The sequence below is a fragment of the Rhododendron vialii genome, chromosome 8a, assembly GCF_030253575.1.
Source record: "Rhododendron vialii isolate Sample 1 chromosome 8a, ASM3025357v1".
NCBI lineage: Eukaryota > Viridiplantae > Streptophyta > Magnoliopsida > Ericales > Ericaceae > Rhododendron > Rhododendron vialii.
This window is the reverse complement of record NC_080564.1, coordinates 30,455,514-30,516,461: the sequence shown is the minus strand read 5'-3', so window position 1 is coordinate 30,516,461 and position 60,948 is coordinate 30,455,514. Positions and strand designations below refer to the sequence as shown.

General features: G+C 41.7%; 4 protein-coding genes across 4 annotated transcripts in view; 3 read left to right on the top strand and 1 right to left on the bottom strand.

Annotated features, from left to right (window-relative positions):
- The first annotated feature begins 3,926 nt into the window (after nt 1-3,926).
- LOC131335224 (uncharacterized) lies at nt 3,927-21,531 on the top strand. Its single transcript, XM_058370484.1, has 3 exons — nt 3,927-4,363; nt 15,169-15,379; nt 16,528-21,531. The coding sequence occupies exons 1-3, from the start codon at nt 4,205-4,207 to the stop codon at nt 21,270-21,272; spliced, it is 5,115 nt and encodes a 1,704-aa protein (XP_058226467.1). The 5' UTR covers nt 3,927-4,204; the 3' UTR covers nt 21,273-21,531.
- A 3,935-nt stretch (nt 21,532-25,466) lies between these two features.
- LOC131335223 (uncharacterized) lies at nt 25,467-45,795 on the top strand. The gene is made up of 3 exons (XM_058370483.1): nt 25,467-25,800; nt 38,100-38,310; nt 40,795-45,795. Exons 1-3 carry the CDS (start codon nt 25,642-25,644, stop codon nt 45,522-45,524), a joined length of 5,100 nt encoding a protein of 1,699 aa, XP_058226466.1. The 5' UTR covers nt 25,467-25,641; the 3' UTR covers nt 45,525-45,795.
- A 140-nt stretch (nt 45,796-45,935) lies between these two features.
- On the bottom strand, nt 45,936-48,663 carry LOC131298758 (uncharacterized). Its single transcript, XM_058324229.1, has 5 exons — nt 48,547-48,663; nt 48,032-48,230; nt 47,069-47,500; nt 46,861-46,922; nt 45,936-46,366 (listed from the first exon to the last, which is right to left on the bottom strand). The coding sequence occupies exons 1-5, from the start codon at nt 48,661-48,663 to the stop codon at nt 46,184-46,186; spliced, it is 993 nt and encodes a 330-aa protein (XP_058180212.1). The 3' UTR covers nt 45,936-46,183.
- An 8,073-nt stretch (nt 48,664-56,736) lies between these two features.
- Nucleotides 56,737-60,948, top strand: part of LOC131335221 (uncharacterized) — a 19,445-nt gene continuing 15,233 nt past the window's right edge. Inside the window, exon 1 of the mRNA XM_058370480.1 lies at nt 56,737-57,054. Within this exon, the coding sequence (XP_058226463.1) occupies nt 56,896-57,054 (159 nt within the window). The 5' untranslated portion in view covers nt 56,737-56,895. The remainder of the gene's footprint in view (nt 57,055-60,948) is intronic.

Here is a 60,948-nt window from a genome sequence, read left to right as displayed (position 1 = left end):
AAGAGTTAAACTTTTCATTGGAAGAGTTTTTTTTAAAATTTAGAGCATCCAAACACATCTGAACGGTCAGAATTGATTACACAACACACACAACAGTTGTGTAAGTATCATTTTCGTTTGTTTTGTAGGTAAGCAATTACTGTAATTACTTCCATAATTTTAGACTTCTAGTCATGCACATAGCCATACAAACCACCAGCAAGCAAAGCCCAAGTTTTGAACTTTGAACTACCAGCAAACAAACCACCAATTTGACGAAGCCCAAGAAAATTTTAGCCCGCTCGAATGGTCCGTCCAGCTTTTGGCCCGATAACCCGTCAATTTGGCTAGTCCATGGGTTAGGCTTGGCCTTCAATTTAAGATGCATAGCCCGGCCTAAAAAAAAGAAAAATCCTGGTTGGCCCAGCCCATGGACGAGCTTGGGTGGTGACCAGCCCACCACGATGATGACCCTTAGGTATTACTAAAATATTGCTTTGTATATGTCTTTTATTCCATAGTCTTTATCCTAGTTGAGTTTGGGATGACTAGATCTTGGCTCATTTCATCAAATGGGCTTAAATTCTACCACAAAGTCTTTATCGAGTTGAGCTTCAAGCTGCTGGCGGACACTTTGATTCGCTTACGAGTATATAAGTGCTACAATACAAAGAGGAAAAAGGATTAAAAATAATATCTTGTGAAATTAGTAGTAATAAAAAATTAATTTATCATTATTTGAAGCATTGTATTACAATAATTGTTATACTATTGACAGCTCATTGAGTTAGCAATAAAGCAAAAGAGAACAAAAAAAAAAAAATTGATTTCCGCACTCCACTTTTTACTGATGGCGCTCCACTTTTAACTTGAAGTTACTAGTAACTTCATGAACAAAGTGGAGTGCCATCAGTAAAAAATAGAGCGCAAATATCAAAATCCGAAAAAAAAAATACTACTTTTGATGCACTTTGATAAACAAAAAACATGTTTTTTTGAACATTTTCCTGTCTTATTTGACAGCTCATTGGGTTGTTTTAAGCATTTTTTTTTTATAATAAATTGAAGTCTAAATTTAAAGAAATTATGATGGAAGAAAACAACATAAAGGATTAGCTCAAGCGGAAAGGAGAGCAAAATGTTAGAGCTTTATAAGTTCAAGCATGCAGTTTGATTCTTACGAAGATAAAAAATATATATTTAAATAAATAAAATTTGGTGCTACCCTCTGTACAAATGAAAAGCTTGTGCAAAGTAGTTGTGGTAAACTGGTAATGGGTTATGATTTTTAAGGTTATGAGCGATAGAATTGGTTCTGAATTTAAGAAAAATGGCGTAAGATAAGATTCACACGTTCTATTTTTTTTGTCAACATCACAAAACAATGTGTACTAAAGAGCAAATTAGGGGATTAATAATGAAAAAAAAGGTTTGATGTCTAAATTTGAATCTCGAATCACCCAGTGAAACCAAGAGTTACTAATGACTTATTTACTTCACTACTCTACTAAAAAATATTTTTCAATTTAATTATTACTCTCGTTTCTTTCTCTTACTTTTCTACCATTAATCTCATTTCTCACTCTATCTCTCTTCAATCATTACTCTCATTTCTCTTTTCACTCATTATTTAAAAACAGTACTCAAATTACAAACCGAACAAAGCATAAATGTATCTGCTATTTGACTAGCTGAATCTTTTTTATGTTTTTTCTCGAGGGGGAAAAAAAATGCAACAACGATTATGTGGCACACCTAAGTGTAGCACCCACTTATGTACACATAAAAATTCAAGTACTTTTGGAGCATAGCTACGCGGTGCTTCAAGAACCTTTATACCACGTACACATCCACACGAGATTTATGACTAAGTATTAAAATCACGAAATAAAAAAGTGTGGTGATAGAGATGTATAAAAGACGGTGTGAACGTGTTCTATATATCACTAAATAGTCACTCCTCTCAAACACTCCTAAGAATGGCCGATCACTCTGAGTGCTACAAAGGGTTTCTACAAAACATGGGGGTATTCTTGGCGACAGACTCTTCAAACGATCTTTTAGAACACCTCCTTAAAAAAAATACTTATTTCACATTTTCAAACTCAAAAATAATGCAAATAAAGAATATTTTTTTGTTTTTTTTTTTGCACCGTATAAAAAGATCTCATTGAGATCTTTCAAACAAAATCCATATTGCATATTTTTATATTTCAGTAAGTTTGTTATTTTTTAACTTGAAGTTGTCTTCTTAAAAAATAAGGACTTATTTCCCGTTCTAAAATGGGCTAGTCAATTGGGGATATAAGAAAGTGTATAAAGACTTTGTAAATTATGTATATAGCAAAGAGATTAAATTATTTTACACCGTTAGTGTAACACATTTGTTTTTTCCAAATCAATTAAATTACGCCACGTCAAAATGTTCTATTAATTGGGACCACTGTTTTGACACTGTGCATGTAATTTACTCTATAGCAAATTGCGTACTTTTCAACGTGGCATTGCCTTTTGCATATGTATAGGAATAATAGGATACGTATTGATAAGAAGGGTAAGATTTGGATTCTTAACGGATCTAAGGAAACATACATATCATAACTACTAGATTGCCGGAAGACAACCACTGCTTAGTGCAGTTGGTCAGTCATTGCCTCTTCTTTGTGGAAGGTTTTGGGTTCGAGCCCCACAAAGGGGCAGGGCTTTTAGGGGACCAGGGCTAGGGATAGCTTCTGGTCTTTCCGTGCTAACTCTAACACCCCCACTAATCTTCACTGATGTATATCGCCGTGGCAAAAAAAAAAAAAAGAACGCCGGAAGATTCGAGGCCAAAAAAAAAAATCCCATCCAGGGTTGGGCTACAGCCCTAGGAATGATAATGGGACGAGGCGGGTTTTTGCATACTCGATCTCGATCCAGAAATTATTACCCGATCCCGGTCTGAATCTGATTGGATATTTTTTAGGTACTCTATTCCCGCCCTGATTGGTAAACGTGTTTACCCGCCCCGCTACGTAAAAATTTTTAAAAAATTCATAATCTAAAAGCAAAATAATATTTTTTAGGTACTCTGTCCCCGCCCTAATTGGTAAACGTGTTTACCCGTCCCGCTACGTAAAAAAATTTAAAAAATTCATAATCTAAAAGCAAAATAAGTATAAATAAAGTGTTAATTTAGTATAATGGTGAAAATATAAAGATAATAATATAAGGGCTTTTTAGTATAATGATAATAATATTAGGTTAAAAATATAAATTTTGAAGTATTAATGATAATTAGATTAGGATAAAATTATAATCTTATAAATAAATACATTTTGTGGCGGGTAATATCGGAACGGAATACTATCACCCGAACCCGGTCGGGTTTTAATAATTTTAATCCGACCCAATACCCGAAAAGGTACAATAGAAAACCCGCTCCATTCGAGGTGGGCGGGTCCGCAGTGGTCCGATAGCCATTTCTAGCCCACAAAGTGATTGGTCTGCTGACCAATCAACGAAGTAATCAGGTGACGTCACGTCTCCTATCGACGCGCGCAACCGCGGGGAATTTTTTTTACTTTTTATTTTTTTTTGCGAGAAAAGCAAACGCCGCAGACTACTCGAGCAAGGGAACGGATCCCTGTCCGACCCATCTGTTCCACTATTCTCCGCTGTTGGTCTCGTAAATTAACAGTTAAGATAAGCCGAAAATATTTTGCTCCTCGTTTTTTAGCAAAACATGTTCGACTCATTTCAACCGTTAATTTGCGAAATCAACAGCTGAGAAAGACTCGGACAGGCGCCTGTCCGGATGTGAGTCGGATAGGGGATCGGGTGGCCTCGGGCAAGACCTGAAGTCAAGGAATGTGCCTTTAATAAAGAAAAGGATTAGGTCCCACAAAAATTCTTCGTCTCCGTACAAGTTCGTCGCCTTCCAGTCTCCTTCTCACACTCCACTCCCCATCCCTTTCTTCCACTTTCTCTTTTGCTTCCCAACGAAGTTTTTCCCTTCTCTCTCTCTCTCTCTCTCTCTCTCTCTCTCTCTCCGTCCAAGTTCGTCGCCTTCTAGTCTCCTTCTCTCTCTCCCTCTCTCATCCCTTTCTTCCATTTTCTCTTTTGCTTCCCAACGAAGCTCTCCCTTCTCTATATCTATCACTCTCTCTCTCATTGATTATATTCACGACTCTCTCTGTGATACAGGCTCCGTAGAAGAGATACTGGTGGGAGATTTTCTTTGACAATGGCTACGCCGAGAGAACACATTGAGGAAATCCGGACGAAAAAGTTCAACATCGGGGGTGAACCGGATCCCAAAAACGAAGACCTCCATCATGCCGTTAACTACCTCTCCGCTGAACTCTACTCCAAGGACGTCCACTTCCTTATGGAGCTCATTCAGGTTTATAATATAATCTAAACCTAAAGTGCGCATATTTACGGTATATTTTTTTTAATTGTATATTTGTGTGTATACGTATTATCTGTGTGATGTTTCATCTGTGCGATGTTTCAACCGTAGTGGCTATTCGTATTATCTGTGTGATGTTTCAACCGTAGTGGCTCTGTTCAATGGGAGTCCACTATTATTAGTTGTACCTCGTTCTTAAAATACGAAGAGTCGGGTTAAACGTAAAATCAGACTTTGTCTATGTGGCTTTGATTTTTGTTAGACAAGAATAAGATACTTTTTTCGTTGGATTAATAAGAATAAAAGACTTGGCTCAACTATCTTGTTGTATTTAGGCTTTTTTCTGTTAAGAGTTTTAGTTTTGTGCCAAATTTTTATGAATTATTAATTGTCTCGACTGCAGAAATCAGATAGGTATTTGTTTATTTTTTTTTACTCTTATCCAATTTTTTTTAGAAATAATCCAAGGTAAAGACCAAAAATCTGGTTTTTAGGGATTTATATTGGACATAGTTACCGAAATCGTACGATTCGGTTCGATTCAGGTATGAAACGATTCAGATCGATTATATGAATCGTGAATAGGTAAGAATCGAAGTGAGAATCGCAGAATCGTGTTTTGAATTGGTGAATCGTGAGAATCGTACGATTCAGCTTGTTTTCGAATGAGTGGGTTTTCTGGCGGATTCGGTCGGGTTTCTGGACATAAATAGGAAAATAAATTTGTTTTGTTTGGAACATTTTTTGAAATTTTTTTTGAAAAAGTAGTAAGAGTAATAAGTGGAGAGAGATAAAGAGAGAAATGATTGAAAGTAAGAAGAATCTTTTGAAAAATGCTTTCAAAAAGAGAAGCAAACACAAGCAATTACCTTTATGGGAGGCGAGGGGTCGAAATATGTTTCCTAACCTGTAGAGAACCCAAACGATCGAAGAAAACAAAGACCTGAGCTCTCGTAGTGAAGCTTCGAGCTCCATCGAAACCTTCGACGTCGAGATTGATGCTTGAACTGCATCTCGTTCTTGTCAGTGAGTGTACTGAGTTTTTTATTTGTCTTCTATATGTGGACTAGTTAGTGGGTGTATATTATATATATATATATATATATATATATATATATATATTCCTAGTTAGTGGGGTGTATATAATATAGTATATTCTAATACTGGGGTGTGTGTGTATATATATTAGTCAGTAGGAGATGTGTTATATAGAGAGTCCGAACAACAGAGTATATAAAAGTCCTCTACCAAAAAAAAAAAAAAGTGTATTGCATATTTAGATCACAAGATCATTATTCAAACTTGAAATCTACATATTTTATGCATTTTTAAGAATTTGATTGAATCGGAACGATTCACGATTCGCAAATGGACCTTTTCGATTCTCGATTCGATTCTTGATTTGACAACTATGATGTTGGATGTTATAAAAGTCCATAATAAATCACAAAAGTGTGACGCAAAAATAAAATAAATTTTTTTTAATAAAGACAACTTTAAAAGCCCCCAAATCCCATAAAGCTCTGAGCGGAACAAGCCCTAATGAAAGTGAGATTGAAATTTTTTTTGACAAAAAAGTTGAGATTATTTTTATAATCTCAACTGTTTCTTTTGTTTATTGTTTTTTTATTTTTATTTTTCTATATTAAAAATGAAGCTATTTGCTATTTGGATACCGATAATTTATTAATTGACATCACTTCAGTGTAAGATGATTTTTTGTTGGAACTGGGGTGGTATCTGCCACTCTCCCTCCGATATACCTCCGTCCATAATCGACGGGTATGTAATTCGTTCTGTCTCGGTATACTGTTGTACATTTAGGCGTCATTTTGAGAACTATGTATCTCTATTACTCCCTGAGATACTAGGGCCGATAAACGAATCAAACTACTTGAGTTTGAGCTTGTTTTTGTTTGCTCAACAAACCAAGTTTGAACATTTTTTTAAATCTCAATAAGCTTTCAATTGAACAAGCTACAACTCGGCTAGTTTGGTTTATGATGAGTAAAAAATTCAAGCTACCCAAGATCAGTTCGTGTTTGGCTCGATTAAAGCTCGTTCGGGGGATCCGCTTGTCTCCCAACAAGCTTTAAGCTCGAACATAATACGAAGCTTGTTAAATTTTCAAATCAAGCTTTGAAAACAACTTACTGCTTGGCTCGTTTATCACCCTCATGAGAGTAGCTTGAATTTAACTGTGTGGTTGCTTGAATTTAATTGTGTAGTTGAGCACACGTTGCTCACTGTAGCGTTCGGTTTATCGGGATCTTTACCGTGGATCAGTTCAGGTTCCTTATTCCGCTGCTCCGCGCGCCCACCGCCGGACCTGCAACAAGTCACTAGGGCTGTGGAAGCCTAGTGACCCGCCGACGATCAAGTTGGATCTAGGGAGAAGTGTATCGGTCTAGAGTTAGGGTAGAATGACATACCTCTTTTGGTTAGAGTCCCTTTGCTTTTATAGACCTCGCTTGGCTTGGTCCCCAAGTAAGCGCGTGAAGGATACGCTTGGGTAACCACATCAGGTGACATTATGGACGACGTATGAGATAAGGTGGTTACGGAGTAAATGGCCAGGTCAGCTCTAATGATGATCTTCGTTCTGTAACTGTTGCAGCTTACGTCATGCTAATCATCATCGAGGTCCCTGGCTGCCTGAGGATGAAGGTCATAGCCGAGGCATAACGCGTCCTCACTTTGTGATGTACCGAGCAACACCTCACCGGTTGCCCGAGCTCTTTAAGAACATTGCTCCGAGCTATGCACTGATGGGCACTAGGGACCAGCTCGAGGCATGCAATAGTAAATGCCTCGGGGTCGGCTCGAGCCCGTTTATTCTGGGCCACTACAATAGCCCCTCAATCCGCTTGGGCGTCCTTCTCAGCGCGAGGGGGATTGACAGCAGTTATCACCGATACTGAGACTTTTTCCGAGGGAATCTTCGTAACTTCTTCAGTAACCGCCAGAAGCCTAGCCCTAGGAGCCACGCGTCAGTCATTGCTTCGTCGCACGTACGGTGCTAGGTGGCTCGGCACGTGTCGTGTCAGTTGATTGGTACGTTCTGTCAAATCATTGCCACGCATCGTAAGCCTAGTGGCTTGGCCAACCGAGGAGCCGTTCCTGATGCTGCTGGTTGCCTGTGAGCCGCTGATTGTCACCACGTGTCGTACATCCGACGGCCTCTGAGGAGTCGGTTCGTTTCCCGCGCACCTTTCAACATTTGAACCGCCAGTATAAAAGGGGGAGCGGGGGGGAGAGAGAAACACTTTTGTTTTCTCTCTCTAGACCATCATCGTTAGAACCTCTCTCATCAACCTTCGAGTTTTCAGAACTTTAAATCAATCTCGCACGCGTTTATTAGTGAGTTCTCTCCCCATCTTCAGGTATGTTGATCGATCAAGACCTTTCTCAAGTTTTCTAGCATTTTCAACTCATTCTTCAACGTTTTCTGATCGAATCATCGTCTTAGAGAGGCCTGGGCTGCCTGGAGAACGGGAAGGAAGATGACAGACATTGGTCATTGTTCTTCCCAAGCTCCGTATTCTTCCCGAGCCTGAGATTTTTCCCGAGGAGGAATTCCCCTTATCTGGGCTCTCAATCTAATGTTTAGGTGTCCAAGGAGTGATGATCTGATTATGCCCGAACAACTGAACCTCTTTGATTCTGTGCATCCACATAGCTAACTTTTGCATGTGCATCCTGTTAGGTTCGGGCAAATGGTCATTGAGATCTCTTTGGCATTCATTATCCCGAGTGAAGAAGACTTTATTCAATCTAATGTTTAGGTGTCCAAGGAGTGATGACCTGAACAGCTGAACCTCTTTGATTCCGTGCATCCACGTAGCTAACTCTTGCATGTGCATCCTGTTAGGTTCGGGCAAATGGTCATTGAGATCTCCTTGGCATTCATTACCCCGAGTGAAAAAGACTTTATAGATGACTTCTTTCGTAGCCCAGCCCAAGTACGTTGGGCCACTCCAGTCCCCGTGGATTATTTCGAGCCCCTTGATCCTTATTCTAAACAGATGTCGGGCTCACCAGTGTCGTCCCTTGTTGCAGATCCCGCGAGTTCCTCGTGTCAAGATGTCGATGCCAAGGCTGAGGCTCCGAAGGAGGTTCGACAGGGAAGGGCGGAGCGTCCCTGTTTATTCCTCCGTTTCTTCGATGGAGTGGCGGGGTCTTACGAGGAGTTCATGGCAACCTACTCCATCCCTCCTGACGTCTAAGTTAAAGAGGGGTGTCGCGCCCGGACGATACCCAGTACCGAGAGGGGGAGCCAACCTTCCCTCTGATGGCCATAATCGAGGGCGGGGTTAGGTTTCCCCTCCATTATTTTGTTTGACACGTGCTTTGGGAACTGTCCCTCACTTTTTCTCAGCTTTCCACTAACTCCTATTGGATCATTATGAGCATCATTGAGTTGCGGAGGAGGGAAAACCTGGCCTTTGGGATCGAAGAGTTGTTTGGTGCGTACAATCTCGGGAAGAACCCCAGCTATGGTCAGTATTACCTGTCAGTCGGCCTGAGCATGAGGACTTGTTGATAGAGAGCTTGCCCAACTCCGAGTCTTGGGCAAACACATACGTCGTTGTGTCGGGCAAATTTATGTTCTGTCCCGGGGAAGCCGCAAACATATGCTTTTTGCAACCATATCATCGATGTAAGCCATCATGGTTATGGTGGGCCGAACAGAGAATGGGCCAAAGCAGGCCCAGGGCAGGGAGACGGGCGGAGCCAGAGTTTGGGCTCCCCGCCACTTTGTTACTCATCAACGGGCCTTCGGGCTAGTCCTAATGGGTCATGTCGTTCAGACGGGTCGGTTTGGCCCATGCACGGGCCACATGGAGCTATTTCCTACCGTTTCTAGGAAGGTCTGGAATGTCTAGGAAGGAAGACGGTTATTTGTGACGTAGTAGGCATGTGATGTATGTCACGATGATCCTAGCTTGGAGAGCAAGTATGTGCAAGCCTATATAAGGAGAGGGATAAACCCTAAGCAAGGTACGCAACCCTACGTCTAAGAAATAGACTTTTCTTTCTTGTTTACTGACTTGCACATCGAATGGGCGAGAGGCGGCCAACCGCCTCACGCCTTGGTGCATGTACACAGCGGAGCAGAAGAGGAACGACCCTGAGAAGCTATGGAGAGAAACCACCCCACCACAATGGTGTCCCCCAACAAGCGTTCGAACATTTTGGTTATTATATGCTGAAATGTAGCCCCGGCATTTTTTAGGCCAAAAGGCATGACGAGATATCCGAAAATACCGTGCAGGATAATGAAGGCTGTATTTTCAACATCATCTTTGCTCATTGCTATCTGATGATAGCCTTGGTAAGCGTCCATAAAACTGAGTCGGGTATGACCGGCGGTGGGGTTGACTAATTGATTGATCCGCGGAAGGGGGAAGAAGTCTTCCGGGTAGGCATCATTGAGATTGGAATAGTCGATGCACACACGCCATTTGTCGTTCTTTTTCTTCACAACCACAGTGTTGGCTAACCACTTTGGGTATTGAACATCGCGGATGGCCTGAGCATTTAGGAGGCACCCGACTTCTTTGATAACAGCTTCGGAATGTATCGGGGAGGATCACATTGCCTTTTTCACGACCGGATGTCTGCTTTTATCAATGTTGAGTTCGTGGCAGATGGACAAAGGGTCGACCCTGGGCATTTCATATGGTGTCCAGGCAAACACCTCGATGTTACTTTTGAGGAAATCCACCAACTGCTCCCGCTCGGTATCGCTGAGGGATGAGCCATCAAGGAAGAATTGGGAGCCATCCTCGTTGATGAGAATGGTAATCAAATCTTCAATTGCTTTTTCGTCGGCCCTTCTTCCAACGTCTTCAAGCATTGGGGCGTCAGGGACCTTAATGAGGTTTACCCGAGCTGTCTTTTTGTTGCTTCAGACTGCATTGACATAGCACTTCTTAGGGCATCTCCAATCCATCTCTATTTCTCCAAAATAGAAGATGGATGTGACACATTGAGGGGAGATTTTGTAATTTATTCTCTTTATTCTTCACTTTTTGTACTTTTTGGGAGAATCTTTGAGGGACCCACCGTCCGTTTTAGAGTTTGGTCCTCCAAAAGTAAATTTGGTCCTCTAAAAATGGAGGACCAAAAGCAAATTTGGAGTATAAAATTTCTCCAAACTCTAAAAAGGACGATGGGTCCCTCAAAAATTCTCCCAAAAAGTACAAAAAGTGAAGAAAAAAGGAAATAAATTACAAAATCTCCTCTCAATGTGTCACATTCATTCTCTATTTTGGAGGAATGGAGATGGATTGGAGATGCTCTTAGCTGCAATTTGGTCCTCGTAGAGGTCTTCTTGATGACCGAACGCACCGATGAGTCGAACGACTGAGGATAGGTGGAGGTGATAGCCTTCATTTTGTGAAGCCAGGTGCGTTCGATGATGGTGTTGTAAGGGCTTGAAACGTCCACTACGACAACCTCCATCTGGTGTGTCACCAACCCGGCACGGACAGGGAGGGTGATCTGTCCGAGGGGCCATACCGGGGCTCCGTTGAAACCAACTAGAGGGACTTCGATAGGACGGAGGTCGGACTCCGGGAGCTTCAAATCCTTGAATAGAAAATAGTACATTACTTCCGCCGAGCTGCCCTGATCGACGAGGACATGCTGGACATTGAAGGCTCCGATGCGCAATGTTACCATGAGGGCATTGTTGTGCGAGAGTTGGACTCGGTCAAGATCTTTCTCGGTGAATGAGATAGTCCACTTGGAGTCATTGTCTGTACGAGCGTGCTTTGGCTCGGGACCTACCAGCATGACTTGTTTGGATGACGAAGCTTCATTAAGATAGGCGTGGATGATCCTTGCGGCCTCGACCTCCATGGGACCATGGATGACATGGATTGTCTGAACCTCTTCTTCGGTCTGGCTTTTGGCCCGCTGTGACCAAGCCCTAGTTTTTTCATGGTCAATGAGATTTCCGAGGTGATCGCCCTCGACAAGCTGCTCCAAGTAAGCCTCGAAGGGTTTGCAAGTGGTGGTGAAGTGGCCTTGCTCGTTATGGTAGCTGCATTGATCTTCCCGTTCTCGGTGCGAAGCTTCTGATTCGGGAAGGAGAAAAAAGGCTGTCCTTAACTTGGTCAATGACCCTGTAGATTGGGATGGTGAAAGACGGTTTTTTGGGCAATGAAATCGCTCGGCTTCAGTCCCTGCTTCGGTGCTTGCTTTATATTGTTGTCCTGTTTTTTGGAGGTTGGAACGTGTGCAGTGCTCGTGATGACTGTCGAGGCCGCTGGGACCTTCAGACCCCGTTCGTTTAAAGGTTTTGGATTTTGGATTTTAATCATTATCCTATTTCTCTCCAATCATTACTCTCATTTTTTCTCTCCATTTCTCTCCAATCATTACTCATATTTCCAATCATTACTCTATTTCTCTCTACACTCATTACCTACAAATCCAAAATCCCAAAACGAATGGGGTCTCAGTGCTGCGGTCTTCCCGTTTCCAGCTCTACATTGGATTCAATTAGCTGGCACCACTCTTTGATGCGTGTCATGACCTCTTGCATGGACCTCGGCTTGTTCTAGGCGAGATCATCGTGACCCTGTATGTTTTGGGATTTTGGATTTTTAGGTAATGAGTGTAGAGAGAAATAGGGTAATGATTGAAAATAGGGGTAATAATTGAAGAGAGATAGAGAGAAAAATAAGAGTAATGATTGGAGGAAAGTAGGATAATGATTGGAATCCAAAAACCCTTAAACAAAATGGGGTCTGTTTACTTGCTCGACTAGTGAAGTGAGGCCGAGCTTAAAGCCGGGGGCCGATATGACCTCATCACACCCTTTAATCTCGTTAAAGAGCTCCCAGTAGGGCCCAGCGTATTGGCGAAGCGTTTCGTTGCTTTGTTTACGCAGTGAGAGAAGAGAGTCGATTTCCTTTGCGTGCTTGTTGCTCGTCACAAACTGAGCCATGAAGGCGTCACAAAGGGAATCTAATTAGGAAATAGATCTGGGAGGCAGTTGGGTGAACCATGGAAGGCCTAGGTTACCGAGGCTCGCAGGAAATACTTTGCAAATGAAGGCGTTGTCCTAGGTTACAGAGACATGACGAGCTTGTACTGCTCTAAGTGAGTGTAGGCTTCGGATTTGCCGTCATACTTAGGTTGGGTGAATCCTTTGGGGTTGGGGTTGGGGTTGGGGTTGGGGTTGGGGGGGGACTGAATTGATCTCTTTTATAAACGGAGAGGTCGAATAGAACGGTCAGGGCCGTCTGGATGCTCGGTCGCGGTGCGCTTCTTTGGTGTGAGATGGTCTGACTTCGGATAGTCTTTAGGTTTCGGCGGAACGCTCCCTGACTTCTTGGGGGGTGTGTTCGCACCGGTCCTTTCGTCTGTCGGACCTATAGCTATCTCGAGAGTGGTGCTTGAGGCGCTCGATGACTGGGCTTCTTTCACGTTTATTTTTGAGGCGCTCGCGGTACCCCTTGGTTTGGATCTCCATGAGGCTGTTGTCCTCTCTTGCGATTTTCGTGAAGGTAGGGGTGGGCTTGGTATGTCCCTTGCTCCCTCTGACAGAATGGGTGGAGGAGGCGGAAACACATTCGAGCCTCTCGAAGGCAGATCGCTTCCCAGAGTGCTTTTTAGGATCTGGCTCATGAGACAGGGAACGCTCCCCGCGCCGCCCATTCTTTCCGATGCGGGCTGCCTCTTCTAGTGGGTCGAGGCGATCCTTCGCTAAGAGCCTTGATCGGTGTTCCACCAGGAGGACCCCTTCACGGCTGGGGGGGGGGGGTTGTGGTGGCTCCTTTGCCCGTCACGGCTTCCGCCAGAACGAGAGCGAGAAGGGGACATCTGAAAGAGGCGCTTAATTTCCGCCAACTCATCCCAAACATGTTTGTCCCGATCCACGACCGACGTGAGGTTGTCTATCCTTTGCGCTAGATGACTTATGTAGGTGTGGATTTCGCTGGACGGCTCTGTGTCCAGAGTCGAAGAGCCGACTCTGATGGGATTGACGGTGATGGAGACGTGTTGCTTGCCCTTGACTCCTTCGGAGCCCAGAGTGAGAGCTCTGAGGGGCCCGAGTCCGGCCGTTGCATCGTTGAGAGAAGGGTCTGTACCACCACCAATTTGGTTTAGGAATTTGAACGAAGTTTTAGGGAGAAAAAGAAATGGAATGTTGAGATGACAGTTAACTCACTAGCAGAGTCGCCAATTGTAGGGGTTCGGTTTATTGGGATCTTGACCGTGGGTCGGTTTAGGTTCTTTTTTCTGTTGCTCCGTGCGCCAGACCTGCAACAAGTCACTAGGGCTGTGGAAGCCTAGTGACCCTTCGACGATCAAGTTAGATCTAGGGAGAAATGTATAGGACTAGGGTTAGGATAGAATGACATACCTCTTTTGGTTAGAGTCCCTTTGCTTTTATAGACCTCGCTTGGCTTGGTCCCCAAGTAAGCGCGTGAAGGATACGCTCGGGTAACCGCCTTGGGTGACGTATAAGACAAAGCAATTACAGAGCACATGGCCAGGTTAGCCGTAATGATGATCTTCGTTTTGTAACTGTCGCGGCTTACATCATGCTGAGCATGCTCATCATCGAGGTCCCTGGCTGCCCAAGGATGAAGGTCATAGCCGAGGCATAACGCGTTGTCACTTCGTGATGTACTGAGCAGCACCTCACCGGTTACCTGAGCTTTTTAAGAACATTGCTCGGAGATATGCACTGTTGCGCACTAGGGACCAGTTCGAGGCATGCAATATTAAATGCCTCGGGGTCAGCCTGAGTCCGCTAATTCCGGGCCACTACACTCCCACCAACTTCTATTATGTCATGACTAAAAAATGAATTACTAGTTACATTGGCCGTGTATAGCAAGTATTTTTAACTTCATCATAAATTACCATAAATCGTAAAACCCTGTCTGGGTCTTGGGGGTGTTGCACCCAAGCTCCGAGCCCCCACCGTGCCCTGTCACCTGGACCCTTGCGAAACGCTAACCAAATAGAATCAAGCTTCACAAAACCCAACATTCTTTACCCATGCTTTTACTCAAATTTTGACTAAAAGCTTGAACAATCCTTTTTTTTTTCTTGAACAATCCAATTGGTAGGCCCAAATTTAAGTATAAGTTTATGTAATTAGTCGAAGAATAGTTATGAATTTGAGTCTTGAGAGGGAGAAAATAGTTTTTCAAAATATGAGTCTCCATGATTTTGGGTAAAATTAAGAGTGAAACTCAATTTGGTATAAGGTGTGAGTAAATGTGTGGAGTGTGTTTCGAGGATTTTTACTCAAATTTTGTGTTTGAGACAAAAATGGAGTAAGGCCATGTTGATGCTGTTAAAGCATCCAACTCAAAATCAATTGACAATGAGTGGAGAGGCCGTCTAAGCTCATTTACTATTTTTAGAGGTGATTATAACCAACGTGGGGCAAACTCTAATAGATGCTCTACATGCATGTCTTCTTTATCTATTCCATCTCTCACTGTAGTTTCACAATTCAAGCGAATCTTTTGTATCTCTATGGAATTGATTGAACATTAAATAAGTTTATTTAAAATTCACATTCATCCAAAGTCCAAACCGAGCAGAGATATGTAATTTTAATGGGGTAGTTCTTGGGTGGTCTGCTTTTGGAATTTGGATATAATAGAGAACTCTTGAGAGAACAGAAATCAAATTTGACCATCTCCGATGTCTATTCTTGTTCTTATTTTTTGCATGAGACATTGATACCCTATGTTATGGTTCTGAATTTATATATATATAGTAATGCTCATTTTTCTTTTCATTTGTTCTGTTTACAGAATGCAGAGGACAATGACTACTTGGAAGGGGTAAAACCATCACTGGAGTTTGTGATAACTTCTCGGGATATTACGGACACCGGTGCTTCGGCCACTTTGCTGGTATTCAACAACGAGAAGGGTTTTTCTCCCAAAAATATCGAATCCATTTGCAGTATTGGACGCTCCACCAAGAAAGGCTTTCGCAAACGTGGTTATATTGGCGAGAAAGGTAACTACCTAATGAGTTCCAATCCCTGTCAATTAGATTTGCTTATGCTTGGAAGTGTAAAGAATTTGTTTGGAACTTGTGGGCATGAAGAGAAAAAAGGAAGCTATGACTTTCTCTTCCTTCCCTATGTTGTACCTGATTTAGGAGGGGAATAAAGCGAAAAGAAAAGATGTGGAAAATTAGAATGATACGTGAAGAGAAAATTAGTACGAGGTATAGTGAAAATGTCAAAAGCCCAAGTTTCAATCATGCCTTGCAGTAGTATCAATTTTAGGTTGTCATGGAGTTCATTTTCCTCTCTCTTCATGTGTATAACCAAGCAAATAAAAATGATTGGCGTTTTTTCTGCTTCCACATGTTACAAACTCAAGGTAAATTCTTAACCATGGCCATTCGTTAATATGGAAGTTTGGCGCTGTTGTCAATAATGTGGAAGTTTGACCTTGTTACAAACTCAAGGTAGCTGGGCATTTCAGTCTTGAATAAAGTTGCACCCTGGCCATTCCTTAATGTGGAAGTTTGGCGTTGTAAATTAAATGAGATGTAGTTTTTTTATTCCCAAGTTGTTTGAACTACAACAAAGAATGGTGGTGAACATATGGTTGTTTTCTATTGTGATGAAAATTGTACTCTCTCTTAGGACGAGAATTTCAGGGTAGTTCAATGCTTGTTTCCCTCGGTACTCTTTGTCATTTAGTTTTTGAGATATCCTGCACTTCTCATGTGTTCTTATTGTGCATCTTTCCTAACTACCCTCTTATTATATGTACTAGAACCTAGAAACTTGTGGTTATTTACACCTGGAAAAATCTTTTAAATTAGGGTGCTTGTGGATTTTGAAGCGAAGGTTTTTCTGGAATCAGTCTTGTGTTACATATGAACCTGGATATTTCTGTTTCTTTCTCAATTCAATCATTCTTTTGTCATAGGACCATAAAGATAGGAACAAGTTTGACAATTGCCTTCCGTTGTAAATGCATCCAATAGAATGAATCTTAAAGCAAATAGTGTTCATACAGGCCTTTATCTTATGGATGGCTGGATGCATATGAACAACATTCTAGCTCCTTTAGCTGCTTGCTTATTTACGAAAATTTAATCATATATTCAATATTGTTTCTAAAACAACTAATGTTATGGCGTTTCAGGAATTGGATTCAAGAGTGTGTTTCTCATCACAGCTCAGCCATACATATTCAGTAATGGCTATCAGATCCGCTTTAATGAAGAACCTTGCTCACAGTGCCATGTTGGATACATTGTCCCCGAATGGGTGGATGATAACCCAACTCTTTCCACCATAAAGCAAATATACGGCACTGACACTTCGCTTCCAACCACAACAATTGTGTTGCCCCTGAAGCCCGACAAGGTTAAACCTGTGAAGCAGCAACTCTCAAGCATTCATCCTGAAATTCTGTTGTTTCTTTCTAAGATAAAGAGTCTTTCAATCAGGGAAGATAACAAGGATCCTAGGCTCAACTCTGTGAGTGCCATATCCATTTCATCTGAGATTGATTTTGTTACAAGGAAGAACATTGATGCGGAGTCCTACATGCTCCATCTCTCATCTGATGAAAATGGTGACAACTCTGAAGGGGAATGCGGCTACTTCATGTGGAAGCAGAGGTTTCCTGTCAAGTCAGAGAATAAAGTGGAAAAACGAATGGAAGTGGAAGAGTGGGTGCTCACATTGGCTTTTCCAAATGGAGAGCGGCTCAGCAGAGGGATGAAGTCGCCTGGGGTCTATGCGTTTCTTCCTACAGAAATGGCTACAAATTTTCCATTCATAATTCAGGCCGATTTTCTTTTAGCATCTTCGAGAGAAGCAATCCTCATGGACAACAAATGGAACCAAGGGATTCTTGGATGCGTGCCTTCGGCTTTTGTCAATGCCTTTATTTCACTGGTGAAAAGATTAGAAGATGCTCCCATATCTTCTTTGCCTCCTATGTTTAGGTTCTTACCCATCAACGAATCTCCCTATCCTGAGCTAAATGCTGTGAGGGAGACAATTAAAGGAAGGATAATGGACGAGAATATTGTTCCCTGTGAGTCATACATGGAGCAGAAGTTCTTTCAGAAACCCGGTGAAGTGGGTAGGCTAATGCCTGCCTTTTGGAATATCTTGATTAACGCAAGGAAGCAAAACGTGAATTTGCATAATATCTCATCCCATGGGAGATATGTGCTAAGTTCTTCATTTGATAGGGCGAAGTACGATCCCATACTGAATTTCTTGGGCGTAGAACCAGTTGAGGATGAGTGGTATGCAAAGTGCATCCGGGGTTCTAATCTGGTAATGGGAGTATCGGAAGAGGTGTATTTGGAGCTTCTACTGTTTCTAGCTGAGAAATGGAGGTCCAATTTTCACTTGACCAGCATTAAGAACCTACCACTTCTGAAATACGTGAGTCCTCATGGGGACGTTTCTTTGAAAAGCATAAATGACGTCTCACAGTTTACTGGGGGGAAAGTTCTCATATCCCGTGAGCCTCGTCATATATCATGGCTTATTGACTGGAACAGGGAATTTAGATGTGCAACACACCTTTTTTTACCTAAAGAGACACAAGAAGCTCTCCATTCGTGTTCCAAGAGGCAGACAATACAGGAATGGCTCTTAAATGAGGTGAGGATAGAGGCTGTTAATGTGTACCAGTACGGAATTCTCATCTACAGGTCACTGGGCGATAAGAATCCTGTTGTGACCTATGTTCATTTCTTACATCACTCGCTTTCAGCGAACTATATGTCTCAGGGAGAGGTTGCTCAATTGTGTGCTGTTATGCCACTCGTGGATAATTATGGACAAGTGTCCAAACAAAGGAGTGGGGTTCTTGTCCCTGCGAGCGGAAGCAAATGGTTAAGTCTGATTGGTTCAAACCCATGGAGAGGGCAAGGTTTCGTTGAGCTAGGAGAAGACTATTTGCATTCAAGAAAATTCGCAAGTGTACATACTCCAGAGAAACAACTAATTAACTTCCTCAAAACTCATCTTTCAGCTTGTGATGTCCCTGATATATCCCCTCCCAATGCAGTAATTCCAACTATGTCTGCTCCGCTTACAAAGCAAAACACATTCTTGCTTTTGGATTGGATTCGGAGCTTGAAATGGAAGAGGGTTCACATGCCGGAGAATTTCCTGACATGCATAATGAAGGGACAATGGATGAGGGTCTCTCTAAGTGGTAGCCCTGGTTACAGGTCTCCATCTGAGTCATTTTTGACAGACTCATCATGGGGACATCTTTTGCAGAATGAATCTGTACTTGTTGATATACCCAGGATTGACCAGAATTTCTATGGTAGTATAATATACGACTATAAGGAAGAGCTACGATCAATAGGAGTGATGTTTGAATGTGGAGAGGCATGCAGATTTATAGGGAAGCATCTTATGAACTTAGCATCTTCTTCGACTCTATCAAAGGGGAATGTGCTTTCGATACTCAAGTTTATTAAGTATCTGCGGGAGAACTACGTTTCTCCTCAGGATTTTATTAAGAGTATCAGAGAAGAAAGATGGATAAGAACTTCAGTCGGTGACAGGTCCCCAGTTAAATCTGTTTTGTTTAGTCAGGAATGGAGAGCGGCATCTCAGATCAGTGACATCCCATTTATTGATGAACAGTACTACGGTGAGGAAATCCTTTCTTTCAAAGCAGAACTCCAAATGCTGGGTGTGGTAATCAACTTCAGTCAAAATTACCAACTTGTTTTTGACACTCTAAAATCTCCGGCTCGCATTGGTGGTCTGACATCCGAGTCTTGCCTTTTTGTACTGGAATGCTTACATCATCTGGGATCACCTGACAATTTTGTTAGGGCATTCAAAGATAAGAAGTTTTTGAAGACAAACATGGGCTACAAGTCGCCAGTTGAATCATATCTGTTTAATCCTGAATGGGGTTGTCTTCTGAAGGTTTTCCACAGCTTCCCTCTTATTGACCAAAGCTCCTATGGCTCTAACTTCTTGTTGTACAAAACTGAGTTGGGGAAACTTGGGGTAGTAGTGGATTTCGAGGAGGCAACCAAAGCATTTGCTCGCGTTTTCAAGCAGGCAGCACTTTCTTCCATCAAAAAAGATTCTGTCCTTTCATTTCTGGCTTGTTACAGAAAGCTCCAGGAAACACCTTTTAAATTCCCTGAAGATCTGAAGAGATGTATCCGTGATGTTCAATGGTTGCGAACCCGCCTTGGAGATTACAGAGTGCCAAGAGATTGCATTCTGTTTGGCCCTGATTGGAAATCTATCTACCCGATTTCTCGTCTTCCTTTCATTGATGACAGTGAGAATTACTACGGCAAGGGTATCCATGGATATAAAAAGGAGCTGAACAGTATGGGAGTTGTTCTTGCTTTTAAGAATGGTTGCAGGTTTGTGCCTGATGGACTTCATTTGCCTTGTGATCCTGACAACATAACTCCTTCAAATGTTTACTCATTGCTCGAATATGTCCGCAACTTGCATCAACAGACGAAGCCTTTACCTGATTCTTTCCTGAAGAAAATATCTCAAAAGTGGCTGAAAACCTGTGCTGGTTATAGGTCCCCTGATGACTGCATGCTGTTCGATTCTAATTGGAATTCTTTCTTACATCAGGAGGATGGACCATTTATTGATGAAGAATATTATGGCTCCAAGATTAAGTCCTACAGCAAAGAACTAAACTCAATAGGAGTCACTGTTGAGGTTAGAAATGGGTGCTCACTCCTTGCCACCCACCTAGATTTCCATTCAAATTTCTCTACTATTATTCGGATCTATGAATACTTGTATGAGTTCAACTGGGAGTCTGATTGTGGAGAAAGAAGGAAAATTTGGATCCCAAATGGAAGTGACGACGGGGAGTGGGTAATCCCAGAAGAATGTGTCCTCTCTGACAAGAATGATCTCTTTGGCATGCAGTTGAATGTGCTGGAGAAACACTACGACAAGAAATTGCTCAACTTTTTTTCCAATGCTTTTGAGGTAAGACGCATTCCTTCAGTTGATGACTATTGCAAACTGTGGAAGGCATGGGAAAGTTCTGGACGCCCACTTTTATACGAACAGTGTTGTGCATTTTGGCAGTATGTTGTAAAGAACTGGGGTTTGGAAACTCAAAAAAAACTGGATAAGCATTTGGTGAAACTTCCTGTATATTCAGGTCCAGATGGAGTTATGCTGTCTGAAAGGCATGATGTTTTTATTGCTGATGATCTTCAGTTGAAGGATCTTTTTGAGCAGTCTTCTTCAAGGCCACTATTTGTATGGTATCCACAGTCAAGCATGCCATCGCTGCCGAGGGGTAAGCTACTGGAGGTTTACAGTAAGATTGGGGTCCCAAATATCTCTGAGTCTGTGCTGAAAGAGGAAGTGTCTATAATGGACGGTGGTGGGCTTAAGGAAGTGGTTCCAAGGGAAAATTTGATTGGAAAGGGGCTGGTTAGGCTAATTTTAGGCTTTCTAGCGGATCTCTCTCTTGAAATGGAAGCAGAGAAAAGGCATGAAGCTCTCCGATCCCTTCTTGATATAACTGTTCTTGAGACAGTGGATCCAATTACGATTGGTTACAGTTTACAGCTGTCTTCAGGGGAAATCTTGAAAGGAGAAGCAAGACGGATGATCCGATGGGAGAGGGAGAGTAAGAAGTTTTTTACTCAGAAGATGGACCGGTCTGATGGGCACAGAAGTGTGATCGAATATGCTATGTATCTCTCTGAAGCGATATCTGAAGGATTGTTATGGGAGAAAGAAGATCATATGCCACAGCTTGCAGAGCTGATCAAATTGGGGTTCCTTGTGGAATTCAACGAGGAGGCAATTGAGTTCTTGATGAAGACCAAGAATCTACAGCTGTTTTTGGAGGATGAGACTTTCCTCTCTTCGGCCTTCCCTTCTGATTAGGTATGTTAACTACTATTAGGGTTTGTGAAGCGCTTCAATTCCTGTGTTCTGGTACTGATATGTTCCTCAAGTACGTGTTTGAAATGGTTGCTTTGGATTTATGTTATATTGTTATGTACCGTTAAGGCTTTGAAGAGTTTTGATAACCCTTCTTTCTGGGGCTGTTTTATCTGAACTTTGTGATCATATTGTGCTGTGTAAGTGAAAAATCTTGATTAAGGGCTTTTCGGTAGTTTATTAACATGATTGTAGGCTTGCATTTCTTGCCTTCTCCTTCCTTTGCAATACCTTCACTTGGTTGCATGATATATCGGCTTAACCTACATAACACAATTATCTTGTCAGCATTGTACTAATTCGACAAGCAAGAGAATGAATTACACTTGTTTCTTATCAAACAATAAAACAACTCATTAGCAGATAAATAACTCACTTAACAATGGCAGATTCGTCCATGATGCCAAAATTGATTGAAGACGTATATTTTCTTAAGCATTTACACCCCTAAACATTGTAGAATATAAATCGATTACATCGTTTTCCGTCATTAGTTACATCTTTGTCCCTGACTGATATATAGACACAGTGTTGGTGATACAGAAAGACTAGGAAATCCACGAACTAGTGTAAGCTATCTTCTTTTTTCTCACTGCAATCGATCAAGCCGGTGTCTTTTCTGTAAGAAGATGAGCACGGTCGTGGGAAGAGCAAGACGGAGAGTAGCATGACCTGACATTGAACAGGTTGTTCATAGCATTTTGCCCTCCCTTTGGCATAACCTTTCTGAAACTGCTCCTCTTCCTCCCTTTCTTCAGTTTCTTAGGATCAGAATCCTGCAAATCCTAGAATATCACAGAAGGGGAAAATACACGATAATTAGCTTTGCTTTTGACTCGTACAGTTTTTCAATTAAAAAATGACCGGATACATGAAACCCGGTCAGTGAAAGTGTCCGTGAAAGCCTCTTTTCAATTGCACCACGTTATTGTAATAGTGATGATTTTCTTTCATAAACTAAAAAAATGCAGTCAAGTGTTGTAATTCTACTGTATGCATGTCTGCAATGAACGGGAGTCGATTTAATTGGTGGATGAGTCTCCAATCTTAATTAGGTTGTACTCTCTCTCTCTCGGATGACATTCATGTATGTTGTTCAAAAGATACAGACACCTCTCTCTCTCTCTCGGATGACATTCGTGTATGTTGTTCAAAAGATAAAAGACACCAAATGTTTCTTTTTTTTTCGGACAAGCGGAAAATTACACCAAATGTTTCTAGCTGTATACAATGAAGGATGGTCATGCATGTACGTTCTCCGGTGGCGTGCCGTGATCTCTAATAGTCTTTTCGTTTACGCCAATGTCTTTCTTGCCTGCATTACACGATTGATGTTCAATGGAAATAAATCTGAAAACCTAATTACGATACTGGGTTATGCCAAAAAATAAAAAAAATCGAAACCATTTCCTAGGTGAAATTCTGCAGTTCTGCATATTCCTGAATAAATATACTACTAACCACCATTGACATTGTCATCATCCTCATCCAAATTATCTGTAAAATTGATTCTGAAACTCGGCGAACCCGGAAACATTATGCTGCTCTCGTCACCATGCAAACCTTCATCATCTTCTTTATTACCATGACTTTCATCCTCCTCCTTGGCATCATTTTGGCTTCCCGCCTCCGCATTCCCCTTCGCCGCCTTTTCCTCTTTTTCCCCCTCCTTGTTCTTCTCTTTCGCGCTTCCCTCTCTGTGTGGATCCCCTGCTTCTGCTCTTTTGGCCGTGGACCCCTTCGAGTGCTCCGACGTCACGCAACTCGATCGCCATGCTATTTTCAATCTCACCTTCATCATCTCTTGCCTTCACGACTAAGCAACAACTCTGTCCCAGAAGGAGTCGTGTCTTTTCCTCCGTTGGAAACCACAATATGGTTTTGGTAATTTACCTCCTTTCTAAACGGCTTTTGCTTTAGTCGTTTGGCCTTTTGTTTTCCATTAGCTGAAGTTCGGTTCGAGTTCGGAGCCAACTCCAGTTTATTTTTATTTATTAACAAAAAGAAGAAGTTGTAATATGCATGGGCCGTTAAATTTTTTTTGTAACTCCGTAGCTAAAGTTCTGTTCGAGTCACAATTGAGCTCGAGTTAGTATTTATGATATGAAACCCGAGCTCAATGCAAACCCGAGTCGAATAAATATAAACAAGTTAAGCTCGACTCAAACTTGAGCTTTGAAACAAAACATTTAGAAACAGTTTGAATCACTATCCGTATTACTAAAATATTGCTTTGTATATATGTCTTTTATTCAAGAGTCTATCCTGGTCGAGTTTCGGAATGACTAGATCTTGGCTCATTTCATCAAACGGGCTTAAATTCTACCACAAAATCTTTATCGAGTCGAGCTTTAAGCTGCTAGCGGACACTTTGATTCGCTTACGAGTAAATAAGTGCTACAATACAAAGAGGAAAAAGGATAAAAAAAAATAAATATCTTGTGAAATTAGTAGTAATAAAAAATTAATTTATCATTATTGGAAGCTTTGTATTACAATAACTGTTACATTATTGACAGCTCATTGAGTTAGCAATAAAGCAGAAGAGAACAAAAAAAAGAAAACTGATTTTCGTGCTCCACTTTTAACTTGAAGTTAATAGTAACTTCATGAACAAAGTGGAGCGTAATTAGTAAAAAGTGGAGCGCGAATATCAAAATCTGAAAAAAAAAATACTCCTTCCGTCCCTTTTTTTGTGTCCAGTATTCCATTTTTGGTTGTCCCTTAATAAGTGTCCATTTTGTAAAGTTAGGGGGGTAAAAGTTGGTATATTGTCTATTTTGTCCCTAATAGTAGATTTTATTTTAAAAAGTTAGTGAGTAAAAGTGTAATAATGATGGGTAAGTAGGGAAAGTGGAGTAAAAAGTTGATGTGAAAGGTGTAATGATGATGTCTTTTTAATAAGTTGGAGTTACGAAGCAAGACACTTAAAAAGGGACGGAGGGAGTACTACTTTTGATGCACTTTGATAAATAAAAAACTATGTTTTTTTTAACATTTTCCTGTCTTATTGACAACTCATTATGTTGTTTTTAGCATTTTCTTTTATAATAAATTGAAGTCTAAATTTAGAGAAATTATGATGGAAGAAAACAACATAACGGGTTAGCTCAAGCGGAAAGGAGAGCAAAATGTGAGAGCATAAGTTCAAGCATGTAGTTTGATTCTTACAAAGATTAAAAAATAAATAATTAATTGGTGCTACCCTCTATACAAGTGAAAAGCTTGTGCAAAGTAGTTGTGGCAATGGGTTATGATTTAAGGTTATGAGCGATAGAATTGGTTCTGAATTTAAGAAAAATGTCGTAAGATAAGAGTCGCACGTTCTATCTTTTTTGTCAACATCACAAAACAATGTGTATTAAAGAGCAAATTAGGGTGAGAAGATTTTATTTATCTGATCATTTAATTCTAAAGGGTCATAATTAAATTTTGAGTCTAGGGCTCTTGTTGGTTAGTCCTAAGAGATATTTGATTCTACGACTTTCTTAGGGTTAATCAACGAGAGCCCTATAGTCAAAATTTAATTATGACCCTTTAGAATTAAATGATAAAAAATAAAATCTTCTCACCCATTCAAACGGATTGAAATTTGAAACACTTAATTTTAGAGAAAAGACTGTGTCTAGTGGAACAAAGGAGAAGAAAACGCGTATCAGTAGATATTTAAGGTGGGAGGCACCTGCGTATCAAAAAAAAAAAAACAAAGGTGGGAGGCACCACCTGGCATTGCCCTTGAGGCAACGAATAATTTCTCCACAAAGTGATTGCTGTGCTGACCAATCAACGAAGTAATCAAATGACGTCACGTCTCCTATCGACGCGCGCAACCGCGTGGATCAGTTGCAATTTGTTTTTGGTTTTTTTTTGGCGGGAAAAGCGAACGCCGTAGACTACATGAGCAAGACCTGAAGTCAAGGAATGCCCTTTAATAAAGAAAAGGAATCGGTCCCACAAAAAGTCTCCGTCTCCGTACAAGTTCGTCGCCTTCCTGTCTCCTTCTCTCACTCCCACTCTACTCTCTCTCTCTCTCTCATCCCTTTCTTCCACTTCCTGTTTTGCTTCCCAACGAAGTTTCACCTTCTCTATATATATCTCTCACTCTTCTCCGCACAAGTTCGTCGCCTTTTAGTCTCCTTTTCTCTCTCTCTCTCTCTCTCTCTCTCATCCCTTTTCTTCCACTTTCTCTTTGGCTTCCCAACGAAGCTTTCCCTTCTCTATATCTCTCACTCTCTCTCATTGATTATATTCACGACTCTCTCTGTGATACAGGCTCCGTAGAAGAGATACTGGTGGGAGATTTTCTTTGCCAATGGCTACGCCGAGAGCACACATTGAGGAATTCCGGACGAAAAAGTTCAATATCGGGGGTGAACCGGATCTCAAAAGCGAAGACCTCCATCATGCCGTTAGCCTCCTCTCCGCTGAACTCTACTCCAAGGACGTCCACTTTCTCATGGAACTCATCCAGGTTTATAATATAATCTAAACCTAATGTGCGCATATTTACGGTATATCTTTTTAATTATATATTTGTGTGTATACGTATTATCTGTGTTATGGTTCAATGGTAGTGGCTTTGTTCGATGGGAGTCCACTATTATTAGTTGTACCTTGTTCTTAAAGTACGAAGAATTGGGTTAAATGTAAAATCAGACTTTGTCTTTGTGGCTTTGATTTTTGTTAGACAAGAATAAGAGACTTTTTTTTGTTGGATTAATAAGAATAAAAAACTTGAGGTTCAACTATCTTGTTGTATTTAGGCTTTTTTCTGTTAAGAGTTTTAGTTTTGTGCCAAATTTGTATGAATTATTGATTGTCTTCAGATAGGTATTTATTATTATTATTTTTTTACTTTTATCCAATTTTTTTAAAAAATATCCAAGATAAAGACAAAATTTTTGGTTTTTAGGGATTTATATTGGACATAGTTATCGAAATCGTACGATTCGGTTCGATTCAGGTATGAAACTATTCGGATCGATTATATGAATCGTGAATACGTAAGAATCGAAGTGAGAATTGCAGAATCATGCTTTGAATCGATGAATCGTGAGAATTGTACGATTCAGCTTGTTTTCGAATAAGTGGGTTTTTTGGCGGATATGGGAGGTGAGGGGTCGGAATATGTTTCCTAACCTGTAGATAGGGCTGCAAATGAACCGAGCCGCTCACAAGCGGCTCGCAGTTTGGCTCGTTAGTGGCTCATTCAAGCTCGGCTCGAAAGTTAAATGAATGAGCTCGAGTCGATTTTTTCAGTTCGTTTTGTAAACGAGCTTAGCTCGAGTTAGGATAAGCTCGGCTCGAGTCGGCTCGCGAGCCGGGGTATATGTACTTAAATTTAGAATTTTTATTGTTATTTCATAATTTGTTCTTTCCGTTTTCACTTTCTAGTCAACCAAGGGAGGCGAGAGCACATGCACACCAGTACACCCCAACTCTATAGGAAAATGAAATATATATACCTTCACAATCAAAATATTTTTAATTGTATTAGGCCTATGCAATGATATATATACATTTTTCGTTGGTCCGTTGAGGCTTGTGAACAAGCTCGAGCTCGAGTTAAGCCAAGACCCGCTTGGCTCAAGCTTGACTCTTTAAGTTTTCACTGAGCTCGAGTTCGAGCTCGGGTTCTTTAAAAACTTAATAAACAAGCTTGAACACTGTAAAGCTCGGCTCGGCTCGTTTGCAGTCCTACCTGTAGAGAACCCAAACGATGGAAGAAAACAAAGACCTGAGCCCTCGTAGTGAAGCTTCAAGCTCCATCGAAACCTTCGACGTCAACATTGATGCTTGAACTGCATCTCGTTCTTGTCGGTGAGTGTACTGAGTTTTTTATTTGTCTTTTATATGTTTACTAGTTAGTGAGTGTATATTATATAGTATATTCTAGTAGTGGGGTGTGTGTGCACGTGTGTGTGTGTATATATATATATATATATATATAAAAGTCAGTGGGAGATGTGTTATATAGAGAGTCCACAACAAAGTATATAAAAGTCCTCTACAAAAAAAAAAGGGGGCAAAAAATAGTCTAATAAACTTCTTTTTAACAAGTGTATTGCATATTAGATCACAAGATCATTATTCAAACTTGAAATCTACATTTTTTATGCATTTTAAGAATTTGATTGAATCGGAACTATTCATGATTTGATACGATTCGCAAATGGACCTTTTCGATTCTCGATTCGATTCTTGATTTGACAACTATGATATTGGATGTTATAAAAGTTAATAATAAATCACAAAAGTGTGATGCAAAACTAAAAGAAATAATTTTTTCAAAAAAGTCAACTTTAAAAGCCCCCAAATCTCATAAAGCTCTGAGCGGAACAAGCCGTAATGAAAGTGAGATTGAAATTTTTTTTGACAGAAAAGTTGAGATATTATTTTTATAATCTCAACCGTTTCTCTTGTATATTGTTTTTTTATTTTCATTTTTCTATATTAAAAATGAAGCTATTTGCTAATTGGATACCGATAATTTATTAATCGACATCACTTTAGTATAAGATAATTTTTTGTTGGAACTGGGGTGATATTTGCCATTCTCCCTCCGATATAACTTAGCCCATAATCGACGGGTATGTAATTCGTTCTGTCTCGGTATAATGTTGTACATTTAGGCGTCATTTTGAGAATTTTGTATCTCTATTACTTCCTGAGATACTAGGGCTGATAAACAAATCAAGCTACTTGAGTTTGAGCTTGTTTTTGTTCGTTCAACAAACCAAGTTTGAATATTTTTTTGAATCTCAATAAGGTTTCAATTGAACAAGCTACAACTCGGCTAGTTTGGTTTATGATGAGTAAAAAATTCAAGCTACCCAAGATCAGTTCGTGTTTGGCTTGATTAAAGCTCGTTCGAGGGATCTGCTTGTCTCCCAACAAACTTTAAGCTCGAACATATTACGAAGCTTGTTAAATTTTCAAACCAAGCTCTGAAAACAACTAACTGCTTGGCTCGTTTGGCTTGTTTATCACCCTTATGAGAGTAGCTTGAATTTAACTGTGTGATTGCTTGAATTTAATTGTGTAGTTGAGCACACGTTTCTCACTGTAGAGGTTCGGTTTATCGGGATCTTGACCGTGGGTCAGTTCATGTTTCTTCTTTCGTTGCTCCGCGCGCCCACTGGCGGACCTGCAACAAGTCACTGGGGCTGTGGAAACCCAGTGACCCTCTGACGATCAAGTTGGATCTAGGGAGAAGTGTATAGATCTAGGGTTAGGGTAGAATGACATACCTCTTTTGGTTAGAGTCCCTTTGCTTTTATAGACCTCGCTTGGCTTGGTCCTCAAGTAAGCGCGTGGAGGATACGCTCAGGTAACCACCTCGGGTGGCGTCATGGGGGACGTATGAGATAAAGTGGTTACGGAGTACATGGCCAGGTCAGCCCGAATGATGATTTTCGTTCTGTAATTGTCGCGGCTTACACCATGTTGATGCTCATTATCAAGGTCCTCGGTTGCCTGAGGATGAAGGTCATAGTCAAGGCATAACGCGTCGTCACTTCGTGATGTACTGAGCAACACCTCACCGATTGCCTGAGCTCTTTAAGAACATTGCTTGAACCTATGCACTGATGGGCACTAAGGACCAGCTCGAGGCATGCAATAGTAAATGCCTCGGGGTCGGTCAGAGCTTTCTTATTCCGAGCCACTACAACAACTCCTCAATTTGCCTGGGCATCCTTCCCAATACAGGGGGATTGACAGCAGTAATCGCTGACATCGAGACTTTTGTCTAAGGGAATCTTCGTAACTCCTTCAGTAACTACCAGAAGCCTAGCCTTAGGAGCCACGCGTCAGTCATTGCTTCGTTGAACATACGGTGCTAGGTGGCTCGGCACGTGCCGTGTCAGTTCTTTGGTATGTTCTGTCAAATCATTGCCACACGTAGCAAGCCTAATGGCTCGGCCAACCAAGGTGCGGTTCCTAATGCTGTTGGTTGCCTGCGAGCCGCTGATCGTTGCCACGTGTCATACATCCGATGGCCTCTGAAGAGTCACTTCGTTTCCCGTGCATTCTTCAACCTTTGAACCGCCAGTATAAAGGGAGGGGTGGAGAGAAACGCTTTTGTTTTCTCTCTCCAGATCATCATCGTCAGAACCTCTCTCATCAACCTTCGAGTTTTCAGAACTGTAGATCGATCTCGCAGGCGTTTGGCAGCGAGTTCTCTCCCCATCTTCAGGTATGTTGATTGATCAAGACCTTTCTCAAGTTTTCAAGCATTTTCAACGCATTCTTCAACTTTTTTGATCGAATCATCGTCTTAGAGAGGCCTGGGCCGCCTGGAGAACGGGAAGGAAGATGAATAGACACTGGTCATTGTTCTTTCCGAGCTCTGTATTCTTCTCGAGCCTGAGATTCTCCCCGAGGAGGAATTTCCCTTATCCGGGGCTCTCAACCTAATGTTCAGGTGTCCAAGGAGTGATGACCTGATTATGCCCGAACGATTGAACCTCTTTGATTCCGTGCATCCATGTAGCTAACAACTTTTGCATGTGCATCCTGTTAGGTTTGGGCGAACGGTCATTGAGATCTCCTTAGACAGCTCCTGCAGTTCTTCGACATTCATTAATTCATTACCCGAGTGAAGAAGACTTTACAGACGACTTCCTTCGTAGCCCAGCCTAAGTACGTTGGGCCACTCCAGTCCCTGTGGATTATTTCGAGCCCCTTGATCCTTCTTGTTAATAGATGTCGGGCTGACCGGTGTTATCCCCTGTTGCCGATCCTGTGAGTTCCTAGGGTCAAGATGCAGATGCCAAGGCTGAGGCTCCGGAGGAGGTTCGACGGGGAAGAGCGGGGTCTTACTAGGAGTTCTTGGTGACCTACTCCATCAATCCTGACGTCCAAGTTAAATAGGGGTGTCGTGCCCGGACGATATCCAGTACTAAAAGGGGGAGCTAACCTTCCATCTGATGGCCATTATCAAGGGCGGGGTTAGGTTTCCCCTCCATTATTTCGTCCGACACGTGCTTCTGGAACTGATGGTTCCATTCGGTAGTCGTTGAAGTTTACCAAATGGCTGTCAAATTCAATTATTTATTAACTGGACTACAACTAAAGATTTGCATAGTATAGCGAGGAAGTCCGAGTCGATCCACAGGGAGCTCGAATATAGCTTGTTCGAATTGTAGATGTAAGGGTTTGTGGCGTTTAGGCGGCCAACTTTTAGTTTTCCTTTGAAAGGTGAGAGATACCCTTATGAAAAAGACTAGAAAATGAGTTTGGACTAAGAATTAAAAGCAGCAAGGCAATGGAGTTACTAACGCCCGTAACTTAAGCCATCTAACAATTCTCAACGAAAACATGGTTGAATCGCACGGCTTAGGCTATCAACCGGAAGATTTAGCTATGAAAATGGTTAGACTTGATATAGAGTTTGAATAACAAGCTAAACACAAGGCGTGATATCGCTCCTGGAACCATGTGTGCAAGCACATGATCACCGGAGATTAACAACGCCGAGACTTAGCTCTTTGGTTCTTTTAGCAAACACGAACCGAGACATAGCTCTCGAAACTGTGTGAGCAAGCACGTGATCACCGGAGATTAAGATCGGTAAGTTTTGTTATATAAAAGGGCGAACTATGCACATTTACAAACTAAACCTCAAGTCTTAAGTTGAGAAGAGCAAAATTAACTTAAATCACAAGGTGCACATTTACTCACCTATGTAGCACCGACACTTCAAAAGGGTGCCGTGTCCACGTATTGGACACGGGGACACGGCGGGGACACGCCCAAATACGTATTGGACACGCCACGTGGCGTGTCCAATAATTTTTATTATTTTTTGATGGGGGACACGCCGGGGACATGGCTGAAGGTCAAAATGTAATATATATTTTTAATTTTGAGGGCTTAATATGAAATTATTCAAAAATATTTGGGTTAAATTGTAATTATGCCTTTATTTGGACCATGGTAATCTTATACATTCATATAGGACATGTCTTCATCAACAGTGGAAGAAAAGAAAAAATATTTGTATATTTGTATTTATATATATATTTATTTATTTATACATGTGGCGTGTCCCTCATCGTGTCCGTATCCCCATCTTTTTAGAATTGCCGTGTCCCGTGTCCGTATCCGTGTCTGTGTCCGTGTTATATAGCTACTCACACATAGCTAAAAGACTAGACATGGTAAGAAAATGGAGCAAAAGATTTAACCGAAGAAAACGAAAATAAATTTGATTTATATGAATATCTAAAGCATAGCTACAACATTAATAAACGAGAAATTAAATAAGACAATTACCTTAAGGAGTTCTTGAAGGAAATACAATCAAAAGCTTGAAAGACTAACAATAGAGTCCTAGGAAGAAAGAAAAGACTTAGGCCTAAGAAAGACTTGAAATGGTCATCCTTCTATAAAAGGCATACAAGTCTATTTATAGGGTTTGCAAAATTTCCCTTACAAAAGACCAAAAGGTCCCTAAAATATTCCAAAAATATTCTACAAGTGGAAACTTTCCATAAATGGAAGGTTGAAAAAGGTAACAAAAATCTGTAGATTTTCCCAGGCAGTACCGGTACTGGGCAACTCCCAGTACTGGTACCAGGCTTCAACGGGCTGAAAAATTGATCTCTAGACACCCAGTACCGGTACTGGGAATTCCCAGTATCGGTACTCGCTTGACAGATTTTTGGGCAAACTTCGTGGGCTCGCTTCGGACACTCTCGAACTCGGATTTTGGTGTTCTTTGGACCGTTGGAAAGCTTGTCGAGTCTATTTTCTAACCCAAATGGTTTGGATCAAAAGTAGTTTGTACATCAAAAGTTATGACGATTCTACCCTCAACTGGTCGGAAGATGAGTTGCTTTGGTAAAATCCTCACATGTCTTTCAATTCCCTTGACCCTTGGCGACCCGAGCAACCTCCAAACCATCTCTTCATGACTTTTCGAGCACCACAACGGGGTGGCACGTGGCCTTGAGTACTTGGTTGCACCTGGAGCATTCCTTAGCGTTCAAACACGCCTTATTTATACGAATTACCTGAAATACACAAAAACCTACCTTACGTGCAATATTGCATAAAACGATAACATGTATGCACAAACACAACATACTAGAGGACTTAAGTACCAATAATATACATTATTTGGTGCTTATCAGGAACTGTCCCTCACTTCTTCTCAGCTCTCCACCAACTCCTATTGCATCATTATGAGCATCACTGAGTTGCGAAGGAAGGAAAACTTGGCCTTTGGGATCGAAGAGTTGTTTGGTGTGTACATGCTCGGGAAGAACCCCCGCTATGGTCGATATTACCTTGTTAGTCGACCCGAGCATAAGGACTTGTTGATAGAGAGCTTGGTCGACTTCGAGTCTTGGGCAAACACATACGTCGTTGTGTCAGGCAACTTTATGTTCAGTCTTGGGAAGCGGCAAACACATGCTTTTTACAACCATATCATCGATTTAAGCCATCACGGTGTCCCCCAACAAGCATTCGAACATTTTGGTTATCATACGCTGAAATGTAGCCTTGGCATTTTTGAGGCCGAAGGGCAAGACGAGATATTTGAAAATACCGTGCGGGGTAATAAAGGCTGTATTTTCAACATAGTTGTCACTCATTGCTATATGATGATAGCCTCGATAAGTGTCCATAAAACTGAGTCGGGCATGACTGGCGGTGGCATCAACTAACTGATTGATCTGCAGAAGGGGGAAGAAGTCCTTCGGCCAGGCATTGTTGAGATTGGAATAGTCGATGCACACACGCCATTTGCCGTTCTTTTTCTTCATAACCACAGTGTTGGCCAACCACTTTGGGTACTGAACTTCGCGGATGGCCTGAGTGTTTAGGAGGCGTCCGACTTCTTCGATAACGGCTTCGGAATGTATCAGGGAGGACTGCCTTGCCTTCTGCACGACCGCACGTCTGCTTTTATCAATGTTGAGTTTGTGGCAAATGAATAAAGGGTCGACCCTGGGCATTTTATATATCATCCAGGCGAACACCTTGATGTTACTTTTGAGGAAATCCACCAATTGCTCCCACTCGGTATCGCTGAGGGATGAGCCGACAAGGAAGAATCGGGAGCCATCCTCGTTGATGGGAATGGTAATCAAATCTTCAATTGCTTTTTTGTCGGCCCTTCTTCCGACGTCTTCAAGCACTGGGGTGTCGGGGACCTTGATGAGGTTTACCCGAGCTGTCTTTTTATTGCTTCAGACCGCATTGACATAGCACTTCTTAGCTGCAATTTGGTCCCTGCAGAGGTCTTCCTGATGACCGAACGCACTGATGAATCGAATGACTGGTGATAGGTGGAGGCGATAGCCTTCATTTTGTGAAGCCAGGTGCGTTCGACGATGGCGTTGTAAGGGCTCGGAACGTCCACTACAACGAACTTCATCTGGTGTGTCACCAACCCGGCACGGATGGGGAGGGTGATCTGTCCGAGGGGCCATACCGGGGCTCCGTTGAGACCAACTAGAGGGACTTCAATAGGATGGAGGTCGGACTCTTGGAGCTTCAAATCCATGAACAGGGAATAATACATTACTTTCGCCGAGCTGCCCTGATAGGCGAAGACACGTCGGACGTTGAAGGCTTCGATGCACAGTGTTACCACGAGGGCGTCATTGTGCGAGAGCTGGACTCGGTCAAGATTTTTCTCGGTGAACGAGATAGTCTACTTAGAGCCATTGTCTGTACGAGCATGCTTTGGCTCGGGACCCACCAACATGACTTGTTTGGATGACGAAGCTTCATTAAGATAAGCATGGATGATCCTTGCGGCCTCGGCATCCACGGGACCATGGATGACATGGATCATTTGAACCTCTCCTTCGGTTTGGCTTTTGACCCGCAGTGACCAAGCCCTAGTTTTTTCATGGTCAACGAGATTTCCGAGGTGACTGCCCACGACAAGCTGCTACAAGTAAGCCTTGAAGGGTTTGCAAGCGGTGTTGAAGTGGCCTTGCTTGTTATGGTAGCTACATTGATCTTCTCGTTCTCGATGCCAAGCTTCTGATTGTGGAAGGAGAAGAAAGGTTGAACTTGGTCAATGACCCTATAGATTGGGATGGTGAAGACGATTTTTTCGGCAATGAAATCACTCGGCTTCGGTGCTTGCTTTATATTGTTGACCTGTTTTTTGGAGGTCGGGACGTGTGCGGCGCTCGTGATGACTGTCGAGGCCGTTGGGACCTTCAGACCCCGTTCGTTTAAAGGTTTTGGATTTTGAATTCTAATCATTACCATATTTCTCTCCAATCATTACTCTCATTTTTTCTCTTTATTTCTCTCCAATCATTACCCATATTTTCAATCATTACTCTATTTTTCTCTACACTCATTACCTACAAATCCAAAATCCAAAATCGAACGGGGTCTCTGTGCTGCGGGCTTCCCGATTCCCCGCTCTACATTGGATTCAATTAGCTGGCGCCACCCTTCGATGTGTGTCATAAGCTCCTACATGGACCTCGGCTTGTTTCGGGAGAGATCATCGTGACCCCATTTGTTTTGGGATTTTGGATTTGGATTTTTAGGTAATGAGTGTAAAGAGAAATAGGGTAATGATTGAAAATAGATGAAATGATTGAAGAGAGATAGAGAGAAAAATAAGAGTAATGATTGGAGGAAAATAGGATAATTATTAGAATCCTAAACCTTTAAACAAAATGGGGTCCGTATACTTGCTTGTCTAGTGAAGTGAGGCCGAGCTTAAAGCTGGGGGCTGAGATGACCTCGTTGCACCCTCAATCTCGTTAAAGAGCTCCCAATAGGGGCCAGCATATTGGCAAAGTGTTTCGTCGCTTCGTTTGCGCAGTGAGAGAAAAGAGTCGATTTCCTTTGCGTGCTTGTTGCTCGTCACGAACTGAGCCATGAAGGCGTCACAAAGGGAATCGAATGAGGAAATGGATTTGGGAGGCAGTTGGTTGAACCAAGTAAGGCCTAGGTTCTCGAGGCTCGCAAGAAATACTTTGCAAAGGAAGGCGTCGTTCGAGGGGCCGTTCTTGAGGAACAGAGACATGACGAGCTTGTACTGCACCAAATGAGTGGAGGCTTCGAAATTGGCTTCATACTTGGCAAACTTGGGTTGGGTGAATCCTTTTGGGAGGGGTGACTGAATCGATCTCTTTTATAAACGGCGAGGTCGTGAGTCTCTCAAGACGCGCATCGCGATGAGGTCGAATAGAATTGTCAAGGCCGTCTGGACGCTGGGTCGATCGCGGTGCGCTTCTTTGGTGTGAGATGGTCCAATTTAAGATAGTCTTTGGGTTTCGGTGGAACGCTCCCTGACTTCTGGGGGGGGGGGGGGGGTGTTCGCACCGGTCCTTTCGTCTATCGGACTTATAGCTATCTCGAGTGTGTTGCTTGAGGCACTCGGTGACTGGGCTTCTTTCACGTCTGTTTTTTAGGCGATCGCGGTACCCCTTGGTTTGGATCTCCATAAGGCTGTTGTCCTTTCTTGTGATTTTCGTGAAGCTAGGGGTGGGCTCGGTATGCCCCTTGCTCCCTCTGACAGAATGGGTGGAGGAGGCGAAAACACGTTCGAGCCTCTCGAAGGCAAATCACTTCACTGGGTGCTTTTTAGGATTCGGCTCAAGAGACCGAGAACGCTCCCCGCGCCACCCATTCTTTCTGATGTGGGCCACCTCTTCTGGTGGGTCGAGGCGGTCCTTTACTTAGGGCTTTGATCGGTATTCCACCAGGAGGGCCACTCCACGGCTTCCACCAGGAGGGCCATTCCACGGCTTTGTGGGGGGGGGGGGGGGGGGGGGGGGGGGGGGGGCTTGTGGTGGCTCCTTTGCCCGTCGCGGCTTCCTCCAGAACGAGAGCGAGAAGGGGACATTGAAAGAGGCGCTTAATTTTCGACAGATGTAGGTGTGGATTTCGCTGGACGGCTTTGTGTCTAGAGTCGAAAAGTCGACTCTGATGGGATTGCGGTGATGGAGACGTGCTGCTTGCCTTTGACTCCTCCGGAGCCTAAAGTGAGGGCTCCGAGGGGCCTGAGTCCGACCGTTGCGTTGATAAGAGAAGGTCCTGTACCACCACAATTTTGGTTTAGTAATTTGAATGGAGTGTTAGGGAGGAGAAGAAATGGAACACTGAGATGGCGGTTAGTTCTCCAGCAGAGTCGCCAATTGTAGGGGTTCGGTTTATCGGGATCTTGACCGTGGGTCGGTTCAGGTTCTTTCTTCTGCTGCTTTGCACGCTAGACCTGCAACAAGTCACTAGGGCTGTGGAAGCCTAGTGACCTTTTGACGATAAAGTTAGATCTAGAGAGAAATGTATAGGTCTAGGGTTAGGGTAGAATGACATCTCTTTACTTTTATAGACCTTGCTTGGCTTGGTCCCCAAGTAAGCGCGTGGAGCATACGCTAGGGTAACCGCCTCGGGTAACATATGAGATAAGATAGTTACAGAGCACATGGCCAGGTTAGCCCTAATGACGATCTTCGTTCTGTAACTGTAGCGGCTTACATCATGCTGATGCTCATCATTGAGGTCCTCGGCTGCTCGAGGATGAAGATCATAGCCGAGGCATAACGCGTCCTCACTTCGTGATGTACCGAGCAGTACCTCACCGTTTGCCTGAGCTCTTTAAGAACATTGCTCGGAGCTATGCACTGTTGGGCACTAGGGACCAGCCTGAGGCATGCAATAATAAATGCCTCGGGGTTGGCCCAAGCCCGCTTTTTTCGGGCCACTACACTCGCACCAACTTCTATTATGTCGTGACTAAACAATGAATTACTAGTTACATTGGCTGTGTATAGCCAGTATTTTTAACTTCATCATAAATTACCATAAATCGTAAAACCCTATCTAGGTCTTGGGGGTGTTGCACCCAAGCTCCGAGCCCCCACCGTGGGCGCCGTCACCTGGACCCTTGCGAAATGCTAACCAAATCGAATCAAGCTTCACAAAACCCAACATTCTTTACCCATGCTTTTACTCAAATTTTGACCAAATGCTTGAACAATCCAATTGGTAGACCCAAATTTAAGTATAAGTTTATGTAATTAGTCGAAGAATAGTTATGAATTTGAGTCTTGAGAGGGAGAAAATAGTTTTTCAAAATATGAGTCTCCATGATTTTGGGTAAAATTAAGAGTGAAACTCAATTTGGTATAAGGTGTGAGTAAATGTGCGGAGTGTGTTTCGAGGATTTTTACTCAAATTTTGTGTTTGAGACAAAATGGAGTAAGGCCATGTTGATGCTGTTACAGCATTCAGCTCAAAATCAATTGGCAATAAGTGGAGAGATCGTTTACGCTCATATACTAGTTTTGGAGGAAATTTTGACAACGTGGGACAAGCTCTAATAGATGCTCTACATGCATGTCTTCTTTATCTATTCCATCTCTCACTGTAGTTTCACAATTCAAGCGAATCTTTTGTATCTCTATGGAATTGATTGAACATTAAATAAGTTTATTTAAAATTCACATTCATCCAAAGTCCAAACCGAGCAGAGATATGTAATTTTAATGGGGTAGTTCTTGGGTGGTCTGCTTTTGGAATTTGGATATAATAGAGAACTCTTGAGAGAAAAGAAATCAAATTTGACCATCTCCTATGTCTATTCTTGTTCTTATTTTTCGCATGAGACATTGATACCCTATGTTATGGTTCTGAATTTATATACATATATATATATATATATATATATATATATATATATATATTTTTTTTTTTTTTTTTCGGTCAATCGGAAATTTGAAATTTTTTTTTTCAAGGTATAGTAATGCTACTTTTTCTTTTCATTTGTTCTGTTTACAGAATGCAGAGGACAATGACTACTTGGAAGGGGTAAAACCATCACTGGAGTTTGTGATAACTTCTCGGGATATTACGGACACCGGAGCTTCGGCCACTTTGCTGGTATTCAACAACGAGAAGGGTTTTTCTCCCAAAAATATTGAATCCATTTGCAGTATTGGACGCTCCACCAAGAAAGGCTTTCGCAAACGTGGTTATATTGGCGAGAAAGGTAACTACCTAATGAGTTCCAATCCGTGTCAATTAGATTTGCTTATGCTTGGAAGTGTAAAGAATTTGTTTGGAACTTGTGGGCATGAAGAGAAAAAAGGAAGCTATGACTTTCTCTTCCTTCCCTATGTTGTACCTGATTTAGGAGGGGAATAAAGCGAAAAGAAAAGATGTGGAAAATTAGAAAGATACGTGAAGAGAAAATTGGTACGAGGAATAGTGAAAATGTCAAAAGCCCACGTTTCGATCATTGCTTGCAGTAGTATCAATTTTAGGTTGTCATGGAGTTCATTTTCCTTTCTCTTTATTTGTATAACCAAGCAAATAAAGACGATTGGCGTTTTTTCTGCTTCCACATGTTACAAAACTCAAGGTAAATTCTTAACCATGGCCATTCATTAATATGGAAGTTTGGCGTTGTTGTCAATAATGTGGAAGTTTGACCTTGTTACAAACTCAAGGTAGCTGGGCATTTCAGTCTTGAATAAAGTTGCACCATGGTCATTCCTTAATGTGGAAGTTTGGCGTTGTAAATTAAATGAGATGTAGTTTTTTATTCCCAAGTTGTTTGAACAACAACAAAGAATGGTGGTGAACATATGGTTGTTTTCTATTGTGATGAAAATTGTACTCTCTCTTAGGACGAGAATTTCAGGGTAGTTCAATGCTTGTCTCCCTCGGTACTCTTTGTCATTTAGTTTTTGAGATATTGTGCACTTCTCATATATTCTTATTGTGCATCTTTCCTAACTACCCTCTTATTATATGTACTAGAAACTTGTGTTTATTTACACCTGGAAAAATCTCTTATTTGATTGAAATTAAATTAGGGTGCTTGTGGATTTTGAAGCGATGGTTTTTCTGGAATCAGTCTTGTGTTACATCTGAACCTGGATATTTCTGTTTCTTTCTCAATTCAGTCATTCTTTTGTCATAGGACCATAAAGATAGGAACAAGTTTGACAATTGTGTAAATGCATCCGATAGAATGAATCTTAAAGCAAATAGTGTTCATACAGGCCTTTATCTTATGGATGGCTGGATGCATATGAATAACATTCTAGCTCCTTTAGCTGTGATGTGATATTTTAATGTACTCGCAAGCGCACGAATCGTACCGAAGTATAGTAATGCAAGAGCGAGGTTGAACCGACAGGGACTTATGATTCTTCTAGGAAAAATAAATAACTTAAACCGATTAAACCCTAACCTAGTTGACAAAAGTTGTGATTGATTTTTAAACTAAAAATGAAAAGTAAAAACAATGAACTAAATTATCAAAGACGAGGAAATTGAAGTTTCTTTTTAATCAATGGAAAAATACAAAGGTTTCGGAATCCACACCCATTAACTCGTATCATTATATATTCATGATCATTGACTTTACCCAAAATTTCTTCATGATAATCTGAAAGCTAATTCTGTTACCATGGAAAATATCATTGTGAAAATTCATCAAAAAGTCTAATGTTTGTTCCTCTCCGCTCGCAAGTATAAAACCGAATCATTAATTGTATCCGCTTTTAACAAATCACATTAAATATCCAGTTTTATAGTTAACAATGAAAATCCAGCGTTCAATGTTAAAGACAATTCCAAATCATGAGAAAAACATGATTGAACTCATATCCAAAATTTATCCCTAACAGTTGATTTGGAGTAAGAACAATTTAATCAAAATCAAACCAAATAATTGGGTAAAATCAAATCTCATGAACATATAAACAATAGTCATTAATAGGGCTTCATCCTCAACCCTAGTTGAAAAGTTTAGCCGCTCATGGAATCAAAACACATAAACAAATAAAGATAAAACTCCATTGAACAAAGCTTACAAAAAGAGAACAAATAATTCTTTCTCCGTCTTCTTCTTCTTTGTGCCAAGATGCTGCTGCTGCGTGTAGTGTGCCGAGTTGGTGCGTTGAAAAAGTCCTCTTCTGGGGTGTGGGAAGTCCTCCTTTTATACATGCCAAGAATTCTTATGCAAAAAGATCTCTTCCCTAATTAAATCCCATATTTAAAGAAATAAAGTAGATTTCCTAATTCCCTTCTAATTTGCCTTGGTCTCTGAAGTCCAATTCCCATTAGTGCATCAAAAGGAACGGGTAAGGTGGATCCACCTTTAAAAGATATGGCCGAACTTTGATTCAACGTGAAATTTATTTCCTTTCTTCTAGCCAACTTCCTTTCAGAATGGGACACGATCCGTCACTTTTCTGCAATTTCAGATTGACTTTGGACGCTTTCAATTTACCGAAAATACCTCTAATTATCATCTTTTCCTGCGCAAACGATAATCCAATATAAGTGATGAAAGATATAATAACCATAGGCAATTATGCGCATTTTGGGACTAACAAGATGTGACATGGGACTTCCATGTGTCAATAATTTGTGCTCATCAAGCTGCTTGCTTATTTACGAAAATTTAATCATATATTCAATATTGTTTCTAAAACAACTAATGTCATATATGGCGTTTCAGGAATTGGATTCAAGAGTGTGTTTCTCATCACAGCTCAGCCATACATATTCAGTAATGGCTATCAGATCCGCTTTAATGAAGAACCTTGCTCACAGTGCCATGTTGGATACATTGTCCCCGAATGGGTGGATGATAACCCAACTCTTTCCACCATAAAGCAAATATACGGCACTGACACTTCGCTTCCAACCACAACAATTGTGTTGCCCCTAAAGCCTGACAAAGTTAAACCTGTGAAGCAGCAACTCTCAAGCATTCATCCTGAAATTTTGTTGTTTCTTTCTAAGATAATGAGGCTTTCAATCAGGGAAGATAACGAGGATCCTAGGCTCAACTCTGTGAGTGCCATATCCATTTCATCTGAGACTGATTTTGTTACAAGGAAGAACATTGATGCGGAGTCCTACATGCTCCATCTCTCATCTGATGAAAATGGTGACAACCCTGAAAGGGAATGCAGCTACTTCATGTGGAAGCAGAGGTTTCCTGTCAACTCGGAGAATAAAGTAGAAAAACGAATGGAAGTGGAAGAGTGGGTTCTCACATTGGCTTTTCCAAATGGAGAGCGGCTCAGCAGAGGGATGAAGTCAGCTGGGGTTTATGCATTTCTTCCTACAGAAATGGCTACAAATCTTCCATTCATAATTCAGGCCGATTTTCTTTTAGCATCTTCGAGAGAAGCAATCCTCATGGACAACAAATGGAACCAAGGGATTCTTGGATGCGTGCCTTCGGCTTTTGTCGATGCCTTTATTTCACTGGTGAAAACATTAGAAGATGCTCCCATATCTTCTTTGCCTCCTATGTTTAGGTTCTTACCCATCAACGAATCTCCCTATCCTGAGCTAAATGCTGTGAGGGAGACAATTAAACGAAAGATAATGGACGAGAATATTGTTCCCTGTGAGTCATACATGGAGCAGAAGTTCTTTCAGAAACCCGGTGAAGTGGGTAGGCTAATGCCTGCTTTCTGGAATATCTTGATTAACGCGAGGAAGCAAAACGTGAATTTGCATAATATCTCATCCCATGGGAGATATGTGCTAAGTTCTTCATTTGATAGGGCGAAGTACGATCCCATACTGAATTTCTTGGGTGTAGAACCAGTTGAGGATGAGTGGTACGCAAAGTGCATTCGGGGTTCTAATCTGGTAATGGGAGTATCGGAAGGGGTGTATTTGGAGCTTCTACTGTTTCTAGCTGAGAAATGGAGGTCCAATTTTCACATGACCAGCTTTAAGAACCTACCACTTCTGAAATACGTGAGTCCTCATGGGGTAAATGACGTCTCACAGTCGACTGGGGGGAAGGTTCTCATATCCCGTGAGCCACATCATATATCATGGCTTATTGAGTGGAACAGGGAATTTAGATGTGCAACACACCTTTTTTTACCCAAAGAGACACAAGAAGCTCTCCATTCGTGTTCCAATAGGCAGACAATACAGGAATGGCTCTTAAATGAGGCGAGGATAGTGGCTGTTAATGTGTATGAGTACGGATGTCTCATCTACGGGTCACTGGACGACAAGAATCCTGTTGTTACCTATGTTCATTTCTTGCATCACTCGCTTTCAGGGAACTATATGTCTCAGCGAGAGGTTGCTTATTTGTGTGATGGTATGCCACTCGTGGATAATTATGGACGAGTGTGTACAGAAAGGAGTGGGGTTCTTGTCCCTGCGAGCGGAAGCAAATGGGCAAGTCTGATTGGTTCAAACCCATGGAGAGGGCAAGGTTTCGTTGAGCTAGGAGAAGACTATTTGCGTTCAAGAAAATTCGCAAGTGTACATACTCCTGAGAAACAACTAATTAACTTCCTCAAAACTCATCTTTCAGCTTGTGATGTCCCTGATATATCCCCTCCCAATGCAGTAATTCCAACTATGTCTGCTCCACTTACAAAGCAAAACACATTCTTGCTGTTGGATTGGATTCGGAGCTTGAAATCGAAGAGGGTTCACATGCCGGAGAATTTCCTGACATGCATAAAGAAGGGACAATGGATGAGGGTCTCTCTGAGGGGTAGCCCTGGTTACAGATCTCCATCTGAGTCATTCTTGACAGACTCATCATGGGGACATCTTTTGCAGAATGAAGCTGTACTTGTTGATATACCCAGGATTGACCAGAATTTCTATGGTAGTAGAATATACGACTATAAGGAAGAGCTACGATCAATAGGAGTGATGTTCGAATGTGGAGAGGCATGCAAAGTTATAGGGAAGCATCTTATGAACTTAGCATCTTCTTCGACTCTATCGAAGGGGAATGTGCTTTCGATACTCAAGTTTATTAAGTTTCTGCAGGAGAACTACTTTTCTCCTCAGGATTTTATTCAGAGTATCAGAGAAGAAAGATGGATAAGAACTTCAGTCGGTGACAGGACCCCAGTTGAATCTGTTTTGTTTAGTCAGGAATGGAGAGCGGCGTCTCAGATCAGTGACATCCCATTCATTGATGAACAGTACTACGGTGAGGAAATCCTTTCTTTCAAAACAGAACTCCAAATCCTGGGTGTGGTAATCAACTTCAGTCAAAATTACCAACTTGTTTTTGACACTCTAAAATCTCCATCTCGCATTGGCGGTCTGACATCCAAGTCTTGCCTTTTTGTACTGGAATGCTTACGTCATCTGAGATTACCTGACAATTTTGTTAGGGCATTCAAAGATAAGAAGTTTTTGAAGACAAACATGGGCTACATGTCACCAGTTGAATCGTATCTGTTTAATCCTGAATGGGGTTGTCTTCTGCAGGTTTTCCACTGGTTCCCCATTATTGACCAAAGCTCCTATGGCTCTAACTTCTTGTCGTACAAAACTGAGTTGGGGAAACTTGGGGTAGTAGTGGATTTCGAGGAGGCAACCAAAGCATTTGCTTGCGTTTTCAAGCAGCAGGCAGCACTTTCTTCCATCAAAAAAGATTCTGTCCTTTCATTTCTGGCTTGTTACAGAAAGCTCCAGGAAACACCTTTTAAATTCCCTGAAGATCTTAAGAGATGTATCCGCGATGTTCAATGGTTGCGAACCCGCCTTGGAGATTACAGAGTGCCAAGAGATTGCATTCTGTTTGGCCCTGACTGGAAATCTATCTACCCGATTTCTCGTCTTCCTTTCATTGATGACAGTGAGAATTACCACGGCAAGGGTATCCATGAATATAAAAAGGAGCTGAACAGTATGGGAGTTGTTCTTGCTTTTAAGAATGGTTGCAGGTTTGTGCCTGATGGACTTTATTTACCTTATGATCCTGACAACATAACTCCTGCAAATGTTTACTCATTGCTTGAATATGTCCGCAACTTGCATCAACAGACGAAGCCTTTACCTGATTCTTTCCTGAAGAAAATATCTCAAAAGTGGCTGAAAACCTGTGCTGGTTATAGGTCCCCTGATGACTGCATGCTGTTCGATTCTAATTGGAATTCTTTCTTACATCAGGAGGATGGACCATTTATTGATGAAGAATATTATGGCTCCAAGATTAAGTCCTACAGCAAAGAGCTAAACTCAATAGGAGTCACTGTTGAGGTTAGAAATGGGTGCTCACTCCTTGCCACCCATCTAGATTTCCATTCAAATTTCTCTACTATTATTCGGATCTATGAATACTTGTATGAGTGCAACTGGGAGTCTGATTGTGGAGAAAGAAGGAAAATTTGGATCCCAAATGGAAGTGAAGACGGGGAGTGGGTAATCCCAGAAGAATGTGTCCTCTCTGACAAGAATGATCTCTTTGGCATGCAGTTGAATGTGCTGGAGAAACACTACGACAAGAAATTGCTCAACTTTTTTTCCAATGCTTTTGGGGTAAGACGTATTCCTTCAGTTGATGACTATTGCAAACTGTGGAAGGCATGGGAAAGTTCTGGATACCCACTTTTAAACGAACAGTGTTGTGCATTTTGGCAGTATGTTGTAAAGCACTGGGGTTTGGAAACTCAAAAAAAACTGGATAAGCATTTGGTGAAACTTCCTGTATATTCAGGTCCGGATGGAGTTATGCTGTCTGAAAGGCATGATGTTTTTATTGCTGATGACCTTCAGTTGAAGGATCTTTTCGAGCAGTCTTCTTCAAGGCCACTATTTGTATGGTATCCACAGCCAAGCGTGCCATCGCTGCCGAGGGGTAAGCTACTCGAGGTTTACAGTAAGATTGGGGTCCCAAATATCTCTGAGTCTGTGCTGAAAGTGGAAGCGTCTATAATGGACGGTGGTGGGCTTAAGGAAGTGGTTCCAAGGGAAAATTTGATTGGAAAGGGGCTGGTTAGGCTAATTTTAGGCTTTCTAGCTGATCTCTCTCTTGAAATGGAAGCAGAGAAAAGGCATGAAGCTCTCCGATCCCTTCTTGATATAACTGTTCTTGAGACAGTGGATCCGATTACGATTGGTTACAGTTTACGGCTGTCTTCAGGGGAAATCTTGAAAGGAGAAGCAAGACGGATGATCCGATGGGAGAGGGAGAGTAAGAAGTTTTTTACTCAGAAGATGGACCGGTCCGATGGGCACAGAAGTGTGATCGAATATGCTATGTGTCTCTCTGAAGCGATATCCGAAGGATTGTTATGGGAGAAAGAAGATCATATGCCACAGCTGGCAGAGCTGATCAAATTGGGGTTCCTTGTGGAATTCAATGAGGAGGCAATTGAGTTCTTGATGAAGACCAAGAATCTACAGCTGTTTTTGGAGGATGAGACTTTCCTCTGTTCGGCCTTCCTTTCTGATTAGGTATGTCAACTACTATTACGGTTTGTGAAGCGCTTCAATTCCTGTGTTCTGGTACTGATATGTTCCTGAAGTACGTGTTTGAAATGGTTGCTTTGGATTTGTTATGTTATATTGTTATGTACTATTAAGGCTTTGAAGGGTTTTGATAACCCTTCTTTCTGGGGCTGTTTTATCTGAAATTTGTGATCATATTGTGCAGTGTAAGTGAAATTTTTTGATTAAGGGCTTTTCGGTAGTTTATTAATGTGATTGCAGGCTTTCATTTCTTGCCTTTTCCTTTGCGATACCTTCACTTGGTTGCATGATATATCAGCTTAACCTACATAACACAATTATCTTCTCAGCATTGTAATAATTGGACAAGCAAGAGAATGAATTACGCTTGTTTCTTATCAAACAGTAAACAACTCATTAGCAGACAAATAACTCACTTTAACAATGGCAGATTCGTCCATGATGCCAAAATTGATTGAAGACGTATATTTTCTTAAGCATTTACACCCCTAAACATTGTAGAATATAAATCGATTACATCGTTGTCCCTCATTAGTTACATCTTTGTCCCTGACTGATATATAGACACAGTGTTGGCTGATACAGAAAGACTAGGAAATCCACGAACTAGTGTAAGCTATCTTCTTTTTTCTCACTGCAATCGATCAAGCAGGTGTCTTTTCTGTTAGAAGATGAGCACGGTCGTGGGAAGAGCAAGACGGAGAGTAGCATGACCTGACATTGAACAGGTTGTTCATAGCATTTTGCCCTCCCTTTGGCATAACCTTTCTGAAACTGCTCCTCTTCCTCCCTTTCTTCAGTTTCTTAGGATCAGAATCCTGCAAATCCTAGAATATCACAGAAGGGGAAAATACACGATAATTAGCTTTGCTTTTGACTCGTACAGTTTTTCAATTAAAAAATGACCGGATACATGAAACCCGGTCAGTGAAAGTGTCCATGAAAGCATCTTTTCAATTGCACCACGTTATTGTAATAGTGATGATTTTCTTTCATAAACTTAAAAAATACAGTCAAGTGTTGTAATTCTGCTGTCTGCATGTCTGCAATGAACGGGAGTCGATTTAATTGGTGGATGAGTCTCCAATCTTAATTAGGTTGTACTCTCTCTCTCTCTCTCTCTCTCTCTCTCTCTCTCTCTCTCTCTCTCTCTCGGATGACATTCATGTATGTTGTTCAAAAGATACAGACACCTCTCTCTCTCTCTCTCTCTCTCTCTCTCTCTCTCTCTCTCTCGGATGACATTCGTGTATGTTGTTCAAAAGATAAAAGACACCAAATGTTTCTAGCTGTATACAATGAAGGATGGTCATGCATGTACCCTCTCCGGTGGCGTGCCGTGATCTCTAATAGTCTTTTCGTTTTCGCCAATGTCTTTCTTGCCTGCATTACACGATTGATGTTCAATGGAAATAAATCTGAAAACCTAATTACAATACTGGGTTATGCCAAAAAATAAAAAAAATCGAAACCATTTCCTAGGTGAAATTCTGCAGTTCTGCATATTCCTGAATAAATATACTACTAACCACCATTGACATTGTCATCATCCTCATCCAAATTATCTGTAAAATTGATTCTGAAACTCGGCGAACCCGGAAACATTATGCTGCTCTCGTCACCTTGCAAACCTTCATCATCTTCTTTATTACCATGACTTTCATCCTCCTCCTTGGCATCATTTTGGCTTCCCGCCTCTGCATTCCCCTTCGCCGCCTTTTCCTCTTTTCCCCCCTCCTTGTTCTTCTCTTTCGCGCTTCCCTCTCTCTGTGGATCCCCTGCTTCTGCTCTTTTGGCCGTGGACCCCTTCGAGTCCTCCGACGTCACGCAACTCGCCATGCTATTTTCAATCTCATCTTCATCATCTCTTGCCTTGCCTTCACGACTAAGCAACAACTCTGTCCCAGAAGGAGTCGTGTCTTTTCCTCCGTTGGAAACCACAATATGGTTTTGGTAATTTACTGTTGACAATTGGCATCAATTCTCCACATGGGCTGCTGAGAGGTGCAGCCTTTGTTGAACCACATGGGCTGCTGAGAGGTGCAGCCTTTGTTGAAAATGGCATGACAGCCATTCTTTGAATGGCCTATAAATGGAGACCCTTTGGCTCAAAGTTTTGTATCAGAAATCAGAGAGAAGAGAGTGATACACGAGTAGATTGTGAGGCAATACTGTGTGAGTCTGAGTGATTGTTGTAATCCTCCTCCAGTAAATATAGTGAATCCGCTGCCCCTCCGTGGATGTACCCGATTATTGGGGAACCACGTAAATCCTTGTGTTTCTCTGTGTTGTGTGTTTGTGTTTGCTTGGTTTGACTCTGGTTTAGCACTACAATTTGGTATCAGAGCAGTGTAGTGGCAACCAAGAACACAAAACACCATTGTTGTCTCTGTTTCAGGGTCTCTGTCCGAAAATCACAGCACGGATTTCTGATCCTCCACTCAGTTTGAGCACTGAGTCTAGTGCATCTCATCGAGACGATTCCAACGCACCAAGGCCCGTCGACAACGGAGGTCCACAGTAGCCACACGGTCCGTTCGACGGAGTTGCGTGTACAACGAGTTCTGTCCAGAAATCGCAGAACTGGAAAGTGATCGAAAAATAGATCTGATCATTAAGTCTTGTGCACCTCGGCGAGACGATCTCGGAACAGCCATCGCCGTCGCCGTTCTTTGTCGGAGCAAGCCGCACCTGCGGTTTGAAGTTGGAACCAGAACAGTGCGTGCTTAAAGGAAAAGAATAAGAACAGTGGGTCTTATCTTTTGTTTTTCTTTTATATATCTGAAGAAGATGGTTCTGTGAACGTGGGGTCAATTTTCTTGGGAGAAGGAAATTATTCCCTGCTTCTCAAAAGGAAAACCAGGTGCTGGTTTTTGACTAGTCAAAGCCAGGGAAAATTATCCAGTGCTACTGGCTCCCCTAGAGACGCTGATGTCAGCTTGACATCATCGATCCAGAAGCTTCAGAAGGTTACGCCCAGTCAGCACGCCACGTGTCACCCAGTCACCAGACACGTCACCAGCCACATCATCAGAGAGGCTGAGTCATCAGCCACGTATTCAGCCACGTGTCTTTCCACGTCAGCCCCAAGTGTGCGCCACATCAGCAAAAAAGGCCCAGTCATTAGCGCCCAGTCAGCATTTATTGCTGAGTCAGCAGGTCCAGTCAGTCCTAACCAGAGGGAATATTCTCTGATCCAAGGAATATTCCAGAAGGTGTTATTTTGCGATTTCGGAGCCGTTTCAACTCTGATTTGCGCAAGTGAGTAGTCGTTCCTGACTATTCTCGACGTTCCGGATCCAACGCCGCACTCCGTTTTCCATAACTCAGCTCCGACATTGGTGTTTTGTCCGTTGGTTGGCTAAAAAGCGCCGTTTTTTGGTGTTTTTTGTGCACCGGATATTCACGTGGGTGGAGTTTAAGGAGTTCTAATGGCGGAAGAAGAGTTTAAGGAGACCTCGGAAGTTTCTTCATCTGCAGAGAAGAATACCGAGCATCCCAAGGTCACTTCGAGCAGTTATGGGCAAAGGAATACGGTTTCCAATGCTAAGTTCGAGGTGGAGAAATTTGACGGAACAAGTAACTTCGGCATGTGGCAATGCGAAGTTTTGGATGTTCTGTATCAACAGGAGTTGGATATTACGTTAGAGGAGAGGCCGAACGACATTTCAGACAAGGATTGGATAAAGCTTAATCGCCAAGCTTGTGGCACCATCAGACTTTGTCTTACGAAGGATCAGAAATACTTCGTGATGAAGGAAACGTTAGCTAAAGAGCTATGGGAGAAATTGGAAAACAAGTACATGACGAAGAGTATTGAGAATCGGTTGTATCTCAAGAAGAAGCTCTACGGGTTCCAGTACGTGCAAGGTACGACTATGAACCAACACTTGAACAATTTCAATAAGATTTTGGCTGATTTGCAAAATCTAGACGTTTCCATAGAAGATGAGGATAAAGCTTTACTGTTATTAAATTCATTGCCTGATACTTATGATCATTTGACTACTACTTTATTGTACGGTAAAGAAGAAATCAAGTTTAATGACGTTTCAAATGCTTTGATGAATAACGAGGTACGGAAGAGGGATCAGCAAGCTCACCGTGACCCGTCCGCATCAGCTTTGACAACAAGAGGCAGAACCGACACTAGGAGGACTGGTGGTGGAGGGCGAAGGAGGTCTCGCTCAAAATCAAGGGGGAAGTCTGTAGAGAGAAGATTGGGGAAAGACGAGTGTGCCCTTTGTCGTCAAAAGGGGCACTGGAAGAAAGATTGTCCGAACAAACAACCAGCTGCAAATGTTGCAGAGGAGACAGAGGATGATCTAGAGTCAGCACTATTAGTTTCATCATCACCTGACCATTCAGATGAGTGGATACTAGATTCGGGATGTTCCTACCACATGTGTCCCAACAGGGACTGGTTCTCGAGTTTTCAAGATCTCGATGGAGGAGTTGTTTTGCTAGGTGATAACACCGCTTGCAAAGTCCAAGGGATAGGTTCAATCCGTTTGAAGTTGCATGATGGGACGTTTAGGGTGCTAACAGACGTTCGGTATGTTCCGGACTTGAAGAAGAATCTCATTTCACTTGGAGCCTTTGATGTGAAAGGATACAAGATTACGATGATGGGTGGAGTGCTAAAGATAGTTCGAGGGGCGCTCATTGTCTTGAAAGGTAGCCGAAAAGGAAACTTGTATTTCCTAGACGGTTGCACAGTCACAGGGAGAGTGGCCGTTACTACTAGCTCAGACGAAGACGATGCATCCAAGCTATGGCACATGCGTTTAGGGCATGCTGGCGAGAAGGCCTTACAGGGTTTAGTAAGGCAAGGCTTGTTGAAAGGGGCCAAGACAGGGAAAGTTGGCTTCTGTGAGCATTGTATATTGGGCAAACAAACTCGAGTCAAGTTTGGCACTGGAGTTCACCGCACAGAGGGGATTCTTGACTATGTTCATTCAGATGTTTGGGGGCCGACCAAAAATGTAACTTTGGGAGGCAAACGATGGTTCGTGACATTTATTGATGATTTCTCCAGACGTGTCTGGGTTTATACCATGAGGCACAAGTATGAGGTCCTTCCAATCTTCCTTCAGTGGAAGAAAATGATGGAGACGCAGACAGGAAGGAAAATCAAGAAGCTGAGGTCAGATAACGGTGGCGAGTACAAGTCAGATCCTTTTCTCCAAGTCTGTCGGGAGGAGGGGATAGTTAGACACTTCACAGTTGCGGGGACGCCGCAGCAGAATGGAGTAGCAGAGCGCATGAATCGTACTTTGGTGGAGAAAGTTCGGTGCATGTTGTCAAATGCCGGGCTTAGCAAGGCGTTCTGGGGCGAGGCTCTCAAATATGCCTCCCATCTTGTCAACCGTTTACCGTCAGCAGCAATCGGAGGGAAAACTCCGATGGAGGTATGGTTTGAGAAACCAGTTACAGATTATGATTCATTACATGTTTGGGGTTGTTCTGCTTACTATCATGTAACTGAGTCCAAGTTAGATCCACGAGCCAAGAAAGCTGTTTTCTTGGGTTTCACTTCAGGTGTTAAGGGATACAGGCTCTGGTGTCCCGAGTCCAGGAAGGTGATTCTAAGTAGGGATGTTACTTTCGACGAATCTGCTATGTTACAGCAGGTTCCTTCCAAGGAGAATGTGGAGCCGAATGCCCAGCAGCAGGTGGAGCATTCAGAACAGGTGGAGGTTGAGACTCCCCTTGTTCCAGCCAAGACTGTTCAGACAGTCAGCCGTCCTGAGGATCAACCCGTTGATCAGGATGTCATTATTGAAGAGGAGGCTTCATTACAGGAAATACCACAGCAGCCAGAATCCATTGCAACCAGCAGACCGAGGCGGGAAATCCGGAAACCTGCTCGATATGCTGATACAGTAGCTTATGCACTTCCAGTGACAGACGATGATGTCCCCTCCACTTACCGGGAGGCAGTGCAGTGTACAGATAGTAACAAGTGGAAAGAGGCGATGGATGAGGAGATGGGTTCACTCTCCAAGAATCAGACTTGGGATTTGGTTCAACTTCCCAAGGGCAAGAAATCTATTGGCTGCAAGTGGGTTTATGCAAAGAAGGAAGGTACAGGATCTGAGAAAGTCAGGTTCAAAGCAAGATTAGTAGCCAAGGGTTACGCACAGACGGAGGGGATCGACTACAACGAGGTGTTCTCCCCTGTCGTCAAACATTCGTCGATCAGGATCTTGCTTGCATTGGTAGCACAATTTGACCTTGAGTTAGCCCAACTCGATGTCAAGACCGCTTTTCTACATGGAGATCTGGATGAGGAGATCTATATGGCTCAGCCAGATGGTTACAGAATTGCAGGAAAGGAGAATTGGGCTTGTAAACTGAAGAAGTCGCTATACGGGTTGAAACAGTCGCCGAGACAGTGGTACAAGCGCTTTGATCGGTTTATGATGGAGCAGGGGTACACAAGAAGTCACTTTGACCATTGTGTTTACTTCTGCAAACTCCCGGATGGATCATTTGTCTATTTGCTCTTATATGTAGATGACATGCTGATTGCATGTAAGAGCAAGGTGGAGATTGACAGACTGAAGGCTCAACTCAGTAAGGAGTTTGACATGAAGGATCTCGGGGAGGCAAAGAAAATACTCGGCATGGAAATTCAGCGGGACAAGGCGAAAGGCACAGTTTGTTTGACTCAGACGCAGTATCTGAAGCGAGTGTTGCAGAGATTTGGGATTGACAGGAAAGCCAAACCTGTCAGTACACCTTTGGCCGCTCATTTTAAACTTAGTGCATCGATGTCGCCGCAGAAGGAAGACGAACGGAAGCAAATGGCTCAAGTTCCTTATGCCAATGCTGTGGGAGCTTTGATGTATGCTATGGTTTGTACGAGGCCGGACATTTCACACGCAGTTAGCATGGTCAGTCGATACATGCACAATCCAGGGAAAGAGCACTGGCAGGCTGTGAAATGGATTCTACGGTATCTTCAGGGTACTGTGGATGTTGGATTGAAGTACGAGAGAAACAGAAAACTTGGTCAGCATTTGGTTGGTTACGCGGATTCCGATTATGCTGGTGACCTAGATAAGCGACGGTCGACTACAGGGTATGTGTTTACACTTGCTGGAGGGCCAATCAGTTGGAGGTCAACGTTACAGTCAACGGTGGCTTTGTCTACTACAGAGGCAGAGTATATGGCAGTGACAGAGGCTTTCAAGGAAGCTATTTGGGTACATGGTTTGATTGAGGACTTGGGAATTGTTCAAGAAAACGTCGAGGTTTTTTGTGACAGTCAGAGTGCCATCTGTTTGGCGAAAAACCAGGTTCACCATTCCCGCACCAAGCATATCGATGTTCGGTTTCATTTCATCAGGGAGATTGTAGAGGAAGGGGATGTTCTTCTTCAGAAGATTCCGACTGCAGATAACCCTGCGGATATGCTCACCAAAGTGGTTGCAGGGATCAAGTTCCAACATTGCTTGGACTTGATCAACATCTCTCGAGCAGTGCGCGCCTAAGGGCGCAGAGGGGCAGTGTTGTGTGTTGGGGGCAACATCGGACCTTTGGAGAATTGTCGTCAAGGTGGAGATTGTTGACAATTGGCATCAATTCTCCACATGGGCTGCTGAGAGGTGCAGCCTTTGTTGAACCACATGGGCTGCTGAGAGGTGCAGCCTTTGTTGAAAATGGCATGACAGCCATTCTTTGAATGGCCTATAAATGGAGACCCTTTGGCTCAAAGTTTTGTATCAGAAATCAGAGAGAAGAGAGTGATACACGAGTAGATTGTGAGGCAATACTGTGTGAGTCTGAGTGATTGTTGTAATCCTCCTCCAGTAAATATAGTGAATCCGCTGCCCCTCCGTGGATGTACCCGATTATTGGGGAACCACGTAAATCCTTGTGTTTCTCTGTGTTGTGTGTTTGTGTTTGCTTGGTTTGACTCTGGTTTAGCACTACATTTACCTCCTTTCTAAACGGCTTTTGCTTTAGTCGTTTGGCCTTTTGTTTTCCATTAGCTGAAGTTCAGTTCGAGTTCGGAGCCAACTCCAGTTTATTTTTATTTATTAACAAAAAAAGAAGAAGTTGTAATATGCATGGGCCGTTAAATTTTTTTGAAACTCCGTAGCTAAAGTTCTGTTCGAGTCACAATCGAGCTCGAGTTAGTATTTATGATATGAAACTCGAGCTCAATGCAAACTCGAGTCGAATAAATATAAACAAGTTAAGCTCGACTCAAACTTGAGCTTTGAAACAAAACATTTAGAAACAGTTTGAATCACTATCCGTATTACTAAAATATTGCTTTGTATATATGTCTTTTATTCAAGAGTCTATCCTGGTCGAGTTTGGGATGACTAGATCTTGGCTCATTTCATCAAACAGGCTTAAATTCTACCACAAAGTCTTTATCGAGTCGAGCTTTAAGCTGCTAGCGGACACTTTGATTCGCTTACGAGTATATAAGTGCTACAATACAAAGAGGAAAAAGGATAAAAAAATAAATATCTTGTGAAATTAGTAGTAATAAAAAATTAATTTATCATTATTGGAAGCTTTGTATTACAATAACTGTTATATTATTGACAGCTCATTGAGTTAGCAATAAAGCAAAAGAGAACAAAAAAAAGAAAACTGATTTTCGTGCTCCACTTTTAACTTGAAGTTAATAGTAACTTCATGAACAAAGTGGAGCGCAATCAGTAAAAAGTGGAGCGCGAATATCAAAATCTGAAAAAAAAATACTCCTTCCGTCCCTTTTTTTGTGTCCAGTATTCCATTTTGGGTTGTCCCTTAATAAGTGTCCATTTTGTAAAGTTAGGGGGGTAAAAGTTGGTATATTGTCTATTTTGTTCCTAAAAGTAGATTTTATTTTGAAAAGTTAGTGAGTAAAAGTGTAATAATGATGGGTAAGTAGGGAAAGTGGAGTAAAAAGTTGATGTGAAAGGTGTAATGATGATGTCTTTTTAATAAGTTGGAGTTACGAAGCAAGACACTTAAAAAGGAACGGAGGGAGTACTGCTTTTGATGCACTTTGATAAATAAAAAACTATGTTTTTTTTAACATTTTCCTGTCTTATTGACAGCTCATTATGTTGTTTTTAACATTTTCTTTTATAATAAATTGAAGTCTAAATTTAGAGAAATTATGATGGAAGAAAACAACATAACGGGTTAGCTCAAGCGGAAAGGAGAGCAAAATGTGAGAGCATAAGTTCAAGCATGTAGTTTGATTCTTACAAAGATTAAAAAATAAATAAATAATTGGTGCTACCCTCTATACAAGTGAAAAGCTTGTGCAAAGTAGTTGTGGCAATGGGTTATGATTTAAGGTTATGAGCGATAGAATTGGTTCTGAATTTAAGAAAAATGTCATAAGATAAGAGTCGCACGTTCTATCTTTTTTGTCAACATCACAAAACAATGTGTATTAAAGAGCAAATTAGGGGATTAATAATGAAAGAAAGGTTTGATGTCTCTCTATAAATTTGAATCTTGAATCACCCTGTGAAACCAAGAGTTACTAAATGTATCTGCTATTTGACTAGCTGAATTTTTTTTATGTTTTTCTCGAGGGGGAAAAAAATGTAATAACAATTACGTGACACACCTAAGTGTAGTACTCATTTACACATAAAAAAATTCAAGTACTTTTGGAGTACAGCTACGCGGTTCTTCAAGAATATCTATACCATACATCCACACGAGATCCATGACTAAGTATTAAAACTACTTACTAAAAAAATGCGGTGATAGAGGTGTATGAAAAACGGTGTGAACATGCTCTATATCACTTAATAGCACAAACACTCCTACGAATGGCCAATCACTCTGAGTGCTGCAAAGGGTTTCTACAAAACAATGGGGTGTTCTTGGCGATAGACTCTTTCAAACGATTTTCTAAAATACCTCCTTAAAAAAAAAAAGTGATAGAAAACAGCTCCGTAAAAAAAATTAAAAAATTGCTAATCTAAAAGCAAAATAAGTATAAATTAAGCGTTAATTTAGTATAATGGTGAAAATATAAAGATAAGAATATAAGAGTTTTTTAGTATAATGATAATAATATTAGGATAAAAATTTAAAATTTGAAGTATTAATGATAATTAGATTAGGATAAAACTATAATTTTATAAATAAATACATTTCGGGATGGATATATTGGGCGGTATACTATCACCCCGAATCCTACTTGAACCCGGCCGAATTTTAGTAATTTTACTCAGACTCTCAATACCCGAAAAAGTGATAGAAAACAGCTTCGTTTGAGGTGGGGTGGGTTCGCGGCAGGTCGGATTGCCACTTCTAGCCCACAAAGTGGAGAAATTATTCGTTGCCCCAAGGGCAATGCCAGGTGGTGCCTCCCACCTTTGTTTTTTAATATATAAATTGAAGGTTGAAAAATTAAGTGTTCCAAATTTCAATCCGTTTAAATGGGTGAGAAGATTTTATTTATCTGATCATTTAATTGTAAAGGGTCATAATTAAATTTTGACTCTAAGGCTCTCGTTGGTTAGTCATAAGAGATATTTGATTCTACGACTTTCTTAGGGTTAATCAACGAGAGCCCTATAGTCAAAATTTAATTATGACCCTTTAGAATTAAATGATAAAAAATAAAATCTTCTCACCCATTCAAACGGATTAAAATTTGAAACACTTAATTTGAGAGAAAAGGCTGTGTCTAGTGGGACAGGAGAGAAGAAAACGCGTGTCAATAAATATTTAAGGTGGAAGGTGGAAGGCACCTGCGGATTAAAAAAAAAAAAAAAACAAAGGTGGGAGGCACCACCTGGCATTGCCCTTGGGGCAACGAATAATTTCTCCACAAAGTGATTGCCGTGCTGACCAATCAACGAAGTAATCAAATGACGTCACGTCTCCTATCGACGCGCGCAACCGCGTGGAACAGTTGCAATTTGTTTTTGGTTTTTTTTTGGCGGGAAAAGCGAACGCCGTAGACTACTCGAGCAAGACCTGAAGTCAAGGAATGCCCTTTAATAAAGAAAAGGAATTGGTCCCACAAAAAGTCTCCGTCTCCGTACAAGTTCGTCGCCTTCCTGTCTCCTTCTCTCACTCCCACTCTACTCTCTCTCTCTCTCTCTCTCTCATCCCTTTCTTCCACTTCCTCTTTTGCTTCCCAACGAAGTTTCACCTTCTCTATATATATCTCTCACTCTTTCTCCGCACAAATTCGTCGCCTTTTAGTCTCCTTCTCTCTCTCTCTCATCCCTTTTCTTCCACTTTCTCTTTGGCTTCCCAACGAAGCTTTCCCTTCTCTATATCTCTCACTCTCTCTCATTGATTATATTCACGACTCTCTCTGTGATACAGGCTCCGTAGAAGAGATACTGGTGGGAAATTTTCTTTGCCAATGGCTACGCCGAGAGCACACATTGAGGAAATCCGGACGAAAAAGTTCAATATCGGGGGTGAACCGGATCTCAAAAACGAAGACCTCCATCATGCCGTTAGCCTCCTCTCCGCTGAACTCTACTCCAAGGACGTCCACTTTCTCATGGAACTCATCCAGGTTTATAATATAATCTAAACCTAATGTGCGCATATTTACGGTATATTTTTTTAATTATATATTTGTGTGTATACGTATTATCTGTGTTATGTTTCAACGGTAGTGGCTCTGTTCGATGGGAGTCCACTATTATTAGTTGTACCTCGTTCTTAAAGTACGAAGAGTCGGGTTAAACGTAAAATCAGACTTTGTCTCTATGGCTTTGATTTTTGTTAGACAAGAATAAGAGACTTTTTTTTTGTTGGATTAATAAGAATAAAAGATTTGGTTCAACTATCTTGTTGTATTTAGGCTTTTTCTGTTAAGAGTTTTAGTTTTGTGCCAAATTTGTATGAATTATTAATTGTATTCAGATAGGTATTTATTATTATTATTTTTTTACTTTTATCCAATTTTTTTTTAAAAATATCAAAGATAAAGACAAAAAATTTATATTGGATTTATATCGTACGATTCGGTTCGATTATATGAATCATGAATAGGTAAGAATCGAAGTGAGAATTTCGCAGAATCGTGCTTTGAATCGGTGAATTGTACGATTCAGCTTGTTTTCGAATAAGTGGGTTTTCTGGCGGATATGGGAGGTGAGGGGTCGGAATATGTTTCCTAACCTGTAGATAGGGTTGCAAATAAACCAAGCCGCTCACGAGCGGCTCACAGCTTGGCTCGTTAGTGACTCATTTAAGTTCGGCTCGAAAGTTAAACGAACGAGTTCGAGTCAATTTTATCAGCTCGTTTTGTAAACGAGCCGAGCTCGAGTTAGGATAAGCTCGGCTCGAGTTAGCTCGCGAGCCGGGGTATACGTACTTAAGTTTAGGATTTTTATTATTATTTCATAATTTGTTCTTTCCGTTTTCACTTTCCAGTCAACAAAGGGAGGCGAGAGCGCACGCACACTAGTACACCCCAACTCTATAAGAAAATGAAATATATTTACCTTCACAATCAAAATATTTTTGATTGTATTAGGCCTATGCAAGGATATATATACATTTTTCGTTGGTCTGTTGAGGCTCGTGAACAAGCTCGAGCTCGAGTTAAGCCAAGACCCGCTTGGCTCGAGCTTGACTCTTTAAGTTTTCACTGAGCTCGAGCTCGAGCTCGGGTTCGTTAAAAACTTAATAAACAAGCTTGAACACTGTAAAGCTCGGCTCGGCTCGGCTCGTTTGCAGCCCTACCTGTAGAGAACCCAAACGATCGAAGAAAACAAAGACCTGAGCCCTCGTAGTGAAGCTTCAAGCTCCATCGAAACCTTCGACGTCGACATTGATGCTTGAACTGCATCTCGTTCTTGTCGGTGAGTGTACTGAGTTTTTTATTTGTCTTTTATATGTTTACTAGTTAGTGGGTGTATATTATATATATATATATATATTCCTAGTTAGTGGAGTGTATATAATATAGTATATTCTAGTAGTGGGGTGTGTGTGTGTGGGGTGTATATAATATAGGATATTCTAGTAGTGGGGTGTGTGTGTGCGTGTGTATATATATATATATATATATATATATATATATATATATAAAAGTCAGTGGGAGATGTGTTATATAGAGAGTCCACGACAGAGTATATAAAGTCCTCTACAAAAAAAAAAAAGGGGCAAAAAATAGTCTAATAAACTTCTTTTTAACAAGTGTATTGCATATTAGATCACACGATCATTATTCAAACTTGAAATCTACATTTTTTATGCATTTTTAAGAATTTGATTGAATCGAAACTATTCATGATTTGATACGATTCGCAAATGGACCTTTTCGATTCTCGATTCGATTCTTGATTTGACAACTATGATATTGGATGTTATAAAAGTTAATAATAAATCACAAAAGTGTGATGCAAAACTAAAAGAAATAATTTTTTCAAAAAAGTCAACTTTAAAAGCCCCCAAATCTCATAAAGCTCTGAGCGGAACAAGCCGTAATGAAAGTGAGATTGAAATTTTTTTTGACAAAAAAGTTGAGATATTATTTTTATAATCTCAACCGTTTTTCTTGTATATTATTTTTTTATTTTCATTTTTCTATATTAAAAATGAAGCTATTTGCTATTTGGATACCGATAATTTATTAATCGACATCACTTCAGTGTAAGATAATTTTTTGTTGGAACTGGGGTGATATTTGCCACTCTCCCTCCGATATAACTTAGCCCATAATCGACGGGTATGTAATTCGTTCTGTCTCGGTATAATGTTGTACATTTAGGCGTCATTTTGAGAATTATGTATCTCTATTACTTCCTGAGATACTAGGGCTGATAAACGAATCAAGCTACTTGAGTTTGAGCTTGTTTTTGTTCGTTCAACAAACCAAGTTTGAATATTTTTTTGAATCTCAATAAGGTTTCAATTGAACAAGCTACAACTTTGGTTTATGATGAGTAAAAAATTCAAGCTACCCAAGATCAGTTCGTGTTTGGCTCGATTAAAGCTCGTTCGAGGGATCTGCTTGTCTCCCAACGAGCTTTAAGCTCGAACATATTACGAAGCTTGTTAAATTTTCAAACCAAGCTTTGAAAACAACTAACTGCTTGGCTCGTTTGGCTTGTTTATCACCCTTATGAGAGTAGCTTGAATTTAACTGTGTGATTGCTTGAATTTAATTGTGTAGTTGAGCACACGTTTCTCACTGTAGGGGTTCGGTTTATCGGGATCTTGACCGTGGGTCAGTTCAGGTTTCTTCTTTCATTGCTCCGCGCGCCCACCGGCGGATCTGCAACAAGTCACTGGGGCTGTGGAAGCCCAGTGACCCTTCGATGATCAAGTTGGATCTAGGGAGAAGTGTATAGGTCTAGGGTTAAGGTAGAATGACATACCTCTTTTGGTTAGAGTCCCTTTGCTTTTATAGACCTCGCTTGGCTTGGTCCTCAAGTAAGCTCATGGAGGATACGCTCGGGTAACCGCCTCGGGTGGCGTCATGGGGGACGTATGAGATAAAGCGGTTACGGAGTACATGGCCAGGTCAGCCCGAATGATGATTTTCGTTCTGTAACTGTTGTGGCTTACATCATGTTGATGCTCATCATCGAGGTCCTCGGCTACCTGAGGATGAAGGTCATAGTCAAGGCATAACGCGTCGTTACTTCGTGATGTACTGAGCAACACCTCATCGATTGCCTGAGCTCTTTAAGAACATTGCTTGAAGCTATGCACTGATGGGCACTAGGGACCAGCGCGAGGCATGCAATAGTAAATGCCTCGGGGTCGGCCCGAGCTTTCTTATTCCGGGCCACTACAATAACTCCTCAATTTGCCTGGGCATCCTTCCCAATACGAGGGGATTGACAGCAGTAATCGCTGACATCGAGACTTTTGTCTAAGGGAATCTTCGTAACTCTTTCAGTAACTACCAGAAGCCTAGCCTTAGGAGCCAGGCGTCAGTCATTGCTTCGTTGAACATACTGTGCTAGGTGGCTCGGCACGTGCCGTGTCAGTTCATTGGTATGTTCTGTCAAATCATTGCCACACGTACCAAGCCTAATGGCTCGGCCAACCGAGGTGCGGCTCCTAATGCTGTTGGTTGCCTGCGAGCCGCTGATCGTTGCCACGTGTCATACATCCGACGGCCTATGAGGAGTCGCTTTGTTTCCCGTGCATTCTTCAACCTTTGAACCGCCAGTATAAAGGGAAAGGGGGGGGGGGGGGGGGGGGGGGGGGGGGGGTTGAGAGAAACACTTTTGTTTTCTCTCTCCAGACCATCATCGTAGAACCTCTCTCATCAACCTTCGAGTTTTCAGAACTGTAGATCGATCTCGCACGCGTTTGGCAGCGAGTTCTCTCCCCATCTTCAGGTATGTTGATTGATCAAGACCTTTCTCAAGTTTTCTAGCATTTTCAACGCATTCTTCAACTTTTTTGATCGAACCATCGTCTTAGAGAGGCCTGGGCCGCC

Bases quoted from the DNA above. Each gene is read 5' to 3' on its own strand.
- LOC131298758 (XM_058324229.1), bottom strand. From the start codon at position 48,663: ATGACTGGGCCTTTTTTGCTGATGTGGCGCACACTTGGGGCTGACGTG. The intron at 47,501-48,031 runs GTGCGTTGGAAT...AATTGTCAACAG, and splicing joins TCCGTTGTCGACGGGCCTTG to TAAATTACCAAAACCATATT. The intron at 46,367-46,860 runs GTACATGCATGA...GTGATATTCTAG, and splicing joins ACGGCACGCCACCGGAGAGG to GATTTGCAGGATTCTGATCC.
- LOC131335223 (XM_058370483.1), top strand. From the start codon at position 25,642: ATGGCTACGCCGAGAGCACACATTGAGGAATTCCGGACGAAAAAGTTC. The intron at 25,801-38,099 runs GTTTATAATATA...TTCTGTTTACAG, and splicing joins TTCTCATGGAACTCATCCAG to AATGCAGAGGACAATGACTA. The intron at 38,311-40,794 runs GTAACTACCTAA...ATGGCGTTTCAG, and splicing joins TGGTTATATTGGCGAGAAAG to GAATTGGATTCAAGAGTGTG.
- LOC131335224 (XM_058370484.1), top strand. From the start codon at position 4,205: ATGGCTACGCCGAGAGAACACATTGAGGAAATCCGGACGAAAAAGTTC. The intron at 4,364-15,168 runs GTTTATAATATA...TTCTGTTTACAG, and splicing joins TCCTTATGGAGCTCATTCAG to AATGCAGAGGACAATGACTA. The intron at 15,380-16,527 runs GTAACTACCTAA...ATGGCGTTTCAG, and splicing joins TGGTTATATTGGCGAGAAAG to GAATTGGATTCAAGAGTGTG.